At 46.4% G+C, this 71,549-nt stretch overlaps 3 protein-coding genes across 3 annotated transcripts; all 3 read right to left on the reverse strand.

Annotated features, from left to right (window-relative positions):
- Positions 1-8,177: 8,177 nt before the first annotated feature.
- Positions 8,178-14,320, reverse strand: LOC139262658 (ferritin, higher subunit-like). Its single transcript, XM_070877809.1, has 4 exons — positions 14,219-14,320; positions 13,514-13,660; positions 12,996-13,125; positions 8,178-8,347 (listed from the first exon to the last, which is right to left on the reverse strand). Exons 1-4 carry the CDS (start codon positions 14,318-14,320, stop codon positions 8,178-8,180), a joined length of 549 nt encoding a protein of 182 aa, XP_070733910.1.
- Positions 14,321-25,023: 10,703 nt separating this feature from the next.
- LOC139262659 (ferritin heavy chain, oocyte isoform-like) lies at positions 25,024-26,803 on the reverse strand. Its single transcript, XM_070877810.1, has 4 exons — positions 26,702-26,803; positions 26,026-26,172; positions 25,529-25,654; positions 25,024-25,179 (listed from the first exon to the last, which is right to left on the reverse strand). The coding sequence occupies exons 1-4, from the start codon at positions 26,801-26,803 to the stop codon at positions 25,024-25,026; spliced, it is 531 nt and encodes a 176-aa protein (XP_070733911.1).
- Positions 26,804-41,096: 14,293 nt separating this feature from the next.
- Positions 41,097-42,904, reverse strand: LOC139262660 (ferritin, higher subunit-like). The gene is made up of 4 exons (XM_070877811.1): positions 42,803-42,904; positions 42,114-42,260; positions 41,580-41,705; positions 41,097-41,252 (listed from the first exon to the last, which is right to left on the reverse strand). Exons 1-4 carry the CDS (start codon positions 42,902-42,904, stop codon positions 41,097-41,099), a joined length of 531 nt encoding a protein of 176 aa, XP_070733912.1.
- Positions 42,905-71,549: the final 28,645 nt, after the last annotated feature.

A 71,549-nucleotide genomic window follows, 5' to 3' on the forward strand; every position in this document is an offset into this window, starting at 1 on the left:
GTGCTGGGCAATGGCAGCCTACTGAGAGCATCTGTGCCTTGCCTGTGGCAGATGGTGTAGTTATATGTGGACAATGGAGCGCCCATTCTGTATGCGGCTCGACGCATTCGCATTTATCCTCTTGCTTTCAGAAAAGAAGGATCTAAGCAGCTTATGGTCCGTTTCCAATTCAAATTTGAGCCCGAACAGATATTGATTCATTTTCTTCACCCCGTAAACACACGCTAACACTTCTTTTTCAATCATGCTATAAGATCTCTCAGCCTTAGACAGACTTCTGGATGCATAATCAAGTGGTTCCAAATTTGCAAATTCATTAGCTTGTTGCAATATACACCTGACCCCGTACGACGATGCATCAAATGTTAGTACCAAACGCTGACATGGATCATACAACACAAGCAATTTTGTTGAGCATAACAGTTTCCTCGCTTTCGCAAAGGCATTTTCTTGGCTTTTACCCCATACCCATTCATCTCCTTTACGCAGTAAAGAGTGCAATGGTTCAACAATATGGTAAGACCCGCTAAGAAGTTACCAAAATGGTTCAGGAGTCCTAGAAACGACCGCAGCTCTGTCACGTTCTGTGGTCTCGGTGCATTCTTGATTGCCACCGTCTTCGAATCGGTGGGCCTGAATTCATCCGCCGCGATTCTTCTCTCCAGGAACTCCACTTCAGGCACCAGGAAAACGCATTTTGAGCGTTTTTGCCTGAGCCCAGATGATTAAGCTGACTAAGAACCTCCTCCAGGTTCTGCGGGTGCTCGATGGTGTTCCGACCCATAACTAAGATGTTGTCCTGGAAGACCACGGTGCACGGAACCGACTTCAGCAAGCTTTCCATGTTCCTCTGGAATATCGCCGTGGCAGCTCGAATCCCAAAAGGGCATCTGTTGTAAATGAAGAGACCTTTTTGCATGTTGATGCAGGTGAGGCCCTTCGATGATTCCTCCACCTCCTGCGTTATGTAGGTTGAGGTCAAGTCCAGCTTCATGAACGTTTTCCCTCCCGCCAGCATCGCAAATAGGTCATCTACCTTTGGTAACGGGTATTGATTCTGCAGCGAGAAATGATTGATAGTTACTTTGTAATCACCACAGATTCTGATGGTGCCGTCTCCCTTTAGGGCTGGAAAAATTGGACTGACCCACTCATTGAATTCGATCGGCGAAATGATGCCCTCTCATTGCAGCCTGTCCAGCTCGATCTGCACCTTTTCATCATGTACGGTACTGTTCTCACCTCATGATGGATGGGTCGCGCCCCCGGAATCAAATGGATCTGCACTTTTGTTCCTTGGAACTTCCCGATGCCTGGTTTGAACAGCGAGGGGAATTTTTTAGGACCAGGGCACATGAGGTGCCGTCGACGGAAGAAAGCACTGGGACGTCATCCAGTTCCAGTGTATCTTTTCCAGCCAGCTTCTGCCGAACAGCGTGAGGCCATCGCCCGGTACCACCCAGAGTAGTAACTCGTGCACCGCTCCATCGTAGGTGACCTTTACGGTAGCACTGCCGATTACAGGAATCAGTTCCTTTGTGTACATTCTCAGTTTAGTACGAATGGGAGTCAGGACTGGCCTTGAGTCCTTGCTGCACCACAATTTATCGAAAGTCTTTGTGCTCATTATGAACTGGCTTGCACCCGTGTCCAGCTCCATGGACTCTGGGAGTCCATTTAATTCAACCTTCAGCATAATAGGGGGAAACTTTGTGGTAAATGTGTGCTACCATATACCACTGCCCCCTCAGTCTGAGGCTCTGGTTCGTCGTGATCCACTGTGAATCTGTCCTCCTCTGCAACATGGTGGTTTGCAGGATTAGCAGGGTTTGCAGCTCGCCTGCACATGCGTTGGAAGTGTCCCATTGTTCCACAGCCCTTGCAAATGTATCCTTTGAAGCGGCATGAATGGAAATGATGATCACCCCCGCAGCGCCAACAAGGTATTATTGGCCTTGTATTCTCCACCCTTGATGGTGGGCTCTGAGTCATCTGCGGATGTGCAGCTGCAGGCTTGTAAGTTCTGCCCTGTGCATTTCGATTCGCAATCAACATTACTTTGTTCACAGTACTTGCAACAGCACTAGTGTGCTGAGAAATGTGTTTGGTATTGTCACTGGTGGTGATAGAGCTCCCGCCTGGGCTACCGCTATGGCATTACTCAAGGTTGGGGTCTCTACAGTCAAAACTTTGCGAAGTATTACTTCATGGCCAATGCCAAGCACAACGAAGTCCCTGAGCATGTGCTCCAAGTGTCCTTCAAATTCGCAATGTCCGGCAAGGCTCGCTACTTCCTGGCCTTCAGACCTATTGTATGTGTAGAACCGATATCTCGCCATCAGAATGCTTTCCTTCGGGTTTAGATGCTCCTGGACTAGTGTGCACAACTCATCGTTCGAATTGTCTGTGGGTTTCGCTGGAGCGAGCAGATTTTTCATGAGGCCATACATTGGTGCCCCGCAAATGATGAGGAGGATCGCCCTTCTATTTGGCAGCGTTCGGTTCTCCTTCCAGCTCGTTGGCCAGGAAGTATTGGTCGAGTTGCTCCACGAAGGTTTCCCAATCATCTCCCTCTGAAAATTTCTCCAGGATGCCCACGGTACTCTGCATTGTTGCAGTGGGGTCCATCATTTGTATCTCGTCGCCAGTTGTTATCAATTGAATAAAGAGTCAAACTAGATGCTGCAAGCTCAAAGTAAGGTTTGACCATAGTCTTTTATTACAGTTCTCAGAGTGCCTCTCCAGCCTGTGAGGTCTCCTTATGTACAGGTGCTCCCAAGGGATTGTGAGCTTCCTTGAGACTCCGGGGGATAAGCCCTTTGGTGGTTAGACATGGTATTTACAGGTTTACATACATAACACAACACATGTGCATTCGGCATGTGACTGCTGCACGATATGCCCGGAGGAATGATGACATAAAGTTCCCCGTGATCGCTCAGGCAATGCGTGACAGGGCTGTGGGCTTCTCCAGGATTGCTGACTTCCCAAAGGTACAGAGCTGCATTGATTGTAGCCACATTGCCTTGCAAGCACCTTTGAAGGATTCTGAGATGGACAGGAACAGAAAAGGCTTCCATTCCGTGAATGTGCCTCGTGTGTGACGATATGCATCGCATCATGGCAGTTGATGCGAGATACCCTGGGAGCACCCACAATGTGTTCATCCTACGTGAGAAGGGCAGTTCTGACTGCTGGGAGATAAAGAGTTAGGCCTTGCCATCCGGCTCATGATGCCCCTACGCGCAAGCCGGATGGAACCTGACGGGGAATACAACATGTAGCACATTGCCACGTGCAGCATAATAGAGAGGGCCATTGGCATCTTGAAGCAGCGTTTCCGATGCATGGACCATCCCGGAGGCTACTTGCTATATTCCCCTGAGATTGTCAGTCAGTTCACTGCTGTGTGCTGCATGCTGTATAACTTAGCCATCATGAGGCAGCAGCAGCTGGTAGTAGAAGACCCACCTGAGGTGCGAGTGGCTGATGATGAGGAAGAAGATGCAGATGACGAGGAGGAGGAGGAGGACGAGGATGAGGAAGCCATGCAACTACTTGAAACCGGAGCACGACGGCGGAGGAGGGCGGGCGGTTGTACCCCTTTAACGATTTCTCGAGCCTTGCACCAGCAGCTCGTCCGTGAATGCCTTCCTGCCTCAAGACTCAGCGGCAACTATTCCACATGGACCATGATTAGTGTTTGGATCTGTTCCGCAATGTTGTGTTGTGTTAATGGAAAAATAATGCAAATGGTTCTTCTTTATTTCAAAAAGTTGTGTTTGTCATGGAACAAATAATGGAAATGATTCTTCTAAACTTCAAAAAGTTGTGTTAATAATGATTCAGTTGTAATTTAAAAATATATATTATTCAAAAGTTTAACACTTGTTTGTACTTAACTTTAATAAAAATATTCTTGTATCAAACTTTAAAGTTTTCAGTTAAGATCACTTACAAACTTTAAGCTCACTTACAAACTTTAAGATCACATACAAACTTTTAAACTTGTGAATTTACATAACTTACAAAAAACATTTCATTTGAGAACAGTTACAACAGTAACAACAATAATACCAACAACAACAGCAGCAAAGAAAGGCTGCACCTCGCCTCCACCTTATTCTAAGACCACCCGCTGTGCTTTGTCTTGGTGACTCCACCCCTGCCCGCAGGTGGTGGTGCAGCATTTCTCGGGTTGGTACCGAGCTTATTTTTTTCGAGGATCTCGGGTAATGCGCACTTCTTGATGGGGGGCGTGGGCAGGCAATAATGTGGAAGGCCCGGCTTGGACCTCTTCAGAGGCTGGTCTGGGGATTGGAGTGGGAGTGGCAATTGATTCTGTGAATGGCTGTGGGGTCTGGGCGTGTTCCCTTATTGCAGCAACGAACTCCGACATTCTCTCTCTCATGTGCCCTGACAGGGTCTCAACTACCTGCGACATTCCTCCCTCATGTTCATCAACATTGTATCAGCTGCCTGCAACATTCCCTCCCTCATGTGCCGAATAGTGTTCCCATTTCTCGTGAAAGTATTGTTACTTCTCCCGACAGTCCCGATACCTCTTCACCCACCCCACTGATGGTGTCCAGGAGTGATCGCGTAAGGTCAATGCTCTCCGCACTCATTGCCATCATCTGAACCACACCTGTTAGATCCTGCACCTCAGGAGAGAGCTGTCGAGCTCTCCTTCCACTCCTCACCCTGGGTGTGGCTTGCTGCACACCACTGGAATCCCAAGCCTCGGACTGTGAGAAACCATGGAATGTTCCAACACTCGTACCACTCAGGAAAGGGCCTGACACCACAACGGGCAGTACCTGCACCTCCGCCAGAGTGAGTACAAGAACGGGGGCTTCATCCATCCCCTTCCCCTACCCTTCCCCCTCACACCCATGCTCTTGGTCTGGAAGGTGGCACTGGAAGATGTTCTCCTCTTCAGGCTCGTCCGTGTCTGAATCTTCTTCTGCATCGGCTTCAGCCTCATCAGGGTTGGCCACAAGTTCTACAAAATATAACAGAACAGACAAATGATTAGCAGCAGAGGAAGGGGCAGGGTGACATGAGTAGGCTCACACAGTGCAGGCAGCAGGCTCATTTGAAGGACCACGATGAATGATAGCACATTGCATCAACCGAAGCCTGACTGACGGAGATATCCCCATGAATCGAAGCATGGCTAGCCCGCACAGCACTTAACATTTAGCAAAGCCAGACTGTGGAATTTGCAGGGATTACCCTCTCCATCAAGTGTGGGCCCAGCTTGTGCAGTGGTGGTTGCTTTTCTCCAGGCAGGACCCATCAAAGTAGCGACCCTGTCTTCCAAGGATGTCAGTGGGTGCAGATTTGCCGGGTCTCCTCCTGTTCGAGTTCTTTCCCTTTTGTTGTGTGCCACCTTCCTCTGCAGTGATGAAAATATAACTTTTTAGAGAGGGGATCTTTCTGCTGGGTGGGACATATACTGATGCTCACATTTACAATTGCAATTCCAGTGAATAAATGAAAATATTACTTACACTAACTACTTGACCAAGGTCCTGCTACTTCTTATTGCACTGGCCTCCAGAACTCGGGGTGGTCACCATTGCACAGTAATCTTCTGCAAGTTGGTTCCAGCGTTTCTTCATTTCTTTTGGTGAAACTTTTATGTGACCTCGACTGGTATCCAGCTCTTGCCATCTGGCCTCAATTACAGTAACTGGTACCTCCACTTCATCCTGTGAGAAATTCTTGGTCTTTGAGCCGCGTTGCATATTATATTGCAGCTCCAATTTTTCCACTGAGAATTAAAGTTCTCACACACAACTGGCTCTTTAAAAATGGCTGAATGAAGACCGGGAGCTGTACTGGGCATACGCGACTATAGCAGTCACGTAAAAAACATCATTTTTTTCCCGCGCATGCGCAGGGGGGAGCATCATTTTTTCGGTGCAGACATTAAGCTCCACCCCGCTAAAGCTAAAGGACAGGCTGCGTGGCACCAATTTCAAGAAATAGAACGGGGAAACTTGCAAGTTATTTTTGTCTATTCAGGGCGTAACTCTTGCAATACGCCAAAAAACGGCACTGGAGAAAATTGAGCCCAATAACATGCAATGGCTGAAGATGGCAATTTAATTGCACCCAATACAGTTCTCAGCTAAATTCCAGAAACTAACTTGTAAACACTGGATTTTTACAGCTGCAGCATTAACATTTGAATCCATTCTCGGTGTGAAGGAGAGAAATAGAGATCTAGTCGGATTTGGACAGGATGATTGTTATTTTATATCAAATGCAAAGTGGGCCGAAATACAAATTGATACATAATTTTCTGATAGAAATACGTCGATTTTGCGACCGGGTTTTTGGTGCTATTTCACCCATTTTGAAAAAACCCGCTCGCCGGGAAATTCGGTGACATTTTGCGGCGGCGCTTTCCACGTACCGCTGGGCAGAGGAGCGCCGCCGTGCCAGACCCGATATCGCATTTTCACCAAAAATTTGACTCCCTATACCCGTATTCTGTGCTCAAAATACCGACAGGGAAAAACCTATCATAGCAGCCCTGCCAGCATCGGTAAGTATGAAGACCTGCAAAAAGGCAAGTTAAAGTTTTTATTTTTAAATTCTTTTTCAGTGATTTGATAGATAAGTGTCTTGTAAATGTTGTGAGTTTTTTCTTTTTCCAATTTATTTTTTGGTCGTTTTCCACCGTCCCAAGGCCTCTCTCGCAGTGGTATCAGCCTCGGACAGAAGTTGGCGAGGATCGCAGTTTGCGCCATGAATCCTCGTGCAACGCCAATTTTAACCGATAAGAAATTAAATTTCCGGCCTGCTAGTGATGCGAAAATGGTCATTTTGCCTAAAAAAAAAGATTTTTGCTGAAACCCGAATTTCTAGCCCATTTGTTTATGAATTGAGGGATTTGGCCTTCGCGCCAAGGATGGTGTGTGGGGGTGGAGCAAATGATTTTCCAGAGAAATGTGTTTAACTTTTTGGGCCTTTTGCTTTGTGCATTTCAAGAAATACATTTACTCCTTCCCGAAACTTTATATATTTTTGGAGTAGGACACATATATTCCTTCTATACCTTTCTCACATGAGCCTCGGTCGTGCTATTTGATCATGATGGGAGCGGGCGGAAGAGAAGCTGGCCCAGAACCATGGGAACGAGAGAATCCACACTAACTGATGAAGCGGGGTCAGCAAGCTGATGTCACTAATATTTTCCCTCCTCACCCAATTGTAGTCCCCGGAGTTCAATGTACTCATAGATTGGTCTGTACAGCAGTTTCTGCTTTACAGAAAGTCTACAGCAGCAGTGGTGAGTTCCATCACTGAATTATCTGCAGTAATAACTGCACAGGATTTATAGCAACAACTTAATACAAACAGCTCTTCCCAGGGCAGATACACTTAATAGAATGCTACAGACCTAAAGCTAGACAGGGGGATTAGATTGGATAGCTCGTGGTGGACTGGCATGGACACAGTGGGCAAAAATGGCCACCTTCCACACTAAATTTCTATGATTCCGTAATCCAGGACTTCACTAAAATAAAATGGCATAATCAAGTGCCCAGAAGACATTCCCTGTGTTTAACACATTACAGCAAATGTGTAGTTTGTTGTATTGAGTTGTCATTTGTGAGACACAGAGAGAGACCACTAGTGGGAATGGATATTTTTATTCAGCTGTCAAGACCCTATCCTCCAAGTTATCGCTCTAAACCTTACCACCACTAGGACACTCCTTAACCCCAACCCTTGACCATGCTTTGTCACTCAATCAATTGTCTGAGCACCCCCACCCCCCTTGAATGTTTCAGGTCTTACAAAACAAGTCTGAATATCCCAGTCAATATATTGCCATTACAACCAAGGAAAAACAAACTTAATTGGACTAAATCCCAGAACACTGTTGCACAGCTCAGTGTAATTCTTGTTTTATGTAAACCACATTATGTTGATTGATTGAATAGTTGCTTATTTTTTCAAACATGCAAAGAGACAAAACCCAGTCCAATGTTGAACAGTTTATTTACAGTTATGTTACATTTCACATCATGATCGCAGGTCTCACAGCTTCTTGTAAAAAGTCACAAATCATCACTCACTATAGGATTGGGGGGTGGGGGAGGGGGGTAATTATATAAATACAAGTACTAAACAATAAGCTTGATCCAATAGTCAGTTTAGTCACACTCCCACTGGGTGTGCTTGTCAAACAGGTACTCTCCCAGGCCATTCTCAGGGGCTCTCAGTCTCTTCAGGTTGGTGATGTGATCTCCCAGCTTCTTGATCATCTTCACTTGTTCATTCAAGTAGTGAGTCTCCAGGAAGTCACACAACTGAAAGAGGGAAACTAGTTATGTCCCGCAGCAAATATCAAGGAATGTCAGCTTCCCATTCAGAGTTTGATTTTAATGCTCTTGAGCTAGAGGATAATCAAGTGGTGCAATTGAGATTGATGGAATTACTGCATCATTAGATTAAATTTGCTGCACAATAGGTGTTCAGATCCTGCAATCATAGACACATTTACTCGTTACTGTCCACAGTCGGCCAACTTCCCACGTCCCTTCCCACTGCTCCCCAACATAAAATGGAGAGACACCAACACAAAGCTATTGGGCATGGAGATCTTTTAATTAGGCTCAAGGACAAGGTTTCAGATTTTTGCAAGATGTCTTTTGTTTCTGAAAGACTTTGACTACCTGCCTTTAATAAATGGAGATTTATATAAACCCAGTTATTTCATTTGGTATAAATGTTTTGGGTAACCTTCCACTCCCTTCAAAAAAAATATAAACAGATGGGTCCGGATTTTGCGTTGAGAATAATGTTATCATCATCATAGGCAGTCCCTCAGAGACGAGGATGACTTGCTTCCACTCTAAAAGTGAGTTCTCAGGTGACCAAGGAGCCCAATGTGGGACCTACAGTCTATGAGACAGATGGGGCAGACAGTGGTTGAAGGAAAGAGTGTGTGGGGAGCCTGGGTTGACACACGCTCCTTCTGCTGTCTACGCTTGGTTTCTGCTTGTTCTCAGCGATGGGATTCGAGTCGAGGTGCTCAGCGCCCTCCCCGATGCTCTTCCTCCACTTTGGGCAGTCGTGGAGCTATTGGCCCTCACCATTATTATGGAGTAAATCGAACAGCAACATTTGGAGTACGTAATTGCTGTCCGAGTTACTCTGCTCCTCCACAGGTTACGCTATAACAGTATCAATAGACGCAGCATTGAAATCCAAGGGTGTGAAGTTGTGGTGCTTACCTACTGGTTATCCACTAAATATGGCAGAGAAGGTAGGGCTGGTGCAATCAGGTGTAAGTGAATTTTTAAACAGTGTCATAAGTCATAATTAGTGCCAAACAACCTCTCTGCCACTGAATTTAATTTTACAAGTGGGGAGTCTCATTCCTTCAGAATGTAATTAGTGTTGTTCATTTAAATCTAATTTTTACTTCCTGGTTAAGACTCTGTGGGGGAGGGGGTGAATTTTAACCCCAATAAATGGGTGAGTGGGTCAGGTGGGAGGTTAAAGTGTTAAAAATTTGAATCCCGATTCCAACCCGCCTCCAACCCACACACTTCAGGTTTTAATGGAAGCGGAACATGGGGCTCTCCGGTGACAGGTTGGCACTTTAAATATGAGAGACTGCACGCCTCATTTTGAATCTCCTTTTTAAATTTAGTTCTGGCTGGTTGGGTTTCCAAGAACTTGGGTAAACCTGCCAGCTAAAGGAAGGCAAGGATTGCTGGATCCAGGAGGGAAGTGCCATTCTTCTTCGTCCTTCCGAACCTCAGCCCCTACTCCGGCCTCTAATCCTTGGCCTTTGACCGGCACTCCCCCCGGCATTCCTACCCGACCCTCCCACCCCCCTCAAACAGTGGCAGAACTAGAGGATGTGGGCCCCAATGCAAACATAGATCAAGGGCCCCTCAATCTCTACCACAACTTATATAAAGAAAAAATAAGAAAATCCAAAATAAATTATGTCTTTAATACAATGTTCTTGAACATGTGATAAAATAAGTATGAATTCAACAGAACTTTAACACATATGCATACATGTTGTAGGAGGTAGGCACCTTTAGAATATACCAGAATACTAGGCATTAGGCACCTGCTAGATATATCTAAACGCATATAAGTTTAAAGTGGCCACACATAAAATGGCTGCCCAGGCATGATGGGAAATCAGGTAGTCAAGTTGTGAACTGTTGAATGTTCAATGACCGAGCAATAACCCTGTGAGGCCCACTATAGGAATGCCTTGGATGCAGGATAAGAATAATGAGGAGAGAATCCATCTCCCGTATTCAAGGCCATAAACCAATTAATTCCCCAGGAAGAAAGAGATAAGAGAACCCATCTCCTGTAAACAGGGTTATAAACCAATTATTTCTCCAAGAAGAAAGAACTAGTGAGAGAACCTATATCAATCAGCCCAAGCTGACAAGAGACGAACACATGGTTCCTGAGACATAAGGGGAATTCTATTGGGTTAAAAGAACCTATAATCGTTGTGATTGGCTTGTGGCCAGCCATGATGGGCTGTGTAACTGTAGTAAAATGTTTGTAACTGTTGTGAAACATATAAAAGTGAATGTAACCCTTTGTTCTGTGGAGAGAAGCCTGGACTCAGTCTTGTGATTTCCTCCCCGCTAAGCGTAATAAAGGCCACATCAGCATTGGAACCGACTGAGTGTTGAGTGATTCTTCTGAGAAAACACTAACGCTAACAATACATAAAAATAAAATTGAGGAAAATACTTTAAAATATTTTCTTCCAAGATTGCACAGTGGCAAAGTCATCAATAACTTTTGAAACATCCGTACATTCCGCTTTTTCAATAAAGAGAGCCAGGTGTGACAATCGCTCTTGACCCATAGAATTTTGAAGGTAGTTTTTATTATCTTCATCTTTGAAAATGTTCTTTCCGCAGATGCCACCGTAACAGGAATCTTCAAAAAAAGAATCAGTAGCGAACAAACTTCAGAGTAACTCATGCTCATGTCATAGAAGTTAATTAATGCTAGTTTAGCTAATTCTCTGATGGTGTTGATCTTTTCAATTTCTGCTCAGCGCGTTGCAAAAAGCAATAGTTGGAGGGTTAAGGATTCCGATAAATCATTACAATATTGCTTTTGCACTTTAAGTGCGTTTTCATTTCTTCATCAGACATGTTCAGTAATATTTTCGGAGTTAGAAATAGAAATAAGTCAGCGATAGTGTTTAATCCTTCAAATCTGTTCTGGAGCTGACTAACTACAATGTCAACTGTTCAGTAGAAGACGTTTATCTTGAAATTGAAATTTTCTTCTGCATTTTAAATCGGTGGTCTTGCGCAAGCTCGTCGTAAAATTTCAGGTGTATTCGGTTTCTCCTACTTTTGAATTCAGTTGGGGCACCCCATTTTTCAGCAACTTCTTTCGCCTCCTCTAAAGTCACTTCGAATTCATTTCGAAGCTCCAACAACTCGTCAAAATTACACAAAAATAGCTAATGAACAACAAGAAACAATAATAAAAAATTATAACAGTGGAAACTGTCACAGGACGGGAGAGTGGAGAGCACCAGTTCCAACTGTAACAGGACAGGAGAGTGGAGAGCACCAGTTCCAACTGTCACAGGACAGAGAGTGGAGAGCACCAGTTCCAACTGTCACAGGACAGAGAATGGAGAGCACCAGTTCTAACTGTAACAGGACAGGAGAGATGAGAGCACCAGTTCAAACTGTCACAGGACAGAGAGTGGAGAGCACCAGTTCCAACTGTCACAGGAGAGAGAGTGGAGAGCACCAGTTCAAACTGTCACAGGACAGAGAGTGGAGAGCACCAGTTCCAACTGTCGCAGGACAGAGAGTGGAGAGCACCAGTTCAAACTGTCGCAGGACAGAGAGTGGAGAGCACCAGTTCCAACTGTCGCAGGACAGAGAGTGGAGAGCACCAGTTCCAACTGTCACAGGACGGGAGAGTGGAGAGCACCAGTTCCAACTGTCACAGGACAGAGAATGGAGAGCACCAGTTCTAACTGTAACAGGACAGGAGAGATGAGAGCACCAGTTCAAACTGTCACAGGACGAGAGAGTGGAGAGCACCAGTTCCAACTGTCACAGGAGCATCCAGTCGTGCCCCGGTAACTGCCTCCAAAGGAAGTGGAGTGTGGGAAATTGCACTCCGCTTCCATTGAGGGGTGGTAAGGCCAATTCTACGGCGGGAGCAGGACTTCCACACTGCGGGGCTAAAATTCCCGGCCCCAGAAGGTTACCGCCCCCAAGGTGGGAGCCTGTGCAGGGAGGCAGAGGGGAGTGGAGGGGAGACGGGGCAGGGGATGGAGAGGAGAGGGGTGGGGTGGGTGTGCGGAGAAACCCAGGGCAGGGGACAGGAGGGGCCACATTGCAGCGGAGGTCTGGGGGGGGGGGGGGGGGGGGGGCGAAGTGTGTTGGAGGGGCGGGCCTGGGGGCTCTGTGCAGGGAGTGTTCAGAGTGGGGTGGACGGGTTGACTGCGCAAATGGCGGTTGGTGGATGTGGTGTGGTTGGAGTCACGGGGGCGTGGCTCCGGGGTGGCCGGGGCTGGGGGCTCGACATTCGGGAGTGTTTGGCATTTGGGAAGGATTCTGACGGGACGGGGCGGGTGTCGTGTTCCCGGTGTTGGGTGGGTCCGGAGCAGAGGGGTGGCACGCTCTTGGGATGGGGGGGGGGTGGGCTGTTTGGGACTGGGATTGGAAGAAACTTCTTCACACGGGGAGTTGTTGGCCTGTGGGGTTCCCTACCGCGGAGAGTTGTTGATGCCAGTTCATTGGATGTGTTCGGGAGTGAGTTGGATGTGGTCCTTGCGGCTGGGGGGGGGGGGTGGGGGTCGGCGGGGTGCTGGGGTGGGTGATCAGCCATGATCTTGTTGAATGGTGGTGCAGGCTCGAAGGGCCAAATGGCCTACTCCTGCACCTATTTTCTATGTTTCCATGTTTCACAATCTCAGCCCAAATTAAATTAATAAGAACTTCCATGAGGATCAGTGCTCCCAGTGGAGAGTTTGTACAGATCCAGCAGACTCTGGTTCATATTTTTCTCCATCTGCAGAGCTCTCTGCATCGCCTCCAGACCATTGCTCCACTCATCCTGCTCTGGTTTCTGGAAAGAACGAACATTCTAATAGTTCACCAACACCGGATTAAATAAACATTTCAAGCAAATTAGGGGTGCAATCAAAAGTCTACATTACCATGAACCCATTTGCTAGAATATAAAATTGCCATTAACCTATAGCAAGCATTAGAGTCATATTGATAAGACAAATAGCTTGGATGTATTTAACAGAAAGCACATGGGGAGAAAGGAATAGAACAATATGCTGATCGGGTTAGAGGAAGCATGCTCGTGTGGAATATAAAAACCAGCACAGTCCAGCTTGGCCAACTGGCTTGTGTGCTGTAAATTAGAACCAATTTTTTGGCAATGCATTGGGAACATTCAGTCTAATGGGAGCCAGACAGAAGGCCACTCCTTTATGGAGTCCAACCTTAATATCTGCCAAAATGATCCGTCCTCCACGCCGATTCTGGAATTGCATCAGTCTCTCGGCATGCTCACGTTCCTCGTGTGACTGCTCCTTGAAGAACTCCGAAAACTGACGCAGGGCAACAGCATCCCGGTCAAAGTAGAAGGATAAGAATAATAATATTTAGGTATTATATTGCAGACACATCACATGTACTATACATATATCACCTCAATATTGTGCTTTCTTTCAAAGGGTTCAAAGTCTCACTAAACTTGTATGTACATGGTCATGGAAACAATATGTTCATACCCTATGCAATAATAAATCTTGGCCCAACATCAATGACTTTTTTTTGCAGGGAGGAGGAAGGAGGAGTGGAATGGGAAAGAAAGGTGTTCCAGATTTCCACCATACTTTCAGGAAATAATACTTCCTGACTTGCCCCCTAAATAGACTAACTCTAATTTTAAGATTACATCCCTCATTGCAAAGGTAAAGTACAGAAGTCCATGGAGTCACATAGAATGAGGATACAAATTCTGAATTTCATGCATTAAGTGCAGAATGTATTCCAAATAAACTTCAACAAGCTCAAGAGAACTCAGGAAAGTGACGCATTAAGATTCAAGATACTCAGAATAGGTAGACTGGATATAACACAGAATTTAGTAAATTCACATTACATCACCTCCATTGTGAAGTGGTCACAAATACAAAACTCACCATAGAAAGATAAACATAGGAGGAATAGAGCTCCATGTTGATCTGCTTGTTGACAGCATCCTCACAGTCCTGGTGGTAGTTCTGACACACTTGAGAAACCATTTTGATTATTTTTCACAAATCTAAACTTTGTTGAAGCAACAAGCTAAAATGTAACTAACCTCAAACTCCTGTATTTATACTGCTGGATAATCCAAGGCGTGGCAGCCTAGAGGATGAGTGACAGTCCTCAATACCCAATCAGAAGTTCTTGCCTCTCAGAGCACCAATCAACTAAAGGGAGGAGGGGGATGGACTCCCAGAGCCAGTTAGATGTTTGAGGAATGAGTATCATTGGCTGACAACTCAATGAGGATCTCAATTGTCCTAACTTTCCTCAAACACAGTTCATATATTCAGCATCACAGGTTTAAATTAATCCTCTACTCTTTCGGCTAATCAAGAGGGAAAAACTTATAAGTGCCCCTTTATGAGGGGGAATAAACAATATGTTCCAAATCTGAGAAAACTAACATAAAAACTTTTCAAATTATAATTTAGATCCATGTGTCCACGTTGCACTCAAGTCCCTCTCGTGCCCACTGACCACGGAAAGCCTCAATCACACAACAAGCACCGCGTGCTCCCTCTCCAGGGACATAGAAACATAGAAATATAGAAATTAGGTGCAGGAGTAGGCCATTTGGCCCTTTGAGCCTGCATCACCATTCAATAAGATCATGGCTGATCATTCTGTCAGTCCCCTTTTCCTGCTTTCTCTTCATACCCCTTGATCCCTTGATCCCTTTAGCCGTAAGAGCCATATCTAACTCTCTCTTGAGTATATCTAATGAACTGACATCAACAACTCTCTGCGGTAGGGAATTCCACAGGTTAACAACTCTCTGAGTGAAGAAGTTTCTCCTCATCACAGTCCTAAATGGCCTACCCCTTATCCTAAGACTGTGTTCCCTGGTTCTAGATTTCCCCATCATTGGGAACATTCTTCCCGCATCTAGCCTGTCCAGTCCCGTCAGTTTCTATGAGATCCCCTCTCATCCTTCTAAACTCCAGTGTATAACGGCTCAGTTGATCCAGTCTCTCCTCATATGTCAGTCCCGCCATCTCAGGAATCAGTCTGGTGAACCTTCGCTGCACTCCCTCAATAGCAAGAATGTCCTTCCTCAGATTAGGAGACCAAACCTGAACACAATATTCCAGGTGAGGCCTCACCAAGGCCCTAAACAACTGCAGTAAGACCTCCCTGCTCCTATACTCAAATCCCCTAGCTATGAAGGACAACATACCATTTGCCTTCTTCACCGCCTGCTGTACCTGCATGCTAACTTTCAATGACTGATGAACCATGACACCCAAGTCTCGTTGCACCTCCCCCTTTCCTAATCTGCCTCCATTCAGATAATATTCGACCATCGTGTGTTTGCTCCCAAAGTGGATAACCTCACATTTATCGACATTATACTGCATCTGCGATGCATTTGCTCACTCACCTAACCTGTCCAAGTCACCCTGAAGCCTTTTAGTGTCCTCCTCATAGCTCACACCGCCACCCAGTTTAGTGTCATCTGCAAACTTGGAGATATTACACTCAATTCCTTAATCTAAATCATTAATGTATATTGTAAGTAGCTGGGGTTCCAGCACCGAGCCCTGCAGCACTCCACCAGTGTCGAAATCTCGACCTCAGAAAAGAATGACTCCGACACTTACAGCTCCGATAGAAGTTTCCTTTTTAATTTACTTGCTCGCAAGGGGTAGGTTTCACTCAGTCAAGGGCTAAATGAACACCTCCGCAATGGTACAGCTTCACAAGATATTTATACAGTAAAACCCAAGTTCTGGCCTCTCCCTGTGTATTGCTCTGTCTCACAGTCAGTGAATACAGATAAAGAGTTAATGGTGTCAAGATATTTCCTTTTGCCAGGGTTATCAGAAAGCCAAATGGCCATTACTCCATGAGTCATAGGTAATGGGCTATCACCTGTCTTGTATTGTGTCAGGATTATCCAATTTCCTGGTCAGTTTACCTGTTTGCTTCAAATGGATGAGGTAAAGGAAAGAGAGATAATGGCTAGAAGATGAGGGTGGGGTGACATGGAACTCCTGTAGTGTAGACAATAGGAGAGCACCATGGGGGGTTACTTGTCTCAGCCTGACTTGTCTCCTAGCTGTCTGATGGCCATCAGCCATCTAACAGCAGGTTTAGCTGTTTATGCAAGCTGGCTGCTAAAATGCAGAAAGTTCTGGAAGGGCCAGGACTCCATTTTAATCAAAAGGCACACAAATACCGTATGGTATCAGCTTAGATAAAAATACATTTCCACACCAGTTACTGCCTGCCATTCTGAAAAGGACCCGTTTATCCCGACTCTCTGCTTCCTGTCTGCCAACTAATTCTCTATCCACGTCAGTACATTACCCCTAATACCATGTGCTTTCTTGCGTGGGACCTTGTCAAAAGCCTTTTGAATGTCCAAAAACATCACATCCACTGGTTCTCCCTTGTCCACTCTAGTAGTTACATCCTCAAAAAATTCCAGAAGATTTGTCAAGCATGATTTCCCTTTCATAAATCCATGCTGACTTGGACCGATCCTGTCACTGCTTTGCAAATGTGCTGCTATTTCATCTTTAATAATTCATTCAAACATTTTCCCCACTACTGATGTCAGGCTTCCGGTCTATAATTACCCATTTTCTCTCAACCACCATTTTTTAAAAGTGGTGTTAGATCAGCTACCCTCCAGTCCATAGGAACTGATCAGAGTCAATAGATTGTTGGAAAATGATCACCAATGCATCCACTATTTCCATGGCCACTTCCTTAAGTACTCTAGGATGCAGACTATCAGGCCCCGGGGAATTATTGGCCTTCAGTCCCATCAATTTCCCGAACACAATTTCCCGCCTAATAAGGATATCCTTCAGTTCCTCCTTCTCATTAGACCATCGGTTCCTGACTAATTCCGGAAGGTTATTGGTGTCTTCCTTTGTGAAGATAGAACCAAAGTAATTGTTCAACTGGTCTGCCATTTCTTTGTTCCCCATTATAAATTCACCTGAATCTGATTGCAAGGGGCCCACGTTTGTCTTCACTAATCTTTTTCTCTTCACATATCTATAGAAGCTTTTGCAGTCAGTTTTTATGTTTTCGGCAGGCTTCCTCTCATACTCTATTTCCCCCCTCTTAATTAAACATTTTGTCTTTGTTTCTATGTCCTCCTCTGCTGAATTCTAAATTTCTCCCAGTCCTCAGGTTTGCTGCTTTTTCTGGTCAATTTATATGCCTCTTCCTTGGATTTAACACTATCCTTAATTTCCCTTGTTAGCCACGGTTGAGCCAACTTCCCCGTTTTATTTTTACTCCAGACAGGTATGTAAAATTGTTGAAGTTCATCCATGTGATCTTTAAATGTTTGCCTTTGCCTATCCAAAGTCAACCCTTTAAGTATCATTTGGCAGTCTATTCTAGCAAATTCACGCCTCATACCATTGAAGGTACCTTTCCTTAAGTTCAGGACCCTCGTCTCTGAATTAACTGTGTCACTCTCCAACTTAATAAAGAATTCTACCATATTATCATCACTCTTCCCCAAGGGGCCTCCCACAACAAGATTGCTAATTAGTCCTTTCTCATTACACATCACCCAGTCTTGGATGGCTAACCCTCTAGTTGGTTCCTCAACATATTGGTCCAGAAAACCATCCCTAATACACTCCAGGAAATCCTCCTCCACCGTTTTGCTACCAGTTTGATTAGTCGAATCTATATGTAGATTAAAGTCGCCCATGATAACTGCTGTACCTTTATTGCATGCATCCCTAATTTCTTGTTTGATGCTGTCCCCAACCTCACTACTATTGTTTGGTGGTCTGTACACAACTCCCACTAGCGTTTTCTGCCCTTTGGTATTCCGCAGCTCCACCCATACTGTTTCCACATCATTCAAGCTATGGTCCTTGCTTACTATTATGTTAATTTCCTCTTTAACCAGCAGTGCGACCCCACCTCATTTTCCTTTCTGTCTATCCTTCCTGAATGTTGAATAACCCTGGATGTTGAGTTCCCAGCCTTGGTCACCCTGGAGCCATGTCTCCGTGATGCCAATTACATCATATTCATTAATTGTTGGCAGTGCAGTTAATTCATCCACCTTATTAAGAATACTCCTCGCATTGAGGCACAGAGCCTTCAGTCTTAACTTTTTAACACACTTTGCCTTTTTGGAATTTTGTTGTAATGTGGCCCCTTTTGAATTTTGCCTTGGGTTTCTCTGCCCTCCACGTTTACTTTTCTTCTTTCGATCTTTTGCTTCTGCCTCCATTCTACTTCCCTCTGTCTCCCTGCATAGGTTCCCATCCGCCTGCCATATTAGTTTAACTCCTCCCCAACAGCAATAGCAAACACTCCCCCTAGGACATTGGTCCCGGTCCTGCGCAGGTGCAGACCGTCCCGTTTGTACTGGTTCAACTCCCCCAAAACCGGTTTCAATGTCCCAGGAATTTGAATCCCTCTCTTCTGCACCACTCCTCAAGCCACATATTCATCTGAGCTATCCTGCGATCCTACTCTGACTGGCACGTAGCACTGGAAGCAATCCTGAGATTACTACCTTTGAGGTCCTACTTTTTAATTTAACTCCTTGCTACTTAAATTCATCTTGTGGGACCTCATCTCATTTGTTACCTATATCGTTGGTACCTAGATGCACCACGACAACTGGCTGTTCACCCTCCTGCTCCAAAATGTCCTGCAACCGCTCCGAGACATCCTTGACCCTTGCACCAGGGAGGAAACATAACATCCTAGAGTCTCGATTAATGCCGCAGAAACATCTATCTATTCACCTTACAATAGAATTCCCTACCACTATGGCCCTCCCACTCTTTTTCCTGCCCTCCTGTACAGCAGAGCCACCCACGGTGCCATGGACTTGGCTGCTGCTGCCTTCCGCTGATGAGTGAGCCCCCCCAACCATATCCAAAACAGTGTATCTGTTTTTGAGGGGGATGACCGCAGGGGACCTCTGCACTACCTTCCTTCCACTGCTCTACCTGTTGGTCATCCATTCCCTCTATGGCTGTGTAACTTTTACCAGCGGTCTGACCAACTCACTAAACGTGCTATTCAGGATATCCTCAGCATCGCGGATGCTCCAGGGTGAATCCTCCTGCAGTTCCAGTGCCGCAATGCAGTCTGTCAGGAGTTGCAGCAGGACACACTTCCCGCACTTGTAGTCGTCAGGGACACTGGAAGTGTCCGAGTTCCCACATAGCACAGGAGGAGCATAACACATGTCTGAGCTCTCCTGCCATCACTTAACCCCTAGATTGACTTAAATTGGTAAAAACAATGATAAAGCTTACCAACTGATAAGGAAAATAAAAGAAAAACTACTCACCAATCACCAGCCAAACACTTACCCCCTTGGCTGTGACGTCACCTTTCGATTTCTTTCTCCTTCTTTGTTTACCTTCTGCCCCTGCTGCAGCTGCACCAGCTGAGCCTCTCTGACTACCTTACCGACTGCCTCACCGGCTGGCCTCCTCCTTGAACTCCCGCCTCCTGTTCGAACTCCCCGGACTCCCGACTGTTGGGCCTTTATAGGCCGCTGGCTGTTTGAACTCCCGCCTGCTCGAACTCCTGTGTGACCTTAGTCTTTTATTGCAGGTCTGCCGAGTGCCTCTCCAACCTGTGATGGCTTCTTAAATACCTGTGCTCCCAAGGGATTATGGGGTTCCTTGGGTCTCCAGGGAATGAGCCGTCTGGGAGCTGTACAGAGGAAATATAAGTCCACGTGAATAACAGGTATATCAAGTTGAAAAGAGTGGCTAAAGTAAATGTTGGTCCCTTAGTGGATGAGACAGGGGAATTAGTAATGGGGAACATGAAGATGTCAGAAACTGAACAAATATTTTGTATCAGTCTTTTCGGTAGAGGACACTAACAATATCCCAACAGTGGATAGTCAAGGATCTATAGTCGGAGAAGAACTTAACACAATCACGAAGGAGGTGGCACTCAGTAAGATAATGGGGCTAAAGGCAGATAAATCCCCTGGACCTCAAGGCTTGTATCTTAGCGTTTAAGAAAAGTAGTGGCAGGGAGTGTGGAGACATTGGTTGTAATTTACCAAAATTCCCTGGAGTCTTGGAAGGTCCCAGCAGATTGGAAAACTGCAAATTTAACGCCCCTATGTAAAAAAAGAGACAGACAAAAAGCAGGAAACTATAGACCAGTTAGCCTAACATCTGTGGTTGGGAAAATGTTGGAGTCCATTATTAAAGAAGCAGTATTAGGACATTTGGAAAAGCAAAATTCGGTCCGGCAGAGTCAGCATGGATTTATGAAAGGGAAAGCATGTTTGATAAATTTGCTGAATTCTTTGAGGATTTAACGAACAGGGTGGATAAAGGGGAACCAGTGGACGTGGTGTATTTGATCTTCCAGAAGGCATTTGACAAGGTGTCACTAAAAAGGTTACTGCACAAGATAAAAGTTCACGGGGTTGGGGGTAATATATTAGCATGGATAGATGATTGGCTAACCAACAGAAAACAGAGAGTCAGGATAAATGGTTCATTCTCTGGTTGGCAACCAGTAACTATTGGGGTGCCGCAGGGATCAGTTCTGGGACCCCAACTATTTGCAATCTATATTAACGACTTGGAAGAAGGGACTGAGTGTACCGTAGCCAAGTTTGCTGATGATACAAAGATGGGAGGAAAAGCAATGTGTGAGGAGGACACAAAAAATCTGCAAAAGGACATAGGCAGGCTCAGTGAGTGGGCCAAAATTTGGCAGATGGAATATAATGTTGGAAAGTGTGAGGTCATGTACTTTGGCAGAAAAAAATCAAAGTACAAGTTATTATTTAAGTGGGGAATGATTGCAAAGTGCTGCAATACAACGGGACCTGGGGAGTACTTGTGCATGAAACACAAAAGGATAGTATGCAGGTACAGCAAGTGACCAGGAAGGCCAATGGAATCTTGGCCTTTATTGCAAACGTGATGGATTATAAAAGCAGGGAAGTCATGCTACAGCTATGCAGGATATTGGTGAGGCCACACCTGGAATACTGCGTGCAGTTTTTGTTTCCATATTTACTTTGGAGGCAGTTCAGAGAGGGTTCACTAGGTTGATTCCAGAGATGAGGGGGTTGACTTATGAGCAGGTTGGGCCTCTACTCATTGGAATTTGGAAGAATGAGAGGTGATCTTATCGAAACGGATAAGATTATGAGGGGGCTTGACAAGGTGGATGCAGAGAGGATGTTTCCACTCATGAGGGAGACTAGAACTAGAGGGCGTGAACTTAGAATAAGGGGACGCCCATTTAAAACAGAGAGGAGGAGAAATTTCTTCTCTCAGAGGGTTGTAGATCCGTGGAATTCACTGCCTCAGGGAACTGTGGAAGCTGGGACATTGAATAAATGTTGAGACAGAAATAGACAGTTTCTTGAACAATAAGAGGTTAAGGGGTTATGGGGAGCAGGCTGGGAAGTGGAGCTGAGTCCATGATCAGATCAGCCATGATCTTATTGAATGGCGGAGCAGGCTCGGGGGCCATATGGCCTACTCCTGTCCCTATTTCTTATGTTCTTATGTTCTTATGTAAGTCATGCTTGAATATAAATACTCATCTAGGCCTATATCAATTTAATAGGCTACAATTTGGTGTTTTTCCACCCCTGCCATATTCTAAGGGGTGATGAACCAGATTTTGCAAGGTATTGGAGGGGTTGTATGTTTTTTAGAATACATACTAATTTCATCACCAAATAGGCAAATTCATAACATATTGAATTAAGTTCTCAAATGGCTGGAGAAGCACCGAGTATAAGTGACTGCTTGCATGTGTGAGTTATTTCAAAGCTCAGTGGAGTACTTAGGGTAGAGTAGACAAAGATGGTTTACATCCAACGAAGGGATGCAATCAGAAATGCACCCACTCCCCAAGAATGTCACTGAACTTCGATCATTTTTGGGTCTTTTGAATGATTATGGGAAGTTCCTACCAAATTTGGCTACAGTATTACATCCACTGCATGAACTAGTGAAAAAACAGGTCCATTTGAAGTTGTCAGAAGAATGCGACACAGCGTTCAAGGAGTGTAAAAGCCAATTGGTAGACAGCACCGTGTTAGTTCACTTTAATGTATCCAAGGAGATCAAGCTAGCATGTGACGCTTCTCCACATGGAGTTGAGGCAGTGATCTCTGATGTACTAAATCGTGGCTCAAGCTACGGTGTCCCTGGAGATGGAGCACGCATTATCTGCCGGTACGCTCACGGTCTTCCACGAGAGTTAGGGACCGGAGGGAACAAAATTTTAAACTGATTTCTTTAACGGCCAAAGTTTAATTTGTTTATTTGTCGGTTCTAGTGCCCCCTTTTAAAGGGGACGGTCATATGATTTATGGTTTCACTTAAAATAGTTGTACGACATAGTGTGGAGGAGGGACCAATTGCTTTTGCTTCACGCATTCTCAGTGCCAGTGACCGTAATTATGCGCAAATCGAAAGGGAAGGTTTGGCATTACTTTTTGGGGTCAAGAAGTTCCACAAATACTTGTACGGTCGTAAGTTTACCATCGTTACAGACCATATGCCTCTGACAGCAATCCTCCATCCAAAGTCCCCAGTTCCAACATTAGCTGCAGCCCAAATGCTGAGTTGGGCTTTGATTTTGTCCACATATACATATGATATGGAATACAGACGATCAGCTGATCACAGTAATGCTGATGCTATATCTAGATTGTCTTCCCCATCACAAGTTACGCCCGATAGGGACAAAGCGTTCGATTTTTCATACAGCTATTTTAGTTGAAGACAAAAATCAAGTGCCCCCTGATTAAAGGGGGGGGGCATACTCCAAAAAATTTTCAGGTGCCCCCTGGTTCCCCGCCCCCCTCCGCCCCAAGGGCACCAAAACACAAATAATTGCCCCCTGGCGAAAAGGGTGGTGGGGGCACTAAAACTGACAAACATAGACAAATTAAACTTTAAGCAATAATAATCAAATTAAAATTTGGTTGCCAGGGTAATGATGCACTCTAGTCCCTCCGGCGCCCACCTCTCACGGAAGGCCGCGAGCGTACCGATGGACATTGCATGCTCCATCTCCAGGGACACCCTGGCTTGGATGTAACCGCGGAGGAGAGGCAGGCAGTCGGGCTGAACGACCCCCTGCCCTGACCAGCTGATGGGCCCCTTGGCCAGTCCCAGGAGCAGTCCGACGACGAGGCCTTCCGACCTGCCCACTTCCCTCCGCACAGGGTGTCCAAAGTTCAGGAGTGTGGGACTGAAGTGCAACCAGAATTTGAGGAGCAGCCCTTTCAAATAATGGAACTTGATTATTCAAACATTGATGAATGCCAGTCACAGTTGGAGAGATTGGAAGAGCAACCAAACGTGACCCAGTTATGTCAAAGGTGTATGATTACATCGCAAATGTCTGGCCAAACCAGGTAACTGACAATGTTATTCATCTATTCTTCATAGGAATGAATTATCAGTCAATAAAGATTGTATCGATAAAGATTAACTAAATTCAGGTCCAAATTATTAGATCTTCATGACCAGCACCTGGGATTGCGCTTGACAAAGTTTTGCACGTAGTTACTTATGGTGGCCAGCTCTAGATAAAAATATAGAGTGCATCGTCAATCAGTGTACAACTTGTCAATCAACAAGCAAGAAACCACCATCAGTACCATTATAGCCATGGAAATGACCTCCCAGGGTATGGCAAAGGTTTCATATCAAAGTTGCTGAGCTAGAAAGATACCAATCGTGCAATGCAATTGTTAGCCATTCAAAGTGGGTCAAGGTGTTGCCAATGCAGAAAATAGACAGTTTGCAAAGATTATTTTCTTCATTTGGCCTCCCAGAAGAAATTGTGTCTGCTAAGAATTTGCACAATTCACAAGCAAAAATGGTGAGAACCATATTAAAGTTGCACCATACCACCCTGCATCAAATGGTACAGCAGAGCTCAGTACAAATTGCAAAATATGCCCTCATCAAACCAATGTTGGGTCCAAATCCAAAGAAATTACAGTTGTCATTGGACCACAAATTCATTAATTTTCTAATTACATATAATACCCCTCATACAACTACTGGTAGAACACCAGCAGAGTTGTTTCTCAAACGACTGCCACAAACCAGATTCACATTGATAAAACAAAACTTCGCACAACTCTGATTTACTGAGAAATGTTCCAAGTATAAACATGTTACAGCAACTTGGATTTTGTTGCATTGAGTAGTCATTTATGTAACGGCAGAGAGAATGCGCACTAGTGGGAACAGGTATTTTTTTTTTTATTATTTTTTTTTTAAATTCCACTGTCTAGGTCCCAAGCACTGCTGTTCCCTCTCTAAACCTATTTAAGACACACCCTAAAACCTATCTGACCATGCTTTGTCCCTCAGTCAATATCTCCTGTGGCTGTTAATGGTCTGAATACACCCATGAACATTTTAGACCTTGCAACAGTTGTCTGAATATGCGACTTACATGACCATTACACCAGATGAAAAACAAATTGCATAGGACTGAATCCCATAACACTATTGCACAAATCAAGTGTAATCCTTGTCTGATGTAAAACAAGTTAATTGCTTATTTTTCATCCACTCAAAAAGGAGATAAAACCCAGTCCAATGTTGAACAGTTTATTTACATTTCACATCAAGCACCCAGGTCTCACAGCTAGTTGTACAAAGTCAGAAGCTATCATTCCCTACACGATATTTTTAATTATACAAATACTGTACACAATTGCTTGATCTCAGTCACTCTCCCCCAGGGTGTGCTTGTCAAACAGGTACTCTCCCAGGCCATTCTCAGGGGCTCCCAGTCTCTTCAGGTTGGTGGTGTAATCGCCAAGCTTCTTGATCATCTTCACTTGTTCATCCAAGTAGTGGGTCTCCAGGAAGTCACACAACTGAAGGAGAACACAGAAACAAGTTATGACAGTAGCAGATATCAAGGAATGTCAGCTTCCCCTTCAGGAATTTGGATTTTAATCCTCTTGAACTGGAGGATAGTCAAGTGGTGCAATTGCAATTGAAGGAATTACTGCATCATTAGATTAAACTTACTGCACAATTGGTGCACAGATCCTGGGACACATTTAACAGTCAGCCAACTTCCCCATCCCTTTCCACACAAAAGCCAATGAGACACTTGCACAAAGCTATTGAGCATGGAGATTTTTAATTAGGCCCAAGCACAGCTAGGTTCCACAACCTCCAACTTACCCAAAAGACAACATTAAATCATTAAGAACTTACATGAGGGTCAGTGCTCCCAGTAGAGAGTTTGTGCAGATCCAGCAAACTCTGGTTCACATTCTTCTCCATCTGCAGAGCTCTCTGCATCGCCTCCAGACCATTGCTCCACTCATCCTGCTCTGGTTTCTGAAAAGAAAGAAAATTCTACCTTGAACATAGAATGGATTAAACAAACATTGTAATGTATTGAAGGAAATTCAGGGTGCAATTAAAAGTCAACTTTACCATGAACCTGCATGTTAACTTAATGGCAATTTTATTTGCTATCACAAATTCTGCAGTTATATTGCTGAGGCAAATAGCTCAGATATATTGAAGTGGAAGCGAATCGAATGATATGCTGATAAAGCAAGGTGGGAGGAGGTTTGTTGGAATATAATCACCGCAAAGACCAGTTTGGCCTGCGATGTAAATTGGAACCAATTGCTTTAGCATGTATTGGGAACAATCAGTCTAAAGGGAGCCAGAGACAAGGCCACTCCATTATCAAATCCAACCTTGATGTCCGCCAAGATGATCCGTCCTCCACGGCGATTCTGGAATTTCATCAGTTTCTCAGCATGCTCACGTTCCTCATGCGACTGCCCCTTGAAGAACTCAGCAAAGTGACGCAGGGCAACATCATCCCGGTCAAAGTAGAAGGACTGCGGAGGGATCAAAAGAGTATTTGAGTGTCGTGTACAGTACATAACTTCAACCTCAATATTTTGCTTTATTTCAAGGGTCCAAAATCTCACTGAACTGGTATATACTGTCATGGAAACAATTTTTTCATACCCATACCCAACAAAAACTACAGCCTAGTATCAAAGTCTTTTTAAATTTGAGGGAGATGGGACAGAAAGTGTTCCAGATTTCCACCACACTTGCAGGAAATAATACTTTGATTTCGATCTAAACGGGCTAGCTCTAATTTTAAGATTACAACCCCCATTGAAAAGGCAAGGTACGGAAACTCGATGGAGTGATATAGAAGGAGGACACAAATTCTAAATTCCATGCAATGAGTGCAGAATGTATTCCAAATAAACTTCAAAAAGTTCAAAAGCACCCAGGAAAGCAAGTCATTAAGACTCAAAATACTCAGAATAGGTGGGCTGGATATAGCACAGAATTTAGTAAATTCACAATACATAGTCTCCATTGTGAAGTGGTCTAAAATATAAAACTCACCATAGAGAGATAAACATAGGAGGAATAGAGCTCCATGTTGATCTGCTTGTTGACAGCATCCGCACAGTCCTGGTGGTAGTTCTGACGCACTTGAGAAGCCATCTTGATGATTTTTTTTTTTAAAGAAATCGTAACTTTGATCAAACACAAAACTAAACTTCAACTAAACTCAAACTCCTGTATTTATACTGAAGGATAATCCAAGCGAGGCAGCCTCGATAATGAGTGACATTCCTCATTACCCAATCAGAAGTTGCAGCCTCTCAGAGAACCAATCAAATAAAGGGAGGAGGGGGATGGACTCCCAGAGCCAGTCAGATCTTTGAAGAATGAGCATCATTGGCTGACAACTCATTGAGGATCCCAATTGTGCTAACTTTTCTCAAACACAGTTCAAATATCCAGAATCAAAGATTTAATTGAATCCTCTACTCTTTAGCTAATCAATTCATAGAATCATAGAATGCTTACAGCACAGAAGAGGCCCATGCCGACTCGCAGCTGTGCCTACTGCCCTAATTGGGATGATTAAATCAGCTATCGGAAACATTTAAACCATAAGTGTCCCCTTTATAAAGGGGGAATAAACAATAAGTTCCAAATTATGAGAAAACTAACATAAAAACCTTCAAAATTTTAATTTTGTTCCCTTTATCCACACTGCACTCCAGTCCCTCTGGTGGCCACTGGTCACAGAAAGCCTCCAGCATACCAGCAGACACAGCATCTTCCCTCTCCAGGGACATGCGGGCACAGACATAGCCGCAGAAGAGAGGCAGGCAGAGGGAGAGAACACCCCATCGACCGTGCTCTGCCTGGACCAGTTAATGGCCACCTTGACATCTTCTGTTGTTTGCAAGTCAGCGTCTTTTCAATAATTGTGGATGGTTCTGAGTGTTGGTCATTTGCAGGTATCTGCGGGTTTGATGCAACATCCAAACAGATCAGTGAGTGTGCAAAGCAACCGACAGTGGGTCCGGTGAATGGAAAATGCTTGTGATGAATGTGTCAAACACAAGTGCTCAGATACTCCATCACTTCCAAGTTTAGTGAGCACCTGTACACACAGGAGCTCGAATGTGGAGGGGACTGTGGGATGTTCAGTTCTTGTTTTGTTACCATGAAATTGCAGTAACAATGAGATAGACTGTAGTCCAAAAAGAAAGCCTTGCATTTATATAGCGCCATTCATGATCTCAGGATGTTCCAAAGTGCTTTGAGGCCAATGAAGTACTTTTTGAAGCACAGTCACTGTTGTAGGAAATGCAGAGCCAATTTGCACACAGCAAGGTCCCACAAATAGCAATGTGATCATGAACACATAATCTGTTTTCAGTGATGTTGGTTGAGGAATAAATATTGGCCAGGATAACCCCCCTGCTCTTCTTCGATATAGTGTCGTGGGACCATGGGATCTTTTCTGTCCACCTGAGAGGGCAGACGAAGCCTCGGTTCAACATTTCATCCAAAAGATGGCATCTCCATCGGTGCAACATGCCCTCATTTCTGCACTGTAGTATCAGCCGAGATTTTGTGCTCAATTCTCTGGAGTGGCGACTCAAACCCATAATTTGCTGTCTGTGAGATGAGAGTGCTCCCCACTGAGTCCATCTGACTGATCATTGATACTAAAAGTTCTCAGTCACCCAGTCCGCCAATATCTATCTCAATCATGTGTAAAATCTCCACGCTATCCGCTTCCGGGATCCCCAGACGCATCTACTGTGTTGGTGGCTTGTGGCCTAGAACTATTAAGTTTATATTCCCACTGTTGATTTCTCTACCCTAGTCTCATTCTCTTGCATTTCCCACATTAAATGCCATTTTCCAACAGCAGCACACCTATCCAGTTCCCTTTATATTAGGTTTGCCTCACCCCAATTATTAGATTGATGCAAACTTGAAATGAAGGTTAACTGAGTGTGTTTTCTTTAATGTCTTAAATATCTGAGGAGGCACCTATTTACACCAGTACATTCCATGTATTTTACATGTGCTGTGGTAATCTGGTCTATCCGCAGAGGTTAAAGGGCAGGACGTTTGTGTCAAGCTGAAGGGATTGGGAGGATTGTGGGAAGAGAGAGAGAAACAATGTGTGCAGTGTTGGTTGTGTAGACATTGTCCCACTGGTGTGAAGAGAATATCAGTTTTTTCCTGTGTTTGCTAATGATTAATCTCTCTTGATGTTTGACTGTCCACGGGAAAAGCACAAATGGAAAGAGGCGAGGAGAGTGGTGAATGTTTTCTGTTGGAACACGATGTCCAGTAAATATTTCTGAGCTGAGAGTTACTGATGTTTCCTCAAATCTGGTCAGGGAAGGATGGTGCTGGGGCTCCATGGATATCTTCCGTTCCTCCTCGGATCAGAACACTGTGGGATCAACAGGAAACAACAGGCTAAGAAAGCACATCAAAGGTGGAACACTATTGAAGGAAGAAGTAAGGAAAAGATGGACTGACACGCCTATGTTCATGTGTTACAGGCAAGTTGAGAATAACCTCTGAATTTCAGTATGGACAAAACTCAGATGAAGCTCAAAACACTGTGAGCAAGTCTCCAATTGTTTATCCGATAGAAACTTGTCTCTATTATCCAACTCTTCATTAGACCAATAAGTGACAGCTTTGGAAGTTGGGATCTAGTGCAATATTGTTCTAGGCCAATGGGACTCCATGAAGAAAGTATTCAGGAGGTTATGGGGCGCAGAGCAACAACATTCTAGTGAGAGACTAGAAATCAGCAAGTGAGACCTATGGGGTTTCCAAGATTGCAACTGAAACTGGAAGCATTTTGAAGCCTGTAGGGTCCGGGCAAGAACACGTGTTAGAGCTGAGCGCAGATAGAGGCTGGGAAATATAAAACAAGATTGATACAAACAGCAGCAACTTGGGCCAAGTGCTGCACAGCAAGGGGAAGACAGGCTGAAGAGATGGAGAAAGAAGCCAGGTAACTATAGGAGGAACTACTGCAGATCAAATCTCACCTTGACAATTTGGATTCAGTTTAAAATTTAAAACCAACTGATCAGCGAGGTCAATGCTTCGATGCAGGGGATGTTGGCCTGAGTGAGAACACTGACGTTGGTGCGCCTATCCTGCCAATGGATTAGCAGGATCTTGTGGAGTCAATGTTGGTGGTACTTCTCCAGTGTTTTGAGGTGCCTGCTCTACATAGTCCATGTCTCTGAGCCATATAGGAGGCGGGTATCACTACTGCTCTGTAGACCATGAGCTTGGTGTCAGGTTTGAGGTCCTGGTCTTCAAACACTCTCTTCCTCAGGTGACCGAAGGCTGCACTGAAGGTGGTGTTGGACCTCATTGTCGATGTCTGCCCTTGTTGACAGTAGGCTCCCAATGTATGGAAAATGGTCCACATTGTCCAAGGCCTCGTCATGGATTTTAATAACTGGGGGGGCTGTGCTGTGTGGCGAGGACCTTTATCTTACGGATGTTTAGTTTAAGGCCCATGCTCTCGTATGCCTCGGTGAAGGTGTTGATGATGGCTTGAAGTTTAGCCTCCGAGGGTGCACAGATGTAAGCATCGTCTATGTACTGTAATTCAGTGACGGAGGATGGGACGACCTTGGATCTGGTCTGGAGGCGGCGGAGGTGGAACAGATTCCTGTTTGTCCTGTAATGTAGCTCCACTCCAGCGGTTTGTGGCAGGAAGTTTTTTTTTAAGTGCCTGATTCGTGTTGGTAACACTTTATTAAGTCAATTTAACAACATTTTTAGGGCAGTTCTAATCCTGAGCTGACCGCACTCTAGAAATGTTACAGAATAGTGCAAGACATTTGTTATATATGTAAACTTGTATATATTCTGTACAGCCACCAGACAGCACATCCTCTGGAGTCCCAAGGGATCCCATAATCCCTTGGGAGCACAGGTATTTAAGGAGGCCTCACAGATTGGAGAGGCACTCTGGAGACCTGCAATAAAAGACTCAGGTCACACACACTTTACTTTGAACTCACAGTGTTCAGTCTGATTCTTTCGCAATGCAAAACAACTGGCGACGAGCTACAGATAGCGAACCCAAAGAGGCAGAGAACAGGGGACATCCTGGAGATATTTTCGGAGGGAGATGATCGTGATGTCTTTGTGGAGTGACATGACCAATATTTCACAGCCAAAGAGCTGGATAGAGAAGAGAACGCTGCCAAACGAAGGGCGATTCTCCTCACCGTCTGTGGGGCACCAACGTATGGCCTCAGGAAAACCTGCTTACTCTAGCGAAACCCACGGAGAAATCATACGATGATTTGTGCACACTGGTCCGGGAGCAGTTGGACCCAATGAAAGCGTTCTGATGGCGAGGTACTGGTTTGACACCTACAAAAGGTCTGAAGACCAGAAAGTGGCGAGTTATGTCGCCGAGCTAAGACGCCTTGCAGGACATTGCGCATTTGAAGGACTTTTGGAGCACATGCTCAAAGACTTTGGCCACGAAACCATACTTCACAAACCTTTGACAATAGAGACCTCAACCTTGAGTAAGGCCAGAGCGATAGCCCAGGCGTTCATTGCCACCATTGACAATACTAAGCAAATCTCTCAGCACACAAGTGCTGCTACAACTACTGTGAACAAAGTGATGTTGTTTTCAAATCACAACGTACAGGGCAGGTCACATACGCCTGCAGCTGCACGTCCGCAGATGTCTCAGAGTCCACCACCAAGGGTGATGAATGCAAGGCCATTGACAACTTAATGGCGTTGCGGGGGTGATCATCGTTTCCATTCATGCCGCTTCAAACGGTACGTTTGCAAGAGCAGTGTAACAATGGGACACCTCCAACATATGTGCAGGTGAGCTGCAAATCCTGTTAATCCTGCAAACCACCATGTTGCAGAGGAGGACAGATCCATGGCGGATCACGACGAACCAGAGCCTCAGACCGAGGAGGCAGAGGTACATGGGGTGCACACATTCACCACTACATGTCCCCTGATAATGCGGAATGTTGAACTAAATGGAGTGTCAGTGGAGCTGGATACGGGCGTGAGCCAGTCCATCATGGGCAAAAAGACTTTCAAAAAATTGTGGTGCAGCAAGGCCTCAAGGTTAGTCTTAAGTCCCATTCACACGAAACTAAAAGTTACAAAAAGGAACTGATTCCCGTAATCGGCAATGCTACCATAAAGGTCTCCTACAATGGAGCGGTGCACAAGCTACCACTCTGAGTGGTACCAGGTGATGGTCACATGCTGCTCGGCAGGAGCTGGCTGGGAAAGATACGCTGGAACTGGGACGCCATCCGAGCGCTATCGTCCGCTGATGACACTTCGTGTGCTCAGGTCTTAAATAAGCTCCCTTCGTTTTTCGAACCAGGCATCGGGAAATTCCAAGGAGCAAAAGTGCAGATCCACCTAATTCCGGGGCGCGACCCATCCATTACAAGGCGAGAGCAGTACTGTATATGATGAGAGGAAGGGTCGAGTTTGAGCTAGACCGGTTGCAAAGAGAGGGCATCATTTCACCGATCGACTTCAACGAATGGGCCAGTCCTATTGTCCCAGTTATCAAGGGAGACGGCACCGTTAGAATCTGTGGCAATTACAAAGCAACTATCAATCGTGTATCCCTGCAGGACCGATACCCACTACCAAAGGTCAATGACCTCTTTGCAACGCTGGCGGGAGGAAAGATGTTCACGAAGCTGGATTTGAGTTCAGCCTACATAACGCAGGAACTGGAGGAATCATCGAAGGGCCTCACCTGCATCAACATGCACAAAGGTCTTTTCATGTAGAACAGATGCCCGTGTGGAATTCAATGAACGGCGGCGATATTCCAGAGAAACATGGAAAGCTTACGCAAGTCGGACCCACGCGCCGTGGTCTTCCAGGACAATATTTTGGTTACAGGTCGGGACACAGGCGAGCATCTGCAGAACCTGGAGGAGGTTCGTAGTCGACTCAACAGCGTGGGGCTCAGGTTAAAATGCTCGAAGTGCGCTTTCCTGGCCCCTGAAGTGGAGTTCCTGGGGAGGAGGATCGCTGTGGGCATCAGGTCAACCGATTCGAAGATGGAGGCAATCGAGAATGCACCGAGGCCACAGAACGTGACAGAGCTGCGGTCGTTTCTAGGACTCCTGAACTATTTTGGTAACTTCTTACCAGGTCTCAGCACACTGTTAGAACCACTGCATGTCTTACTGCATAAAGGGGATGAATGGGCATGGGGCAAAAATCAAGAAAATGCCTTTGTAAAGAAAATTGTTATGCTCAAACAAATTGCTTGTGAGGTATGATCCATGTAAGCATTTGGTACTACCATGTGATACGTCGTCATATGGTGTCGGGTGTGTATTGCAACAAGCTAATGATTTTGGGAAATTGCAAATGGTTGCTTATGCATCCAGGAGTCTGTCTAAGGCTGAGAGAGTCTATAGCATGATTGAAAAAGAAGCGTTAGCGTGTGCCTATGGGGTAAAGAAATGCATCAATATCTGTTTGGGCTTAAACTCGAATTGGAAACTGACCATAAGTCTCTTATATCCCTGTTTTCCAAGAGTAAGGGGATAAATACTAATGCATCGGCCCGCATCCAGAGATGGGCGCTCACTTTGTCCGTATACAATTATGCCATCCGCCACAGGCCAGGCACAGAAAACTGCACCGATGCTCTCAGTAGGCTGCCATTGCCCACCATGGGGTGGAAATGGGGCAGCCTGCAGATTTAGTCATGGTTATGGAAGCATTTGAGAGTGAGCAATCATCCGCCACTGCCCGGCAGATCAAAACCTGGACAAGCCAGGACACCTTATTGTCCCTAGTCAAAAACTGTATGCTTCACGGGAGCTGGTCCAGTGTCCCAGTGGAAATGCAGGAAGAGATAAAGCCATTCCACTCACTGGCGCACAGATGAAATGTCTATACAGGCAGACTGCCTTCTGTGGGGCAATCAAGTAGTGTTTCCCGAGAAGGGCAGAGACACCTTCATCAGTGACCTCCACAGTACCCATCCAGGCATCATAATGATGAAAGCGATAGCCAGATCCCACGTGTGGTGGCCCGGTATCGATGCTGTCTTAGAGTCCTGCGTGCACAGATGTAATACATGCTCGCAGTTAAGCAATGCACCCAGGGAGGCGCCGCTAAGTTTATGGTCTTGGCCCTCCAAATCGTGGTCTAGTGTACATGTCAATTATGCAGGCCCCTTCTTGGGTAAAATGTTCCTTGTGGTTGTAGATGCGTACTCCAAATGAATTGAATGTGATAAAATGTCGGCTAGCACGTCCGCTGCCACTACTCAAAGCCTGTTGGCCATGTTTGCCACGCACAGCCTACCCGATGTCCTGGTGAGCGACAATGGGCCATGTTTTGCAAGTGCTGAGTTGAAAGAATTCATGAACTGCAACGGGATCCAACATGTCACATTGCCCCATTTAATCTAACGTCCAATGATCAGGCAGAGAGAGCACTGCAAACCATCTAGCAGGTCTTGAAGAGGGTCACGGAAGACTCACCGCAAACTTGCCTATCCTGAATCCTGCTTCGCTATCGCACGAGACCCCATTCACTCACTGGGGTCCCAACTGCTGAACTGCTCATGAAAAGAGCACTTAAGACAAGGCTCTCGTTAGTTCACCCTGATCTACATGAACAGGTAGAGAGCAGCCGGCTTCAATAAAGTACATACCATGATACCGCTAATGTGTCACGTGAGATTGAAATCAATGATCCTGTGTTTGTATTGAATTATGGACATGGTCCCAAGTGGCTTCTCGGCACTGTCGTGGACAAAGAGGGGAGCAGGGTGTTTCGGGTCAAACTTTCAAATGGACTCATTCACCGGAAACATTTGGACCAAATCAAACTCAGATTCATGGACTATCCTGAGTAATCCACTTTGTACCCGACCTTTTTTGACCCCCCCCAACATACACACCAGTGGCAACCGACACCACGGTTGGCCACGAAGCAGAACCCATCATACACAGCAGCCCAGCAGGACCCACCAGACCAGGAAGCCCAGCAAGGCCAGCTGCACAGCCGCCCAGCGAGGGCCCAACAGTTAATTCACCAATACCAGCTTTCACTCCGAGATGATCAACCAGGGCAAGAAGTGCCCCAGATCGACTCACCTTGTAAATTGTTACACTGTTCACTTTGGGGAGGAGTGTTGTTATATATGTAAACTTGCATATACTCTGTAGAGCCACCAGAGGACTCATCCCCTGGAGTACCAGGGATCCCATAATCCCTTGAGAACACAGGTATTTAAGGAGGACTTACAGGTTGGAGAGGCACTCTGGAGACCTGCAATGAAAGACCAAGGTCACACTTTACTTTGAGCTCACAGTGTTCAGTCTGACTCTTTCTCCATACATAACAACATTGACCTATTGTGACACCATATTCTAGAATGCTAACACTCATTGAACCATGGGACATTGGGAGGTTAGACATCCCGAGTGTAAGAGACATGAAGCGTACATACCCGACTTTCTTGGATATTTTCTCTTTCCTTGTTTTGGCCTCATTATCCTATGTGGCAGAATATGAGGCAGAAACAGCTGCGCTGTCTATGTAGGGGTAAAGATAGAAACATAGAAAATAGGTGCAGGAGTAGGCCATTCGGCCCGTCGAGCCTGCATCACCATTCAATAAAATCATGGCTGAACTTTCACCTCAGTACCCCTTTCCTGCTTTCTCTCTATACACCCTTGATCCCTTTAGCCATAAGGACCATATCTCTTGAATATATCTAATGAACTGGCATCAACAACTCTCTGCGGTAGAAAATTCCACAGATTCACAACTCCCTGAGTGAAGAAGTTTCTCCTCATCTCGATCCTAAATGGCTAACCTCTTATCCTTTGACTGGACCCCTGGTTCTGGACTTCCCCTACATCGGGAACATTCTTCCTTCATCTAACCTGTCCAGTCCCGTCAGAATTATATATGTTTCGATGAGATCCCCTCTCATTCTTCTAAACTCCAGTGAATACAGGCCCAGTCGATCCAGTCTCTCCTCATATGTTAGTCCTACCATCCTGGGAATCTGTCTGGTGTACCTTCGCTGCACTCCCTCAATAGCAAGAATGTCCTTACTCAGATTAAGAGAACAAAACTGAACATAACATTCCAGGTGAGGCCTCACCAAGACCCTGTACAACTGCAGTAAGCCCTCCCTGCTCCAAACCTTAAATCCCCTAGCTATGAATGCCAACATGCCATTTGCTTTCTTCACCGCCTGCTGTACCTGCATGCTCAAAGCAGTCTATGAGCTCACACTGAGTGTCGAGAGAAAATGGAGGGTGCAAGTGACGTCAGAGTAGGCGATGAAGACTGGAGAAAGATGGTTTGGATTTGTTCTTATCCATGATGAGCTTCAAATAATAATATTTGACCGTGGAGAGGGAGAGGTGGACCACCTTGAGGTGAGTGTGCCAAATCTGGCCATGGACAGCAGGCTAAAATCCAGGCTGCATCTCTGAACAGGACATGAATAATTTTTATTTTTAGAAACTTTGAAAATCTACAAACCAGAACCACCTCAAATTTAGGTTTAACACTAATTTCCATGAGGTATGTTTAAACTGGTGGTGATATCCACAACCTGACTCTCCACTGACTGACTGTGGGCACATCCCTCAGTTGCTGTGGCCCTTCATTGCTTGTCCCTCCCTGTATTGTGAATGAATACATTTGGAAGGGGAATTACAATCTGAGCCTCCATACACATATGACTTTGCATTTATTTTGAGTGATGCTAACTGTGTCTTTTAGTTGGAGCAGTGTTACAAATCCACCTGTGTACATTCATCCAAATCCAGATCTCCCCATTGTAAACAGACTGATGGGGGATCTTTGTGTGCAAATTGGCTGCTACAAAACTGAGACTGAACTTCAAAAGAACTTCATCAGCTATGAAGTGCTTTGGGCTGTCCTGAACAAAAGGCAACATATAAATGTAAGATTTGATCAACCTTGGCTCAGTTGCTAACACCCTTGTCCCTGAGTCAGTAGGTATCAGCACAGGGAATCAAAGGATATGGAGATAGGGCGGGAAAGTGCAGTTGACGATCAACCATGACCATATTGAATGTTGGAGCAGGCTCAAGGTGCCATTGGACATGCTCGTGCTCCTAATTATGTTCTTATGTTATTGCATGGAGTGAGGTGAACATTGACCTGATATATTTTGTGATGCGTACGTAACCAGTTAACCATTAGCGCAGTTCTGAGCTCAGAGCGAGGAATACCTGCAGCTGAACCACATCCCTGTGCAGCATGTTAAATTTGTATAGAACCTTGGCTAGATAACACTTGGAGTCCTGTGCACAGTGTTGGTCTTCAGAGAATCACAGAATAATAAAGCACAGAAGGAGGCCATTCGCCCCATCGAGTCTGTGCCGGCTTGAGCAATCCAGTTAGTCCAGTTCTTTCCCCATAAACCCTGCAATTATTTCTCCTTCATGTATTTAACTATTTCCCTTTTGAAGGCTACTATTGAATCTGTTTCCACCATCCTATCAGGTAGTGATTCCAAATCCTAATCGCTCATTGAGTTAACAAGTTTTTCTTGATGTCGCCTCTGGTTCCTTTGCGAATCACATTAATTCCGTGCCCCCTGATTATTGACCCTTCAGCCATTGGAAACATTTTTGTTGATTGGCAAAGTTAAGCGATCCCACAATCAATGGGTCAGATCAAAGCTCTGCAGTCCTGCCACATCCAATCGTGAATAGTGGGAGATCATTAAAGCACTAATGGGAAGAGGAGGCTCCATGAATATCCCCATCCTCAATGATGGCAGAGCCCAGCAAGTGAGTGCAAAAGACAAGGCTGAGTCATTTGCAACCATCTTCTGCAGGAAGTGCCTCATGTATGATCCATCTCAACTTTCTCCTGAGGTCCCCACCATCACAGAAGCCAGTCTTCAGCCAATTCAATTCACTTGACATGATATCAAGCTGAGCACACTGGATATAGCAAAGTGTATGGGCCCCAACAACATCCCGGCTGTCGTGCTGAAGACTTGTGCTCCAGAACTAACTGCAATTCTAGCCAAGCTGTTCCAGTACAGCTCCAACATTGGCAACTAACGACAACATGGAAAACTGCTCAGGAATGTCCTGCCCACAAAAAAAGAGGACAAATCAAATCCAGCCAATTACTGCCCCATCATCTACTCTCAAACATCAGCAAAGTGATGGAAGGTGTCATCGGCAGTGTTATCAAATACCACTTACTCACCAATAATCTGTTCACAGATGTTCAGTTTGGGTTCGGCCAGGAACACTCGGCTACAGACCTCATTACAGCCTTGGTCCAAACATGGACAAAAGAGCTGAATTCCAGAGATGAGGTGAGAGTGACTACCTTTGACATCAAGGCAGCATTTGACTGAGTGTGGCATCATGGAGCCCGGATAAAATTGAAGTCAATGGGAATCAAGGAGGAACCTCTCCACGGCTGGAGACATACCGATCACAAAGATGGTTGTGGTTTTTGGAGGTCAATCATCTCAGCCACAGGACATCGCTGCAGGAGATCCTCAGAACAGTGTCCTAGGCCCAATCACCTTCAGATGCTTCATTAATAAACTTCCCTCCATCATAAGGTCAGAAGTGGGAATGTTCACTGATGATTGCATAGTGTTCAGTTCCATTTGCAACTCCTCAGAATATGAAGCAGTCCATGCCCGCATTCAGCAAGACCTGGACAACATTCAGGCTTGGGCTGATACGTGGCAAGTAACATTTGCACCACACAAGTGCCAGGCAATGACTATCTCCAACAAGCGAGAGTCTAAGCACCTGCCCTTGCTTTCAACAGCATTACCATTGCCGAATCTCCTACTATTAATACCTGGAGGTCACCATTGAACAGAAACATAAATGGACAACTCTCATAAATACTGTGGTAACAAGAACGGGTCAGAGGCCGGGTATTCTGCAGCGATTGTCACATCTCCTGACTCCCCAAAGTCTTTCCACCATCTACAAGGCACAAGTCAGGAGTGTGATGGAATAATCTGCACTTGCTTGGACGAGTGCAGCTCCAACAACCCTCGAGAAGCTCAACACATCCAGAACAAAGCAGCTCATTTGATTGGCATCCCATCCACCAACTTCAATATTCATTGCCTTCACCATGGCTGCAGTGTGTACCATCTACAGGATTCCCCGCTGCAACTCACCAAGGCTTCTTTGGCAGCATTTGCCAACCTGTGACCTCCACCAACTAGAAGGACAAGGGCAGCAGGCACATGGGAACACCATCACTTGCAATTTCCCTCACTTGGAAATATATCGCCATTCCTTCATTGGCAATGGGTCAAATTCATGGATCTCCCTCTATAACAGCATTGTGGGAGTACCTTCATCACAAGCACTGCAGCAGCTCAAGAAGGCAGCTCACTACCATCTTGTCAAGTGAAATTAGGGATGGGCAATAAATGCCATCCTTGCCAGCGACATCCACAGCCTGGAAATAATTAAAAAGACATTAACATGGAAAGACTAAAGGAGACAATTTAATTGCACCAAGTGCAGTTCTCAGCAAAGTTCTGAAATCAACTTGTAAACACTGGATTATTGGAGCTTCGGCATCAACAACATTTGAATCCATTCATGGACGAGAAGGGGACAAAGAGATATCCAGTAGGATTGGAAAGGATGATTGCTATTTGGTATGAAACGCACAATTGGCCGAAATACAAATGGATACATTTATGAAGGAGCTGCTAGTATTGGATTTATAAATTGATGGAACAGACATGGCGGGGCGGAGAATGGGGGGTGTGAAAGTTTCAGGAGAAGTATCTATTTGACTTGACAATTTAACTCATTTTGTGAATGATGCATTATTCACTCAATGCATAAATAACTTTTATGCATTTAGTGAAATACATTTACTCATTCCAGGAGGATTATACTTTGTTGGAGTACAGTCCCACACATATTCCTTGCCCAATTCCTTATTCATGTAGGAGCCTAGTCAGTGAGTGTTCACAGGTTAGTCAACCATGATGTGGGGTGGGAGGCGTCCCAGAACCTAGCCCAATAGTGTATCCTACGTGGGGTATGATAGAATAGTGATTATGTTACTGGATAAGTAATGCAGAGGCCTGGACTACTGATACAGAGGCAAAATCCCACCACGGGTTCTGCAGAATTTAAATTCAGTTAATTAATGAAATAAATCTGGAATAAAAAGCTACTACAGGTGATCATGGCACTAGTAGATTATCATAAAAACCCATGTGATTCTCTAATCTCCTTTAGGGAAATAAACCTGCCGTCCTTACCCAGTCTGGCCTATATGTGACTCCAAGCCCACAGCAAAGTGGCTGACTATCAACTGCCCTCTGAAATGGCCCAGCAAGGCATTCAGGGCTACAAGGCGTTTCACCTTTAAGGGCAATTAGAGATGGGCAATAAATGAAGCCTTGAGCTCAGACATTACTGGTCTGTATGGCAGTTACTTGCTTCTTTGCCCACACAGCTCAACAGGAAGTCTATAGCAGCAGTGGTACATTTCGTTACATTTGGGTATCCACTGAAGCTGTGACAGCAAGCTGATGTCACCTGTTGCTTTCCCTCCTCACCCAATTGTAGTCCCCGGGGTTCAATGCACTCAGATATTGCTGGTCTGTACAGTTGTTGCTCTGCATACAAAGCTTAACGGAAAGTCTACAGCAGCAGTGGTGAGTTTTGTTACCGAACAACCCGCAATAATAACTGAACAAAATCTGCAGCAGCTACTAAATTGAACCTGCTAATTCCAGATTCAGTGCAATTATTAAATAGGAAGTAAACCCAGGAGTTTTTCTTCACTATCTGAGGAGGTGAAACTCAATATACTGGGAAACATTCCTTATGTAACACACATTACAGCAACTTGCATTTTGTTGTATGGAGTTGTCATTTATGTAAGGACTGAGAATGTTCACGAGTGGGAACAGGTATTTTTAATTCAGCTGTCTAGTTCCCACATTCCCTCTAAACCCATTTAGGACTCTCCTTAAACTGTACCTCTAACTATGCTTTGACCCTCAGTCAATATCTCATGTGGCTGTTAATGGTCTAAATGTAAATTTTAGACCTTGCAACATGTGTCTTACAGTTGACATTACACTGGAGGAAAAACAAATTTCATAGGAATAAATCCTATAACTGTTGCACAGCTCCATCTAATTGTGGTTTGAAGTAAACCACATTATTTTAATTGAAAAATAAGCAACCTCTCAAATATACAAAGGAGACAAAACCCAGTTCAATATTGAAGAGTTTATTTACAGTTATGTTACATTTCACATCAAGAGCCCAGGTCTCACAGCTCTTTGTACAAAGTCAGAAGCCATCATTCCCTACACGACAGGGATCCGTATTATATAAATACAAGTACTAAACACAATAAGCTTGATCCAGTCAATTCAGTCACTCTCCCCCAGCGTGAGCTTGTCAAAAAGGTACTCTCCCAGGCCATTCTCAGGGGCTCCCAGTCTCTTCAGGTTGGTGATGTGATCTCCAAGCTTCTTGATCATCTTCACTTGTTCATCCAAGTAGTGGGTCTCCAGAAAGTCACACAACTGAAAGAGGGAAACTAGTTATGTCCAGCAGCAGATATCAAGGAATGTCAGCTTCCGCTTGAGAATTTGGATTTTAATCTTTTGAACTGGAGCACATAGAAGTGATGCAATTACTGCATTAGGTGCTCAGATCCTGGGATCACAGACACATTTACTAGTCACTAACCAAAGTAGGCCATCTTTCCCCATCCCTTCTCACACAAAAAATGCATAGGGAGACACCAACTCAAAGCTATTTAGCATGGAGATCTTTTAATTAGCCCCTACAACAGCAAGGTGCCAAAACCACCAACTTAGCCAAAAGCCCACATTAAATTAACAACTTACATGAGGGTCAGTGCTCCCAGAGGAGAGTTTGTGCAGATCCAGCAGACTCTGGTTCACATTCTTCTCCATCTGCAGAGCTCTCTGCATCACCTCCAGACCATTGTTCCACTCATCCTGCTCAGGTTTCTGGAAAGAAAATTCCAACAGTGCACTTACAATGGATTAAACAAACATTAAAAAGTATTGAAGGAAATTAGGGGTTCAATCAAAAGTCTACTTTTACCATGAACCCATGTGTGAATATAAAATTGCCATTATGCATTCACAACCATTGGAGTCATATTGATGAGGCAAATAGCATAGATGTATTTAAGGGGAAGCTAGGCAAGTGCATGGGGAGAAAGGAATAGAATGATATGCTGAGAGGGCGAGATAAACAAGGTGGGAGAAGGCTTGCTGGAGTATAAGCACCAACAAAGACCAGTTTGGCCAAATGGCCGGTGTTGTAAATTGGAACCATTTGCTTCAGAATGTACTGGGAACATTCAGGCTAAGGAGAGCTAGACAGAAGGCCACTCCTTTATTGAATCCAACCTTGATATCCGTCAAGATGATCCGTCCTCCACGACGATTCTGGAATTGCATCAGTTTCTCAGCATGTTCACATTCCTCATGCGACTGCTCCTTGAAGAACTCAGCAAAGTGACGCAGGGCAACATCATCCCGGTCAAAGTAGAAGGACTATGGAGACATTTTTTTTAAAAAGGGAGAAGTAGTTTGGTATTGCATAGCAGACCCATAACCATGTGTACATTACATAAATTCAAATTTTACTTTCTTTCAAGGGTTCAAAGTCTCACAAACTTGTATGTGCATGGGCAAGGAAACAATGTTTTGATATCCTTACCCAATGAAAAGCCACAGCCCAGCATCAAAGCCTTGATTTTTCAGTGGTGGGAGCGGGGGAGAAAGTGTTCCAGATTGGCACCACCCTTGCAGGAAAGAATACTTCCCAACATATCACTCAAATGGTCTAGCTTTAATTTTATTATAGACTGAGAAAGTCCATGGAGTGATTTAGAATGAGGATACAAATTCTGAGTTCATGCATTGAGCACAGAATGTATTCCAAATAAACTTCAACAATAAGCTCAAAGGAGCACAAGAAAGTGAGTTATTAAGATTCAAGATACTCAGAATAGGTGGTCTGGATACAGCACAGAATTTAGTAAACTCAGATTATATAGTCGCCATTGTGAAGTGGTCTAAAACACAAAACTCACCATGGAGAGATAAACATAGGAGGAATAGAGCTCCATGTTGATCTGCTTGTTGACAGCATCCTCACAGTCCTGGTGGTAGTTCTGACACACTTGAGAAACCATCTTGATACTTTTTCACAAATCTAACCTTTGTTGTAACAACAAACTGAGATTTAGCCAACCTCAAACTCCTGTATTTATACTGAGGGATAATCCAGGGTGTGGCAGCCTCGATAATGAGTGACGGTCCTCATTACCCAATCAGAAATTGCAGCCTCTCAGAGCACCAATCAACTTAAGGGAGGAAGGGGATGGACTCCCAGAGCCAGTCAGATTTTTGAAGAATGAGCATCATTGGCTGACAACTCAATGAGGATCCCAATTGTCTTTCAATTGCCTTTTTTTAGTGCTATTTAAGATTAATGACCAATTTTTTAAGCCGAAGCAGCTCCAAAAAAAATCCGAAGTGTGGCCATTTTTCTGTTTGAATTTGGCGCCGCGCAGAAAGGCCTTAGCTTCTGTGGGTGGAGCTTATTGATAGCACCTCAAAACTGAGGCCCTGTTCTGCGCATGCACAAGCATTTGGGTTTCCAGGGTAACGTGTTGTTCTACAGTTTACTCTGAAGCTAACCCGTGCTGATTTTTCGCGTGCCGACCCGCTGAGATTTCCAGCATTTACCGCTTTTGTTCCAGCATCGTGTAAGGGGTTTTCACAGGGTTGTTGTGCCTTGGGTGTCTCTCTCTGGGCTTCTGCCCTCACAGCTTATGCCTGGCCTGTGAGGTACCCTGAGTGCTGCAAGAGCACCCCTGGAGAGACTGTGTCCACAGCTTATGAAGGGGGTTTTGAGACTCGTGCGTCCCCACAGCTTATGCCTAGCTTGTGAGGCACCTGTGAGTGTCAAACACTCCTAACCCCTTCTTCCCTAGCCTGTGACACACAGTTGAGCGTTTTCGAGGCGCTTCTAGCTTCCCTGACATGGTTCTGACATAAGACCCACGATCAGGAGATGTAATACAATAGAACTGAGACAAGGTGATTCCAAGAGGAACTTTAGGCTTCCAATTTATTTGACAAGGTGTAACTCAACAAACAGCAATACACCAACAAAACAATCCCCCTAAATCCCACTAAAACGGACCCAACGAAAATCTTTACACCAGTTTAGCAGTACAATGCCCAACCTCCCACCTTTCCTGGCCTAACTGAGTTGGGAATTCTGGGGACCAGAGGTTATACTCACTACTGTGCCTTCCGCAGTCTGGTGGTTTGTTTCTTCTATCTTCGGTGTCTTCGGACACTGGTTTTCCTTCAGTGTCGAGAGGCTTATGGTTGTGGTTGTTGGATGACGAGGGCAGGGAAAATCATCACTTCTTTTTTCACGATGTCAGAAACCCCTTTTTTATAGCCAGGTTATTCAGTCCGCCTCTCCTGCTGAAGTCGATTCTTCTCATTGGTGGACTTTTTGATTTTGAAAAATGCAGCAGTTTTAGATTTTTAGTTTTTTTTTTCCACTGATCTTAACCTACTCAAGGTTTGAGTGGGTGTTGATTGCATTGGCCTCCTGTAGCCATTGTGCTAGTCTGGCCTGAGCCAGATATTTCTATGCCTGATGAAAAAGGTGTTGGAATATGTATGTGGCATTGTTTAAATGCTAATGTTTTCAAGGGGCGAGTTTCGAGGGTATACAGTTCCCAGACAATTTGATTAGTTCCAATGTCCAAACTGGCCCTTTTGATATTGACTCCACCCCTTTTCTTGCAGACCCAACATACACCTTTTAAAAAATCCCAAATTCGATTAAAGTTCGTAGTTTCTTCCATGTGCACTTTAGGATTTCAAACTTTCTGGTAGATAGTTCCAAATTAAATTCCCTTTCCTATGAGTCCAAACACTGGGGGGGGTCTCCATTCATTTGTGTCCCAAAGTTTTCTTTCCATCGGTTTCAATTCACAGCACAGTCTGATCCCACAGCCCTTTTCCTTCTGGCTAAAATGAGGGGGTTTTCGTCCTCCCCTACATAATCCCCCAGACACCACTCGAGTGTGTCAATGTTCAGGGTGGTGAGAAAACCCTAGGTCTCCCAAGTTGCCCAACTTTCCCCAGTTTAACTCTAAACTGATCCCGTCGATATATATCGTAATTCTTTTTAACGCGGTACTAAACACAGAAATCCAACAGGTTACAATACACGACAGCAACATCCATATATGTACTTAAGGTTACAGCAGTAATTGTACATTGAGTCTCATTTTAGTCTCAAACGTAAAACAAAGAAACCTGCCCTGCAAACTCCCCAGGAGTCATGTATGAAAAACGCAGTCATCCCTGGAAATAACAAAACCGCCTAAGTGTCGCGGTCAAGCTTTGTTTGCACACCTTGAGTGTTTAGCAACGGCTCTCCTGTCTGTGTAGTAGCCTGAGGAACTGCATTCTTTTTCTTTTTCTCCTGTGCTTACAGCTTGTAACTAGCAGATAAGCTACAATCAGGAGTTGGCCGATTACTAAAGCATGCGATCCCACCCGGATCCATGCAGGTATGTCTGCCCGTATTCCCAAATCCCACCAAGCTGGGGGTTTAATCTGGGCAATCTCCCCTGCTAGAATTTCAGTTTTCTGCTCCATGGTGTAAAAATGTTTTTGAGACAAATCCACTGCCTGAAGGAGGGCTGTAAGTTTCTCAGGTAGTGGGGCAATGGGACAGCCAAACTGAGCGACATACTGTTGTAGATGGCTGAGGTTGTTTTGTACCGTGAGGTGAATCGTGGAAGGTTCAGGGATGGGTGTGATTCTGGTATGTGCCACTTGAACCTCTGCCCTGGGTTTAAAGCAAAAGCTGCTGTACAGTATTGGACACCACCTTCCCGGTCCGTGTTCATACCGTTGGGCACTTGTGGTGACACAATATGTCCCACCACCTACATATGCTACCTGTGGAGGCATGTGGTTAGGGGCCATTACCTCCATTGTGCAATTGATAGGCTCTGCCCCAGTAGTGCTGAACCCGCATTGTGGCCTTGCAAAAGCGTTCAAGTGCTGGGGGCACAGGATTACCTGTGCTCCCCTGCTCCGACAACCCGAGAAGTCTGTACCTGTCACAGTGTGCTCCCACATTGTGACATAAGGTGGGACCTCTTGGAATCGAACAAGCACCCCTCCACGAATGACTCCCACATTCTCCACTCGGTACAGGGGTGCTGGTCGTGGGGACGCCCCCATCACGGCATCCTGACCACCACACCCATGGTGGTATGGTTTGACTTTCCACAGTCCACCGGTACCGGGTAGGCTTCTAACGCTACACGAAGTTGGCAAGGACTCAAAACATTATCATAAGGGTGCAGTGCTGCTAAGTGCTGGTTGCTGATCCAGGAGGGGACCTATCCCTGTCTCAGATCCTCGAGGTTACTCCGTCCCTCTCCCAGCAACCAGGCCCCATAGAGTACGCACACCTCATTTTGGGCGGCTTGATCGGAGGCGTTTCTATCCTCCCGAATCAAGGCGTTTACAGCCCTGGCCTGCGCCTCCAATTGAGAGATAATCTCCTTTAAGTGAACTGTCATTGCCACCTCTTCGTGGAGCGCGGATCCCACTACCGTATTCTCGTCCCCCAGGACTTTGCGCAGCTGATTGTTTAACCCATTTATCTGGAAGGCCAGCTGCATGTTATCCAAACTGTTTATGGCGGACGCCCCGGTGTTAAACCCCGTAAGAATGTCATTTAAAGTGCCACGCCTCTGCCTGCCCGGTTCGGCCCTATCCCACTGTTTATACAAGTCTGTCACTTTGACATCCCCGAAGTCCAGTTCATAGAACTTCCGGAACATCTCCCGCAGCAGAGCCTGGTATAACAGCTCGGTTTCCCAGGGACACCACGTAGGTAGGCGGACTTCTGTCAGATTTAGCACCACTGATGCCACTGCGTAGTGTACCCACTGATAAAATAGTTTCTCGGTAGGGACCAACACTAAACCATTCCCCGGCCCCCTGGTTGTTGTCGGGCACTCGTGTGGGACGGTGGGCTTGGCCGTGGGTGGGGGTTTTCTTTCCCGAACTACAAGTTCGGTAGCGTTTACTGCTACCCGGGGATTGGGGATCACACACGCCTTCCCGCTGCGATCCCATACCACCCCATCCCCGACATCCTGCCACCACCTATAGAAAGCAATGGAGACCCCCTCTGAACACACGCGAGTGGATCCCCACATACACAAATAAATTCCTTGGTCGTACGCCCAACACACCGTTACCCCGCCAGATGACCCCATGATGGTTCGGTAGGTATCATTATCCAGACGTTCCCAGTCTGAGTGTCGGTCTCCCATGTCCCTCTTGAGCTTTCTGAGCACCACCACCGTCCCAGAGGTATGTCCCCTTGGCAAGTTAGGCATACCTTCCTGCCTTCTGTCACTCTCACTCTGGAAGTGGCCACAGTGATCTCCGGGCAGGCGATGGAGGCCTCTCCGTAGGTAAAGTCCTTATGGTTGGAGTACTTGGTGGAGTTCGATCCCAACCACCCAGGCCATTTCCCCTCGTGGGATTAGGTGACCTGGCCATCCGCTGCCTGAGTCCCTCCTCCTGTGGTCACTGTCGGTGCTCTGCCCCCGGAGCATCCGAAAACTAGGGAGTCCTCGGTGTCTCCTCGGTGCCCGGTGCAGATCCTTAGCGATACCAGCATCACTAACGTCCAGTAGGGAGGTGTTGACATCTGAAAGGCAAGAAGAACATGGCCTTGCCTTGAGAGACCTCTCCAGGCTCGGCCCACTTAACATGTTCCAAACACAAAAATGCTGTACCCAACCGTCACTGCCTTATCTAAACACATATACTCACAACACAAAGTAACAAAACAGGAAGGGAAAATATACACACCACCACCTGTCCCCGGGTGGCCAGGCTATATCCTGTCACTGTACAGGCGTCGTCAACCACTCGGCTGACCGTACCCTGGGGACCAGGATGCCCTCCGCTGAGGGGCTCGTATAGTCCCCCTGAATGAGTCTTGTGCTGCCCTCCAAGGCCCTCCCGAGCCCCGGATAATCGGTGGGAGACCCTTGCTAGCGCAACAGAGCACCCTCCCTGTTGTCTTTCGCCGTATCAGTCTGGGGCGGGAGGCTAAGTAAACAGGGGACCATGGCGCCCTGGGCTGTGGCACTCTGTTACTCCTCCTTACTGTCGGTGCAGAGTCCCACGTTATGGGCTGCAGTGCCATCTCCTCTACCTCTTGGGCTAGCCCCAGCTGATCCACCATGGGAGGTTCAGCTTCCCCTTGAACCTTGCTAATGGTAGAGCCTTTCTCCCTACTTCTGTTAGTGGGCTGGGAACCTCTACCCAGTGGTGGGATAGCCTTTCAGGAGCAGTGAACCAGCCCTGGCTGTAGAGCTTCGGGGCCCGCTGCCTCCTCCAGAGCCTCCAAATCCACCGGGGCCTGTTCTTCCCCCAGTGCCTGATTCCCTTCCCTTGCTCGTCCCCTCTGTTTTTTACCTCTTTTGGGGTCAAACAATTTACACTGATTAATGTGATACCACTTCACCCGGCGAGACAGTCGAACCGTATAGACCATAGGGCTAGCCTTGTCAACTATGCTGTATGGTCCCATATATAATGCTTCAAAAACCCCGACCCAAACATAGTTCCTCACCATGACCTGGTCCCCTATCTCCCATTCGTGGTGTTTGCTGGGTTCTAGCAGCAATCGGTTACTCTGATGCTGTCTGCCCATGTTACTAGCAGCCTGCCAGTGAATCTGTTTGAGGTGTTCAAACAGGTTCCTGACAAACCGGTCCCGGTTAACAACTCGGAGCTGCCCTTCGGTGAGAATCGGCGCCAACACATGCACTGGGATTCTCATTATCCGGCCAGTCATCAGCTCATGGGGTGAGTACCCTGTGCTCTTTGACTGACTGGCCCGGATTCCCATGAGGACCAACGGTAAGACCTCCACCCACTTGTTCGGTGAGTCTCCCGTCTCTTTGTGCAGCCTTTCCTTTAGGGTCCGGTTCAGGTGTTCTACGGGGCCTAAGGACTGAGGGTTGTCGGCGACATGCCATTTGGCTCTTATCCCCAGCACCTTTAGGGTGGCCTGCATCACCTGGCCGGTGAAGTGGCTTCCCCAGTCGGACTCCACGATTTGAGGTAGACCCCACCGAGAGAACACCTCCCTCACCAGGATTTTTGCAGTCCCCACGGCGGTAGCTGTTCGGCAAGGGAAGGCTTCCACCCACTTGGAAAACACATCCACCAGGACGATGCAGTATTTATAACCTCCCTGGGCGGCCGGTAGGGGTCCGATGTAGTCGATCTGGATCGACTGCCATGGTCCCTCTACCCGCCTGACGTGTCCCATAGACGCCTTCCTTTTCTGAGGGTCTGGGTTGTTTGCAGCGCAAACCAGACAGCCCGCACAGAAGTTGCGGACGTCTTCCCGGAGGTCTGGCCACCACCCTGCCTTTTCTACCCGTTGCCAGGTAGATTCCGGCCCAGGGTGTCCCGCACCTGGACCCTCATGGGCCAGCTGAAGGAATTCCCTCCGGTGTTGTGGCGGCACTACCCATTTGTCCCCTTTAAACAACATGCCTTCCCGCACAGCAATATCTACAGCACTGTATGGGCCCTCCGCCTTTTCCCCCCTTTTGATAGCAGCCAAGGCAGCCTTCAGGATCGGATCCTGCATCTGGACTACTTTAAGGTCCGGGGCCGCAGCCGTCCCGACGCTCCCTTGTGTCCCTGGCTTGCTTCTTGCTGCTGCTATCCTGCTTGCCTCATATGGGTCCCATGGGCGACCTGTGCGAGCACCTTCCCTTGCCAGCAGGTCTGCCTGCTGGTTACCTTCCCCCCGTGGCTCAGTTTTGGAGTGGGCCTTTACCTTATGGATATATACATCCCCGGTTTCTCCCATTGCAGCCACGATCTTTACTAGCAGGGGTTTGGTCACAAGGGGCTTCCCATCCGCAGAGGTGTACCCCCGGCGTGACCAAATCGCCAGATACTCTGTACACGAATTGCAAGTGAACATGCTGTCCGAGCAAACCGTGTATGGGGTAGGGAATTCCTCGGGGTGTGTGACCACATACTTCACCGCCGAGAGTTCCGCCTGCTGGGCGCTCAGGGTGCATGGGAGTTTAAGAGCCAAGGCAATTCCTGCCTTGGGATCCCAAACTCCGCAGCCCGTGAGTCTTGTACCCGCGGACACTGAACTGGAGCCATCAACGTAGATCTCGCAGCCTGTGGGGTGTATCCAAAGTTAATGTCCCATATTCCCTCCACAGAGCATCGATGCGGCTGCCCTGGATAGATTAAATTTGCTGCGAGCCTGGGTTCGCTGAGGCCCTTAACCTTTAAAGTCATTTGGGAGAGAAGGAGGGTCCAGCGAGTGATTCTAGCACTGCTCACTGTCCCGTCCTTAATCCTCCCGTCCAACAGCATCTGCGTCGGGGTATGATGGGTGAGGAGTGTAATGGGGGATATTCCGGTAAAGATCTGAGCTCTCTTTACTGCCCAGTGGGTGGCAAGCAAATGCCTCTCACAATTGGAGTATCCCTTTTCTACCTCCGTGAGGACCCTGGAGGAGTACACCACTGGTCTCAGCTGACCGTTTCGCCCTGGAGCAACACTGCACTTAAGCTGTCGCCACTGGTTGCCACCTCCAGGAAGAATTCCTCCCACAAATCAATTGCCCCTAGGGCTGGTGCTACCTGCACGTCTCTCTTAAGACGGACAAATTCTGCCTCACAGCCCTTGTCCCATTCCCACTCAACCCCCTTATGTAGGAGTCTGAGCAGAGGGGTGGCAGTGGCTGCATAGTCCTCGATGAAGTCCCTACAGTAGCCGGTGATTCCCAAGAAAGACCTTACCCCTGACACATCCCTAGGGACAGGGAGTTCCTGCACTGCCTTTCTTCTAGCCTCATCAATGGCCCTTTCTCCTGCCCTTATCGTCAGGCCCAGGAATTTTACCTTTCCTAGACCTATCTGGGCTTTCTTGGGGTTAACTTTAAAACCCCCTTCTTTCAGTAAGACCAGCAGTTCGGCCAGCAGTGGACCGTGTTCCTCGCTGCTGTCTGTGAACAACAACAGGTCGTCCACATACTGGACCAGCTGGTGTGGCTGGCTGAAGCCTTTTAAGCAGTTCGCCATGCATTGGTGAAAGATGCTGGGACTATTATGAAAGCCCTGTGGGAGGCAGCTCCATGTATGCTGCTGTTCCCGGAAGGTGAAGGCAAACTTGTACTGGTCTTCCCTCCGTACAGGGATAGACCAGAACCCGTTGGATATGTCCAACACTGTGAACGTGGTTGCGGATGCAGGGATTTCCCCTATCAGATCCGCAACCGCCGCTACTGTGGGAGCACAAGCTGGGATGTTTTTATTGAGCACCCTATAATCCACCGTAGCCCTCCAAGAATTATCCGGTTTCCTAACCGGCCAAAGCGGGGAGTTGACATGGGTGGCTATGGGTCTCAAAACACCCTGCTCGACAAGCGAGCTTAAAGCTGTCTCCAAGTCTGCTTCTGCCTCTCGGGGAAAGCCATACTGCTTTTGTGGGCGGGACATGGGATCCCCATCTATTCTAACCTCCACTCCTGTGACTCTCCCACAGTCGTGTTTATGGGTGGCAAATGCTGCAAGATTTGCTTGCACATAGGCCCGGTACTCGGCCGGGGTGTGACCGACCAGAACCTCCAGGTCGTAACCCCCTTTTGGCTTCATTGTACACAGAGTCCCTTTTCCCTGTTTCTTATCAATAACCATGACTTCTCCCTCTGCTCCCGTGCCCACTGTGCCCCATAGGCAGTGATTCCTCAAGTCTACTACGATCTGGCGAGCGATGATAAAATCAGCCCCCAAAATCCCTTTTCCCACCTGCTCCCAGTTCATCAGGACGCACTTCCATTATGTTTGGAGTGCTCCTAAACGAACTGCGAGCGGGACTGAGAAAAACCCAGCCTTCTCATTACCTGTGAACCCAACTAGTTGATACGGCACCCCGTTTGATAGAGGTGAGGTTGCGGGGTCCTCCGAATGGACTATCGTGCTGGAAGCACCAGTGTCCAAAAGGTAGGTACCCAATACACCCTCAACCTCCATCTTGACCCAGGGTCATCCCCAGGGGTCGTATTCTAGTGGGCACAGGTATGCAGGCTGGGTCTGGGCTAGTCATGGCCTCTGTACTGGCAGGGTTGCTGATGCTTCCCTGCCTGTTGCCGTGGCTACCTTCCCAGTCCCCTCCAGTGCTGTCCTCACTGCAGCTACTATCTCGTCAAGGGATGGTGAGGAGCTCGCTCCACTTCCCCCACTCTGGGCGGCTCCGAAAGAACTTCTCCCCCCATATCTCTTTACTGGGCTCCTGCAATCTCTTTTAAAATGCCCAGCTTTCCCGCACCCGTAGCACACTCCCTCCTTATCAGACGAGCGGCCACCCTCCTGGTGCCATTCCCTTTTGGGAATCGGGTTGGGTTTTACTTCATTTACCCGACCTTTGGAGGTTTTCTCCTCCTCCCCTCCTCCATTCCATTGGACCAGTGCCAGTTGCCTGACCACTGCTTCCTCGGTGAGGTTGGGGTCCCAGGAATCGAACCACAGTTCTGCCCTGGCCTTGAGCCGGGGCAAGCAGTTTGCCACCAGCATCCTCAGCCAGCGGCCAGTCTGTACCATGGAAAGATTCGCCCGGTCGAGGAGCTCCCCACAGGCTGTGTGGTATACCACCCACAGCCTGTCTGCAAACACCTGGGGGTTTCCCCTGCGAGCTGCCTTGTCCTTTTGACCTGTTCGAAAGGACTGCCGTCATCGAAGCCCATAGCCTCAAGGACGGCCCTCTGGACCTCAGTAAATGTACGCTGTCCCCTCCGGCATTCTGCCGGTAGGGCCTGGTACAATTTGCTATCCAGAGAGAAGAGCAGCAGCTTGGCTGTCTCTTCCTCGTCGCACCCATTAATTTCCCCTGCCTGCATCACCTCCATGAAGTGGATAGATGGGTCCCCACTGCGAGTGAGTTTGGCCAAATGGGCCACCATGGCCCTGAGTGATTGAACTCCATGGGGAATAATAAAGTCGCTCTCCAGCGCTCCCTGACCTTGGCCACCTGCCTGTGGAGGACCGTACTTGCGCTGCCTGACCGGGCACATCCGTCCTTGTTCAGGATCTTTCTGCGCTGGTCCCTCTACCTCCGGCTGTCCCACCAGACAGTGCCTGGTCGCCTGATCCAGCCCTTAACTGACCCTCGGCTGGAGCCTCACATCCCTGCTGCCAAACGGGACACATTGGTCCTGCCCCCAGCCCTGGGTATGCTACTACCTGCGTGCCCCGCCCCTTCCGGTACCTCACCGGACAAACCACCGGTGCCTCAGGAGGTGGTCAGGCGCCTCTTGCCTTTGGATTCTCCTCTACCCCCAATACTCTCCTTTGTCCCCTGTGGACCCTCCGGGTCCTATCAGGGCGACCATCCCCTTTGCCTGGGATAGAGCGTGGGTGAGAGTTTTAATCCTCTCCTGGCAGGGACCGTGATCTGCAAACTCACTGCTACTGGCCACTTTATAGGCTGCCTGTACGTCTTTTAATTCTCCAGTTCCCAAATTTTCTGGGTGTACCGAGAGTTCTGTTCCCAGAGGGACCCTTCACTATCCTTGGCCTCAGTGACCTGACACTGAACATAGTCCCAGCAATTTCAGAAGGTCTCCTCCAACTGCCGGTTCCTTTGCTGCTCCCCAGCTAATTCGGCCAGCAGGTTGTCCCCAACCACAGCCCAGATAGCAGAGAGCTCCTCTGATTTCCGAAGACTCAGTTCCAAGTCCTTCACCCGCTGGTCGAACTTTCGGACTTGGCGGGTGAAGCAGATAAGCCAGATGGCCTTTTCCACCCTGTGGTTGTGGTCCTTCCCTGCTGTCCACTGAGCAGCAGCATCCACTGGGCGCTCTGCCCATGTGAGGGCTTGCACCCAAGGTTTGGTGAGGTTCACCTTGCCTAAAATGTATGAGGAAATTCTCTCCTCCATTTTAGTTTCCTCTCTTATCACCTCATCTGTTATATTAACATCTCCTGTTTGCTTATGTCCCTTCGTGGTCGCCAATGTTCTGTAAGGGGTTTTCACAGGGTTGTTGTTGTGCCTTGGGTGTCTCTCTCTGGGCTTCTGCCCTCACAGCTTATGCCTGGCCTGTGAGGTACCCTGAGTGCTGCAAGAGCACCCCTGGAGAGACTGTGTCCACAGCTTATGAAGGGGGTTTTGAGACTCGTGCGTACCCACAGCTTATGCCTAGCCTGTGAGGCACCTGTGAGTGTCAAACACTCCTAACACCTTCTTCCCTAGCCTGTGATACACAGTTGAGTGTTTTCGAGGCGCTCCTAGCTTCCCTTACACGGTTCTGACATAAGACTCACGATCAGGAGATGTAATACAATAGAACTGAGACAAGGTGATTCCAAGAGGAACTTTAGGCTTCCAATTTATTTGACAAGGTGTAACTCAACAAACAGCAATACACCAACAAAACAATCCCCCTAAATCCCACTAAAACGGACCCAACGAAAATCTTTACACCAGTTTAGCAGTACAATGCCCAACCTCCCACCTTTCCTGGCCTAACTGAGTTGGGAGTTCTGGGGACCAGAGGTTATACTCACTACTGTGCCTTCCGCAGTCTGGTGGTTTGTTTCTTCTATCTTCGGTGTCTTCGGACACTGGTTTTCCTTCAGTGTCGAGAGGCTTGTGGTTGTGGTTGTTGGATGACGAGGGAAGGGAAAATCATCACTTCTTTTTTCACTACGTCAGAAACCCCTTTTTTATCGCCAGATTATTCAGTCTGCCTCTCCTGCTGAAGTCGATTCTTCTCATTGGTGGACTTTTTGATTTTGAAAAATGCAGCAGTTTTAGATTTTTAGTTTTTTTTTTCCACTGATCTTAATCTACTCAAGGTTTGAGTGGGTGTTGATTGCATTGGCCTCCTGCAGCCATTGTGCTAGTCTGGCCTGAGCCAGATATTTCTATGCCTGATAAAAAAGATGTTGGAATATGTATGTGGCATTATTTAAATGCTAATGTTTTCAAGGGGCGAGTTTCGAGGGGAAACAGCTCCCAGACAATTTGATGAGTTCCAATGTCCAAACTGGCCCTTTTGATATTGACTCCACCCCTTTTCTTGCAGACCCAACATACACCTTTTAAAAAATCCCAAATTCGATTAAAGTTCGTAGTTTCTTCCATGTGCACTTTAGGATTTCAAACTTTCTGGTAGATAGTTCCAAATTAAATTCCCTTTCCTATGAGTCCAAACACTGGGGGGGGTCTCCATTCATTTGTGTCCCAAAGTTTTCCTTCCATCGGTTTCAATTCACAGCACAGACTGATCCCACAGCCCTTTTCCTTCTGGCTAAAATGAGGGGGTTTTCGTCCTCCCCTACAATCCAGTATTTTGCTTTAGTATCCATTCTGTATCTGGCCTGGTAGTGTTTTCATGCTGAATCTCCCCATCCCAGTCAACGGCTCGCAAATGGCCCCCCGCTGCTGCCTCATCCCTGACCGAATGGCCCCCCGCTGCCGCCCCTATCCCCGGCTTGGCTTCCACCTCGCTGCCGGGCTTCTTGGAAAGCTAAGTACGGTAACATAGTGGTTATGTTACTGGACGGGTCATCCAGAGGCCTGGACTGATGATCAAGAGACATGAGTAAAAGTCCCATCATGGCAGCTGCGGAATGTAAATTTAGTTAATCAAATACAAATCTGGAATAAAATGCTAGTATCTGTCATGTTGCCCAGGGAGTTATCAGATTGTTGTAAAAACCCATCTGCTTCACTAATGTCCTTAGGGAAGGAAATCTGCCGTCCTTACCCGGTCTGGCCTATATGTGTCTCCAAACCCACAGCAATTGACACTTAACTGCCCTCTGAAATGTTCTCACAAGCCACTCAGTTGTAACAAACTGCTACAAGAAACATTAATAAGAGTAAAACAGGACAGACCACCCGGCATCGAACTCGGCACCAGCTTTGGACAAGACAATGGCATACCTAGCCCAGTTGACCCTTCAAGGTCCACCTCACTAACATCTAGGACTTGTGTCAAAATTGGGAGAGCTGTCCCACAGGCTGGTCAAGCAACAGCCTGACATAGTCATACTCACAGAATCATACCTTTCAGTCAATGTGCTAGACTCCTCCATCACCATCCCTGAGTATGTCCTGTCCCACCGGCAGGACAGACCCACCAGAGGTGGTGGCTCAGCGGAATACAAAAGGGATGAAGTGACCCTGGGAGTCCTCAACATTGACCCCGGACCGCATGAAGTCTCATGAGTTCAGGTCAAACATGGGCAAGGAAATCTCCTGCTGATTACCATCTACTGTCCTCCCTCAGCTGATCAATCAATACTCCTCCATGTTGAAAATCACTTGCAAGAAGCATTGATTGCAGCAATGGACTTCAAAGTCCATCAGCATGAGTGGCTCAGTAGCACCACTACTGACTGAGCTGGCTGAGTCCTGAAGGACATAGCTGCCAGATTGGGCCTGTGACAGGTGGTGAGAGAACCAACAGAAGGGAAAAACCTATTCGATCTTGTCCTCACCAATCTACCTGCCTCAGATGTGTCATCGACAATGCTATCAAGTGCGACTTACTCGCCAACCATGAAGTGGGGTAGGAGGGGTCCCAGAACCAAGCCCAATCGGGTATTCTGTGTGGGATACGGTAGAATAGTGGTTATGTTACTGGATAAGTAATCCAGAGGCTTGGACTAATGATCCAGAGAAAAAATACCACTACAGCAGCTGGGGAATTTAAATTCAGTTAATTAATTTAATAAACCTGGAATAAAAAGTAAGTATCAATGCTGGTGATCATAAACTACCGGATTGTCATAAAAATCCAGCTGGTTCACGAATATGCTTTAGGAAAAGAAATATGCTCTTGACCTGGCCTGGCCTATATATGACTCCAGGCCTACAGCCAGGTGCTTGACTCTTATATGCCCTCTGAAATGGCCTAGCAAACCACTCAGTTGTACAAGGCGGCTCACCAGCACCTTCAAGGGCAATTAGATATAGAAACATAGAAACATAGAAAATAGGTGCAGCAACAGGCCATTCAGCCCTTCGAGTCTGCACCGCCATTCAATATGATCATGGCTGATCATGCAACATCAATACCCCACTCCCTCCTTCTCTCCATACCCCCTGATCCCCTTAGCCGTAAGGGCCACATCTAACTCCCTTTTGAATATATCCAACAAACTGGACTCAACAACTTTCTGTGGTAGAGAATTCCACAGGTTCACCACTCCCTGGGTGAAAAAGTTTCTCCTCATCTCGGTCCTATATGGCTTACATCTTATCCTTAGACGGTGACCCCTGGTTCTGGACTTCCCCAACATCGGAAACATTCTTCCTGCATCTAACCTGTCCAGTCCCGTCATAATTTTATATGTTTCTATGAGATCCCCTCTCATTCTTCTAGATTCCAGTGAGTTTAAGCCTAGCCGATCCAATCTTTCTTCATATATCATTCCTGCCATCCCGGGAATTAGTCCGGTGAACCTTCGCTGCACTCCTTCAATAAGCAATAAATATGGGCAATAAATGCTGGCCTTGAGCTCAGATATTGCTGATCTGTATCGCAGTTACTCGCTTCTTTGCTCACGCAAAGTCTACAGCAGTCGTGGTAAACGTTTACTGAGCTACCCACAGTAATAACTCTGATTGCAAAGAGTATAAATGCATTTAAGGGGAAGCTAGATAAACACGAGGGAGAAAGAAGAGAGGGATATTCTAATCGGCCTAGATGAAGTGGGGTGGGAGGAGACTCACATGGAGCATAAACCATGGCATGGCCCAGTTGGGCCGAATGGTCTTTTTCTGTGCTGTAAGTTCGATGTAATTCTTAAAAAAAGAGCACATGTAAAGTTTTTCACCGAGTGAGCTGAAGACTTTGTCAGAAACATGAAGCCGTCAAACCCATCAGCATGCAAACCCAGGTCTACTCACAAGAACAAAGGCACACAAGAAATAGGATCATGAACAGGCCATTTGACCTTTCGAGCCTGCTCCGCTATTTAATAAGATCATGGCTGATCTGATCATGGACTCAGTTCCACTTCACTGCCCACTTCCCATAACCCTTTATTCCCTTAACGTTCAAAAATCTGTCCATCTTCAGCCTCCAAAGCTCTCTGGGCTAGAGAATTCCATAGATTTACACTCCTCGAAGAGAAGAAAGTCCTCCTCATCTCAATTTTAAATGGGCAGCCCCCTAGTTTTAATTTCCCCCATGCCTGGAAATATATTGCCTGCTTCCATCTTGTCCAGCCCTCCCACTGTCTTATATGTTTTGAAAAGATCACCGCTCATTTTTATGAACTCCAATGCGTATAGACCCAATTTACTCAACCTAGCTTCATAAGTCTACCCCCTCATCTCTGGAATCAACCTAGTGAACCTTCTCTGAACAGCCGCCAATGCAAATATATCCATTCTTAAATACGGAAACCAAAACTGTACACAGTACTCTAGTGTGGCCTTACCAATACCCTGAACATTTGTAGCAGGACTTCCCTTTTTTTATACTCGATCCCCCTTACAATAAAGGCCAACATTCCATTATTACTTGCTGTACCTGCATACTAACTTTTTGTGTTTCATGCACAAGGACCCCCAGGTCCCTCTGCATTGAAGCACTTTGAAATTTTTCTCCATTTAAGTTTTAATCTGCTTTTGTATTTTTTCTGGCAATGTCAATAACCTCATATGTTCCTACATTATACTCTGACAAATCTTTGCCCACTCATTTAGCCTGTCTATATCCCTTTGCAGATTTTTTGTGTCCTCCTCACAATTTGCTTTCCCACCCATCTTTGTGTCATCACCAAACTTCATTATATTACACTCGGTCCCTTCATCCAATCATTAATGTAGATTGTAAATAGTTGAGGCTCCAGCATTAATCCCTGTGGCACTCCACGAATTACTGTTTGCCAACCGAAAAATTACCCATTTATCCTGACTGTCTGTTTTTTGTTCGTCAGCCAATCCTCAAACCATGCTAATATGACTCGAGGAATTGTGGCTTGTCAGTATATGAAATTTTGAATAATCGATACCTCCAAGTTGCCTTTGAGAATTGCAAAGACATTGGGCTCAATTTTCTCCAGTTATCTGCACCGTTTTATTGGCGTGCGCGACTTTTTTTGGTGTAAATTAAAATATCTAAGTTTACCCAAAGTTTCTGCACTAACATAACTCAGTTAGTTACGATTTTTTTAGGTTAGGATTTTTTTTGCATCATAGGGGGCATAACCTGATGTCTGCCCCAGTTTTTCACATTTAAGCAAGTTTGGCCAACTTACATTTTTTCCAGGACGGCGTATGTGACCACTCCCACAAGACTTTCTGGGCATTTAAGAAAAACCAGCGCGCATTAAAAAATCAGCGCAAAAGGACGCCACTGTTTTTATGCAAAGTTTTGGAGGGAGTCAAGAAGACAAAGAATATGCCTCATGAAGCTTTAAATGGAGAAAATGGAAGTCTAATGCAATTCTTTAATTTTGGATTTTTTTCAAAGTGCCACACCACCACCGAACGTCTCCCCACCGGGCTCGAGGGTCGGAGCGTCAGCCAACGGAATCAATCCCTCGCCCAGACACAGGGGCTCGGGGCTCGGCTTCAAAAGGAGCCCGGGGAGGAAGTGGAAATGAAGTGATGAGAACCCTTGCACAATACAGCAGCATCAAAAGAAGCATGTGGTATGTTTGCTGAGCTCCTGTGTCCAGGCGAGGGAGTGATTCTGCGAACCGACCCACTAGGGCATCGACCATGGGGAGAGAGAGAGGAGAGCAGCTTTAACTCCTTGTCCTGCTATTTTGAGCTTCTTGCAAAGATACAATTTAATTATGGGGGAAATATTGACAATGCCATACCTCGTGCAAGCCTCCTGGATGATGGTGCTGCGGAGGAGACGGTTGATTCGACGTCGTCGCATGAGGGACTGCAGAGCACGTAGGATGATGGGCAGGATGCCTTCCCCACGTCAGGTATATCGACACAGGTGTTCATACCTGCACCTGAGTGATGCAGACTGTGTGAGAAGGCTGCATTTCCACAAATAAATTTTAACCGAAATCTGAACATTAGTAAAACAGACTTGCAACCTAGAAGCGTCAGGAGGTCTGCTTTGTCACTTGAAGTGAAGGTTACAGCTGCACTTTCATTTTATGCACCTGGATCATTCCAGGCCACAACTGGGGATGTGTGCACCATTTCTCAACATGCAACATGTTATGCCTTGAATAGAGAGTCAGACTAGATGCTGCAAGCTCAAAGTAAGGTGTGACCGTAATCCTTTATTGCAGATCTCAGAGTGCCTTTCCAGCTAGTGAGGCCTCCTTATATACAGGTGCTCGCAAGGGATTCTGGGCTCCTTTGGGACTCCGGGGGATAAGCTCTCTGGTGGTTAGACATGGTATTAACAGGGTTACATACATAACAACATTACCCCGCAAAGTCAATAGTGTAACTTTTTACAATGTGAGTCGATCTGGGAACTTCCTATCCCTAGATGATCGTCTCGGTGCAAATGCTGGTTTTGGTGAGTCGTTTGTTGGGCCCTCGCTGGGCTGCTGCGCATCTGGCCTTGCTGGTCTGCTGGGGGTGGTGATTCCTGCTGGGCTGCTGTGGGTGATGGGTTCTACTTCGTGGTCAACCGCTGGGTGGGTTGCCACTTGTGTCTGTGTTGAAGGGTCAAAAAAGGTAGTCTATTTGGGTTGTTCTGGATAGTCCGTAAATCTGAGTTTGGTTTGGTCCAAGTGTTTCCTGCAGGTGAGTCAATTTGAGAGTTTGACCACAAACACCCTACTCCCCTCTTTAGCCAAAACAATACCAGGAAGCCACTTGGGACCTTGTCTATAGTTCAGCACAAACACAAGATCATTCATCTCAATTTAATGTGACACATTTGCGCGATCATGATATGTATTCTGTTGAAACCGCCTGCTCTCTACCTGTTCGTGTAGATCAGGATGGACTCGCGAGAGCTTTGTCTTAAGCGTCCTTTTCATGAGCATTTCAGCGGGAGGGATCCCAGTGAGCAAGTGGGCTCTTGTGCAGTAACTAAGCAGGACTCAGTATAAACGAGTCTGCAGTGAGCCTTCAGTTACCCTTTCCAAGCTCTGTTTCATTGTTTGAACTGCTCATTCTACCTGACCATTGGATGCTGGATTGAACAGGGCAGATGTGACATGTTTGATCCCATTGCGGGTCATGAACTCCTTGGACTCGGAACTGGTATAGCATGGCCTATTGTCGCTTACAAGGAAATCAGGCAGGCCATGCATTGCAAACATGGCCCGTTCGTTTCAATGGTGGCAGCGGACGTACTTGTCAACATTATCACACATTCAATTCATTTGAAGTACACATCTACAATCACGAAGAACGTTTTTCCCAAGAATGGGCCTGCATAGTCGACATGGACCCTGGACCACAATTTGGACGCCAGGACTATAAACTTAGTGGTGCTTAACTGTGAACATGTGAACTGTGAACATTTGCGCACGCAGGACTCTAATCCTGCATCGATACTGGGCCATCAAACGTCGGATCTGGCTATCACTTTCATCAGTACGATGCCTGGTTGGGTGATGTGGAGATCACTAATGAAAGTGTCCCTGCCTTTTTTTGGCACCACTAACTGATTACCCCATAGGAGTCAGTCTGACTGTCTCGACATTTCATCTCTGCGCTGCTGGTACGGCTTTGTTTCTTCCTGCATCTCTAACGGGACACTAGACCAACTCCCGTGGAGCACACAGTTTTTTACTAAGGACAGTAAGTGGTCCTGGCTCATCCTGGTTCTAATCTGGCGGGCTGTAACAGGTGATTGCTCACTCTCGAATGCTTCCATTACCATAACTAAATCTGCGGGCTGTGCCATCTCCACCCCTGTGCTGGGCAATGGCAGCCTACTGAGAGCATCTGTGCCTTGCCTGTGGCAGATGGTGTAGTTATATGTGGACAATGGAGCGCCCATTCTGTATGCGGCTCGACGCATTCGCATTTATCCTCTTGCTTTCAGAAAAGAAGGATCTAAGCAGCTTATGGTCCGTTTCCAATTCAAATTTGAGCCCGAACAGATATTGATTCATTTTCTTCACCCCGTAAACACACGCTAACACTTCTTTTTCAATCATGCTATAAGATCTCTCAGCCTTAGACAGACTTCTGGATGCATAATCAAGTGGTTCCAAATTTGCAAATTCATTAGCTTGTTGCAATATACACCTGACCCCGTACGACGATGCATCAAATGTTAGTACCAAACGCTGACATGGATCATACAACACAAGCAATTTTGTTGAGCATAACAGTTTCCTCACTTTCGCAAAGGCATTTTCTTGGCTTTTACCCCATACCCATTCATCTCCTTTACGCAGTAAAGAGTGCAATGGTTCAACAATATGGTAAGACCCGCTAAGAAGTTACCAAAATGGTTCAGGAGTCCTAGAAACGACCGCAGCTCTGTCACGTTCTGTGGTCTCGGTGCATTCTTGATTGCCACCGTCTTCGAATCGGTGGGCCTGAATTCATCCGCCGCGATTCTTCTCTCCAGGAACTCCACTTCAGGCACCAGGAAAACGCATTTTGAGCGTTTTTGCCTGAGCCCAGATGATTAAGCTGACTAAGAACCTCCTCCAGGTTCTGCGGGTGCTCGATGGTGTTCCGACCCATAACTAAGATGTTGTCCTGGAAGACCACGGTGCACGGAACCGACTTCAGCAAGCTTTCCATGTTCCTCTGGAATATCGCCGCGGCAGCTCGAATCCCAAAAGGGCATCTGTTGTAAATGAAGAGACCTTTTTGCATGTTGATGCAGGTGAGGCCCTTCGATGATTCCTCCACCTCCTGCGTTATGTAGGTTGAGGTCAAGTCCAGCTTCATGAACGTTTTCCCTCCCGCCAGCATCGCAAATAGGTCATCTACCTTTGGTAACGGGTATTGATTCTGCAGCGAGAAATGATTGATAGTTACTTTGTAATCACCACAGATTCTGATGGTGCCGTCTCCCTTTAGGGCTGGAAAAATTGGACTGACCCACTCATTGAATTCGATCGGCGAAATGATGCCCTCTCATTGCAGCCTGTCCAGCTCGATCTGCACCTTTTCATCATGTACGGTACTGTTCTCACCTCATGATGGATGGGTCGCGCCCCCGGAATCAAATGGATCTGCACTTTTGTTCCTTGGAACTTCCCGATGCCTGGTTTGAACAGCGAGGGGAATTTTTTAGGACCAGGGCACATGAGGTGCCGTCGACGGAAGAAAGCGCTGGGACGTCATCCAGTTCCAGTGTATCTTTTCCAGCCAGCTTCTGCCGAACAGCGTGAGGCCATCGCCCGGTACCACCCAGAGTAGTAACTCGTGCACCGCTCCATCGTAGGTGACCTTTACGGTAGCACTGCCGATTACAGGAATCAGTTCCTTTGTGTACATTCTCAGTTTAGTACGAATGGGAGTCAGGACTGGCCTTGAGTCCTTGCTGCACCACAATTTATAGAAAGTCTTTGTGCTCATTATGAACTGGCTTGCGCCCGTGTCCAGCTCCATGGACTCTGGGAGTCCATTTAATTCAACCTTCAGCATAATAGGGGGAAACTTTGTGGTAAATGTGTGCTACCATATACCACTGCCCCCTCAGTCTGAAGCTCTGGTTCGTCGTGATCCACTTTGAATCTGTCCTCCTCTGCAACATGGTGGTTTGCAGGATTAGCAGGGTTTGCAGCTCGCCTGCACATGCGTTGGAAGTGTCCCATTGTTCCACAGCCCTTGCAAATGTATCCTTTGAAGCGGCATGAATGGAAATGATGATCACCCCCGCAGCGCCAACAAGGTATTATTGGCCTTGTATTCTCCACCCTTGATGGTGGGCTCTGAGTCATCTGCGGATGTGTAGCTGCAGGCTTGTAAGTTCTGCCCTGTGCATTTCGATTCGCAATCAACATTACTTTGTTCACAGTACTTGCAACAGCACTAGTGTGCTGAGAAATGTGTTTGGTATTGTCACTGGTGGTGATAGAGCTCCCGCCTGGGCTACCGCTATGGCATTACTCAAGGTTGGGGTCTCTACAGTCAAAACTTTGCGAAGTATTACTTCATGGCCAATGCCAAGCACAACGAAGTCCCTGAGCATGTGCTCCAAGTGTCCTTCAAATTCGCAATGTCCGGCAAGGCTCGCTACTTCCTGGCCTTCAGACCTATTGTATGTGTAGAACCGATATCTCGCCATCAGAATGCTTTCCTTCGGGTTTAGATGCTCCTGGACTAGTGTGCACAACTCATCGTTCGAATTGTCTGTGGGTTTCGCTGGAGCGAGCAGATTTTTCATGAGGCCATACATTGGTGCCCCGCAACTGATGAGGAGGATCGCCCTTCGTTTGGCAGCGTTCGGTTCTCCTTCCAGCTCGTTGGCCAGGAAGTATTGGTCGAGTTGCTCCACGAAGGTTTCCCAATCATCTCCCTCTGAAAATTTCTCCAGGATGCCCACGGTACTCTGCATTGTTGCAGTGGGGTCCATCATTTGTATCTCGTCGCCAGTTGTTATCAATTGAATAAAGAGTCAAACTAGATGCTGCAAGCTCAAAGTAAGGTTTGACCATAGTCTTTTATTACAGTTCTCAGAGTGCCTCTCCAGCCTGTGAGGTCTCCTTATGTACAGGTGCTCCCAAGGGATTGTGAGCTTCCTTGAGACTCCGGGGGATAAGCCCTTTGGTGGTTAGACATGGTATTTACAGGTTTACATACATAACACAACACATGTGCATTCGGCATGTGACTGCTGCACGATATGCCCGGAGGAATGATGACATAAAGTTCCCCGTGATCGCTCAGGCAATGCGTGACAGGGCTGTGGGCTTCTCCAGGATTGCTGACTTCCCAAAGGTACAGAGCTGCATTGATTGTAGCCACATTGCCTTGCAAGCACCTTTGAAGGATTCTGAGATGGACAGGAACAGAAAAGGCTTCCATTCCGTGAATGTGCCTCGTGTGTGACGATATGCATCGCATCATGGCAGTTGATGCGAGATACCCTGGGAGCACCCACAATGTGTTCATCCTACGTGAGAAGGGCAGTTCTGACTGCTGGGAGATAAAGAGTTAGGCCTTGCCATCCGGCTCATGATGCCCCTACGCGCAAGCCGGATGGAACCTGACGGGGAATACAACATGTAGCACATTGCCACGTGCAGCATAATAGAGAGGGCCATTGGCATCTTGAAGCAGCGTTTCCGATGCATGGACCATCCCGGAGGCTACTTGCTATACTCCCCTGAGATTGTCAGTCAGTTCACTGTTGTGTGCTGCATGCTGTATAACTTAGCCATCATGAGGCAGCAGCAGCTGGTAGTAGAAGACCCACCTGAGGTGCGAGTGGCTGATGATGAGGAAGAAGATGCAGATGACGAGGAGGAGGAGGAGGACGAGGATGAGGAAGCCATGCAACGACTTGAAACCGGAGCACGACGGCGGAGGAGGGCGGGCGGTTGTACCCCTTTAACGATTTCTCGAGCCTTGCACCAGCAGCTCGTCCGTGAATGCCTTCCTGCCTCAAGACTCAGCGGCAACTATTCCACATGGACCATGTTTAGTGTTTGGATCTGTTCCGCAATGTTGTGTTGTGTTAATGGAAAAATAATGCAAATGGTTCTTCTTTATTTCAAAAAGTTGTGTTTGTCATGGAACAAATAATGGAAATGATTCTTCTAAACTTCAAAAAGTTGTGTTAATAATGATTCAGTTGTAATTTAAAAATATATATTATTCAAAAGTTTAACACTTGTTTGTACTTAACTTTAATAAAAATATTCTTGTATCAAACTTTAAAGTTTTCAGTTAAGATCACTTACAAACTTTCAGCTCACTTACAAACTTTAAGATCACATACAAACTTTTAAACTTGTGAATTTACATAACTTACAAAAAACATTTCATTTGAGAACAGTTACAACAGTAACAACAATAATACCAACAACAACAGCAGAAAAGAAAGGCTGCACCTCGCCTCCACCTTATTCTAAGACCACCCGCTGTGCTTTGTCTTGGTGACTCCACCCCTGCCCGCAGGTGGTGGTGCAGCATTTCTCGGGTTGGTACCGAGCTTATTTTTTTCGAGGATCTCAGGTAATGCGCACTTCTTGATGGGGGGCGTGGGCAGGCAATAATGTGGAAGGCCCGGCTTGGGCCTCTTCAGAGGCTGGTCTGGGGATTGGAGTGGGAGTGGCAATTGATTCTGTGAATGGCTGTGGGGTCTGGGCGTGTTCCCTTATTGCAGCAACGAACTCCGACATTCTCTCTCTCATGTGCCCTGACAGGGTCTCAACTACCTGCGACATTCCTCCCTCATGTTCATCAACATTGTATCAGCTGCCTGCAACATTCCCTCCCTCATGTGCCGAATAGTGTTCCCATTTCTCGTGAAAGTATTGTTACTTCTCCCGACAGTCCCGATACCTCTTCACCCACCCCACTGATGGTGTCCAGGAGTGATCGCGTAAGATCAATGCTCCCCGCACTCATTGCCATCATCTGAACCACACCTGTTAGATCCTGCACCTCAGGAGAGAGCTGTCGAGCTCTCCTTCCATTCCTCACCCTGGGTGTGGCTTGCTGCACCCCACTGGAATCCCAAGCATCGGACTGTGAGAAACCATGGAATGTTCCAACACTCGTACCACTCAGGAAAGGGCCTGACACCACAATGGGCAGTACCTGCACCTCTGCCAGAGTGAGTACAAGAACGGGGGCTTCATCCATCCCCTTCCCCTACCCTTCCCCCTCACACCCATGCTCTTGGTCTGGAAGGTGGCACTGGAAGATGTTCTCCTCTTCAGGCTCGTCCGTGTCTGAATCTTCTTCTGCATCGGCTTCAGCCTCATCAGGGTTGGCCGCAAGTTCTACAAAATATAACAGAACAGACAAATGATTAGCAGCAGAGGAAGGGGCAGGGTGACATGAGTAGGCTCACACAGTGCAGGCAGCAGGCTCATTTGAAGGACCACGATGAATGATAGCACATTGCATCAACCGAAGCCTGACTGACGGAGATATCCCCAGGAATCGAAGCATGGCTAGCCCGCACAGCACTTAACATTTAGCAAAGCCAGACTGTGGAATTTGCAGGAATTACCCTCTCCATCAAGTGTGGGCCCAGCTTGTTCAGTGGTGGTTGCTTTTCTCCAGGCAGGACCCATCAAAGTAGCGACCCTGTCTTCCAAGGATGTCAGTGGGTGCAGATTTGCCGGGTCTCCTCCTGTTCGAGTTCTTTCCCTTTTGTTGTGAGCCACCTTCCTCTGCAGTGATGAAAATATAACTTTTTAGAGAGGGGATCTTTCTGCTGGGTGAGACACATACTGATGCTCACATTTACAATTGCAATTCCAGTGAATAAATGAAAATATTACTTACACTAACTACTTGACCAAGGTCCTGCTACTTCTTATTGCACTGGCCTCCAGAACTCGGGGTGGTCACCATTGCACAGTAATCTTCTGCAAGTTGGTTCCAGCGTTTCTTCATTTCTTTTGGTGAAACTTTTATGTGACCTCGACTGGTATCCAGCTCTTGCCATCTGGCCTCAATTACAGTAACTAGTACCTCCACTTCATCCTGTGAGAAATTCTTGGTCTTTGAGCCGCGTTGCATATTGTATTGGAGGTCCAATTTTTCCACTGAGAATTTAATTTCTCACACACAACTGGCTCTTTAAAAATGGCTGAATGAAGACCGGGAGCTGTACTGGGCATACGCGACTATAGCAGTCACGTAGAAAACATCATTTTTTTCCCGCGCATGCGCAGGGGGGAGCATCATTTTTTCGGTGCAGACATTAAGCTCCACCCCGCTAAAGCTAAAGGACAGGCTGCGTGCCACCAATTTCAAGAAATAGAACGGGGAAACTTGCAAGTTATTTTTGTCTATTCAGGGCGTAACTCTTGCAATACGCCAAAAAACGGCACTGGGGAAAATTGAGCCCAATAACATGCAATGGCTGAAGATGGCAATTTAATTGCACCCAATACAGTTCTCAGCTAAATTCCAGAAACTAACTTGTAAACACTGGATTTTTACAGCTGCAGCATTAACATTTGAATCCATTCTCGGTGTGAAGGAGAGAAATAGAGATCTAGTCGGATTTGGACAGGATGATTGTTATTTTATATCAAATGCAAAGTGGGCCGAAATACAAATTGATACATAATTTTCTGATAGAAATACGTCGATTTTGCGACCGGGTTTTTGGTGCTATTTCACCCATTTTGAAAAAACCCGCTCGCCGGGAAATTCGGTGACATTTTGCGGCGGCGCTTTCCACGTACCGCTGGGCAGAGGAGCGCCGCCGTGCAAGACCCGATATCGCATTTTCACCAAAAATTTGATTCTCCGTACCCGTATTCTGTGCTCAAAATACCGACAGGGAAAAACCTATCATAGCAGCCCTGCCAGCATCGGTAAGTATGAAGACCTGCAAAAAGGCAAGTTAAAGTTTTTATTTTTAAATTCTTTTTCAGTGATTTGATAGATAAGTGCCTTGTAAATGTTGTGAGTTTTTTCTTTTTCCAATTTATTTTTTGGTCGTTTTCCACCGTCCCAAGGCCTCTCTCGCAGTGGTATCAGCCTCGAACAGAAGTTGGCGAGGATCGCAGTTTGCGCCATGAATCCTCGTGCAACGCCAATTTTAACCGATGAGAAATTAAATTTCCGGCCTGCTAGTGATGCGAAAAAGCACATTTTGCCGAAAAAAAAAGATTTTTGCTGAAACCCGAATTTCTAGCCCATTTGTTTATGAATTGAGGGATTTGGCCTTCGCGCCAAGGATGGTGTGTGGGGGTGGAGCAAATGATTTTCCAGAGAAATGTGTTTAACTTTTTGGGCCTTTTGCTTTGTGCATTTCAAGAAATAAATTTACTCCTTCCCGAAACTTTATATATTTTTGGAGTAGGACACATATATTCCTTCTATACCTTTCTCACATGAGCCTCGGTCGTGCTATTTGATCATGATGGGAGCGGGGGGAAGAGAAGCTGGCCCAGAACCATGGGAACGAGAGAATCCACACTAACTAATGAAGCGGGGTCAGCAAGCTGATGTCACTAATATTTTCCCTCCTCACCCAATTGTAGTCCCCGGAGTTCAATGTACTCATAGATTGGTCTGTACAGCAGTTTCTGCTTTACAGAAAGTCTACAGCAGCAGTGGTGAGTTCCATCACTGAATTACCTGCAGTAATAACTGCACAGGATTTATAGCAACAACTTAATACAAACAGCTCTTCCCAGGGCAGATACACTTAATAGAATGCTACAGACCCAAAGCTAGACAGGGGGATTAGATTGGATAGCTCGTGGTGGACTGGCATGGACACAGTGGGCAAAAATGGCCACCTTCCACACTAAATTTCTATGATTCCGTAATCCAGGACTTCACTAAAAAAAAATGGCATAATTAAGTGCCCAGAAGACATTCCCTGTGTTTAACACATTACAGCAAATGTGTAGTTTGTTGTATTGAGTTGTCATTTGTGAGACACAGAGAGAGACCACTAGTGGGAATGGATATTTTTATTCAGCTGTCAAGACCCTATCCTCCAAGTTATCGCTCTAAACCTTACCACCACTAGGACACTCCTTAACCCCAACCCTTGACCATGCTTTGTCACTCAATCAATTGTCTGAGCACCCCCACCCCCCTTGAATGTTTCAGGTCTTACAAAACAAGTCTGAATATCCCAGTCAATATATTGCCATTACAACCAAGGAAAAACAAACTTAATTGGACTAAATCCCAGAACACTGTTGCACAGCTCAGTGTAATTCTTGTTTTATGTAAACCACATTATGTTGATTGATTGAATAGTTGCTTATTTTTCCAAACATGCAAAGAGACAAAACCCAGTCCAATGTTGAACAGTTTATTTACAGTTATGTTACATTTCACATCAGGATCGCAGGTCTCACAGCTTCTTGTAAAAAGTCACAAATCATCACTCACTATAGGATTGGGGGGTGGGTAGGGGGGTAATTATATAAATACAAGTACTAAACAATAAACTTGATCCAATAGTCAGTTTAGTCACACTCCCACTGGGTGTGCTTGTCAAACAGGTACTCTCCCAGGCCATTCTCAGGGGCTCCCAGTCTCTTCAGGTTGGTGATGTGATCTCCCAGCTTCTTGATCATCTTCACTTGTTCGTTCAAGTAGTGAGTCTCCAGGAAGTCACACAACTGAAAGAGGGAAACTAGTTATGTCCCGCAGCAAATATCAAGGAATGTCAGCTTCCCATTCAGAGTTTGATTTTAATGCTCTTGAGCTAGAGGATAATCAAGTGGTGCAATTGAGATTGATGGAATTACTGCATCATTAGATTAAATTTGCTGCACAATAGGTGTTCAGATCCTGCAATCATAGACACATTTACTAGTTACTGTCCACAGTAGGCCAACTTCCCACGTCCCTTCCCACTGCTCCCTAACATAAAATGGAGAGACACCAACACAAAGCTATTGGGCATGGAGATCTTTTAATTAGGCTCAAGGACAAGGTTTCAGATTTTTGTAAGATGTCTTTTGTTTCTGAAAGCCTTTGACTACCTGCCTTTAATAAATGGAGATTTATATAAACCCAGTTATTTCATTTGGTAAAAATGTTTTGGGTAACCTTCCACTCCCTTCAAAAAAAATATAAACAGATGGGTCCGGATTTTGCGTTGAGAATAATGTTATCATCATCATAGGCAGTCCCTCAGAGTCGAGGATGACTTGCTTCCACTCTAAAAGTGAGTTCTCAGGTGACCAAGGAGCCCAATGTGGGACCTACAGTCTATGAGACAGATGGGGCAGACAGTGGTTGAAGGAAAGAGTGTGTGGGGAGCCTGGGTTGACACACGCTCCTTCTGCTGTCTACGCTTGGTTTCTGCTTGCTGCTTGTTCTCAGCGATGGGATTCGAGTCGAGGTGCTCAGCGCCCTCCCGGATGCTCTTCCTCCACTTTGGGCAGTCGTGGAGCTATTGGCCCTCACCATTATTATGGAGTAAATCGAACAGCAACATTTGGAGTACGTAATTGCTGTCCGAGTTACTCTGCTCCTCCACAGGTTGCGCTATAACAGTATCAATAGACGCGGCATTGAAATCCAAGGGTGTGAAGTTGTGGTGCTTACCTACTGGTTATCCACTAAATATGGCAGAGAAGGTAGGGCTGGTGTCATCAGGTGTAAGTGAATTTTTAAACAGTGTCATAAGTCATAATTAGTGCCAAACAACCTCTCTGCCACTGAATTTAATTTTACAAGTGGGGAGTCTCATTCCTTCAGAATGTAATTAGTGTTGTTCATTTAAATCTAATTTTTACTTCCTGGTTTAGACTCTGTGGGGGAGGGGGTGAATTTTAACCCCAATAAATGGGTGAGTGGGTCAGGTGGGAGGTTAAAGTGTTAAAAATTTGAATCCCGATTCCAACCCGCCTCCAACCCACACACTTCAGGTTTTAATGGAAGTGGGACATGAGGCTCTCCGGTGACAGGTTGGCACTTTAAATATTATGAGAGACTGCACGCCTCATTTTGAATCTCCTTTTTAAATTTAGCTCTGGCTGGTTGGGTTTCCAAGAACTTGGGTAAACCTGCCAGCTAAAGGAAGGCAAGGATTGCTGGATCCAGGAGGGAAGTGCCATTCTTCTTCGTCCTTCCGAACCTCAGCCCACACTCCGGCCTCTAATCCTTGGCCTTTGACCGGCATTCCCCCCG

This window comes from Pristiophorus japonicus, chromosome 4 (genome assembly GCF_044704955.1).
Source record: "Pristiophorus japonicus isolate sPriJap1 chromosome 4, sPriJap1.hap1, whole genome shotgun sequence".
In the NCBI taxonomy this organism is placed as follows: Eukaryota; Metazoa; Chordata; class Chondrichthyes; family Pristiophoridae; genus Pristiophorus; species Pristiophorus japonicus.

What these genes read in the sequence shown, in the direction of transcription:
- LOC139262658 (XM_070877809.1), bottom strand. Translation starts at nt 14,320, where the DNA reads ATGGTTTCTCAAGTGTGTCAGAACTACCACCAGGACTGTGAGGATGCT. An exon ending in CCTATGTTTATCTTTCTATG is followed by an intron (nt 13,661 to 14,218) that starts GTGAGTTTTGTA and finishes TTATTATTCTTA; the next exon opens with TCCTTCTACTTTGACCGGGA. An exon ending in GAGCACTGATCCTCATGGAA is followed by an intron (nt 8,348 to 12,995) that starts GTTCTTATTAAT and finishes GGACATAACTAG; the next exon opens with TTTCCCTCTTTCAGTTGTGT.
- LOC139262659 (XM_070877810.1), bottom strand. Translation starts at nt 26,803, where the DNA reads ATGGCTTCTCAAGTGCGTCAGAACTACCACCAGGACTGTGCGGATGCT. An exon ending in TCATCTTGGCGGACATCAAG is followed by an intron (nt 25,655 to 26,025) that starts GTTGGATTTGAT and finishes CTTTCTTTTCAG; the next exon opens with AAACCAGAGCAGGATGAGTG. An exon ending in CTGGGAGCACTGACCCTCAT is followed by an intron (nt 25,180 to 25,528) that starts GTAAGTTCTTAA and finishes GTTCTCCTTCAG; the next exon opens with TTGTGTGACTTCCTGGAGAC.
- LOC139262660 (XM_070877811.1), bottom strand. Translation starts at nt 42,904, where the DNA reads ATGGTTTCTCAAGTGTGTCAGAACTACCACCAGGACTGTGAGGATGCT. An exon ending in CCTATGTTTATCTCTCCATG is followed by an intron (nt 42,261 to 42,802) that starts GTGAGTTTTGTG and finishes ATGTCTCCATAG; the next exon opens with TCCTTCTACTTTGACCGGGA. An exon ending in CTGGGAGCACTGACCCTCAT is followed by an intron (nt 41,253 to 41,579) that starts GTAAGTTGTTAA and finishes TCCCTCTTTCAG; the next exon opens with TTGTGTGACTTTCTGGAGAC.